The sequence below is a fragment of the Tuber melanosporum genome (genome assembly GCF_000151645.1).
Source record: "Tuber melanosporum whole genome shotgun sequence assembly, scaffold_77, strain Mel28".
NCBI lineage: Eukaryota > Fungi > Ascomycota > Pezizomycetes > Pezizales > Tuberaceae > Tuber > Tuber melanosporum.
Genome location: NW_003299125.1, coordinates 33,620 through 102,492, shown reverse-complemented (window position 1 = coordinate 102,492; position 68,873 = coordinate 33,620). Strand labels below are relative to the sequence as shown.

The 68,873-nt window shown below is 47.0% G+C and overlaps 11 protein-coding genes; 6 read left to right on the top strand and 5 right to left on the bottom strand.

Moving 5' to 3' along the window:
* The first annotated feature begins 1,759 nt into the window (after positions 1–1,759).
* Positions 1,760–3,220, top strand: GSTUM_00010908001 (uncharacterized protein). XM_002841578.2 has 5 exons: positions 1,760–2,061; positions 2,114–2,557; positions 2,608–2,866; positions 2,920–2,976; positions 3,029–3,220. Exons 1-5 carry the CDS (start codon positions 1,933–1,935, stop codon positions 3,058–3,060), a joined length of 921 nt encoding a protein of 306 aa, XP_002841624.1. The 5' UTR covers positions 1,760–1,932; the 3' UTR covers positions 3,061–3,220.
* A 1,970-nt stretch (positions 3,221–5,190) lies between these two features.
* GSTUM_00010907001 (uncharacterized protein) lies at positions 5,191–6,719 on the top strand. XM_002841577.2 has 3 exons: positions 5,191–5,609; positions 5,686–5,883; positions 5,951–6,719. Exons 1-3 carry the CDS (start codon positions 5,243–5,245, stop codon positions 6,520–6,522), a joined length of 1,137 nt encoding a protein of 378 aa, XP_002841623.1. The 5' UTR covers positions 5,191–5,242; the 3' UTR covers positions 6,523–6,719.
* Positions 6,720–13,124: 6,405 nt separating this feature from the next.
* Positions 13,125–16,922, top strand: GSTUM_00010906001 (uncharacterized protein). XM_002841576.2 has 8 exons: positions 13,125–13,327; positions 13,404–13,478; positions 13,543–13,742; positions 13,842–14,914; positions 14,973–15,728; positions 15,785–16,179; positions 16,219–16,383; positions 16,546–16,922. The coding sequence occupies exons 1-8, from the start codon at positions 13,291–13,293 to the stop codon at positions 16,629–16,631; spliced, it is 2,787 nt and encodes a 928-aa protein (XP_002841622.1). The 5' UTR covers positions 13,125–13,290; the 3' UTR covers positions 16,632–16,922.
* Positions 16,923–39,611: 22,689 nt separating this feature from the next.
* GSTUM_00010902001 (uncharacterized protein) lies at positions 39,612–40,050 on the top strand (the record flags this gene model as incomplete). The annotated part of the gene is made up of 2 exons (XM_002841575.1): positions 39,612–39,722; positions 39,811–40,050. 2 exons carry the CDS (start codon positions 39,612–39,614, stop codon positions 40,048–40,050), a joined length of 351 nt encoding a protein of 116 aa, XP_002841621.1.
* Positions 40,051–40,104: 54 nt separating this feature from the next.
* Positions 40,105–41,254, bottom strand: GSTUM_00010901001 (uncharacterized protein). XM_002841574.2 has 3 exons: positions 41,033–41,254; positions 40,397–40,955; positions 40,105–40,309 (listed from the first exon to the last, which is right to left on the bottom strand). Exons 1-3 carry the CDS (start codon positions 41,146–41,148, stop codon positions 40,241–40,243), a joined length of 744 nt encoding a protein of 247 aa, XP_002841620.1. The 5' UTR covers positions 41,149–41,254; the 3' UTR covers positions 40,105–40,240.
* Positions 41,255–43,223: 1,969 nt separating this feature from the next.
* GSTUM_00010900001 (uncharacterized protein) lies at positions 43,224–44,104 on the bottom strand. XM_002841573.2 has 2 exons: positions 43,653–44,104; positions 43,224–43,576 (listed from the first exon to the last, which is right to left on the bottom strand). The coding sequence occupies exons 1-2, from the start codon at positions 44,013–44,015 to the stop codon at positions 43,436–43,438; spliced, it is 504 nt and encodes a 167-aa protein (XP_002841619.1). The 5' UTR covers positions 44,016–44,104; the 3' UTR covers positions 43,224–43,435.
* A 2-nt stretch (positions 44,105–44,106) lies between these two features.
* Positions 44,107–45,659, top strand: GSTUM_00010899001 (40S ribosomal protein S4; the record flags this gene model as incomplete). Its single annotated transcript, XM_002841572.1, has 6 exons — positions 44,107–44,222; positions 44,260–44,403; positions 44,701–44,786; positions 44,853–44,928; positions 44,981–45,536; positions 45,609–45,659. The coding sequence occupies 6 exons, from the start codon at positions 44,107–44,109 to the stop codon at positions 45,657–45,659; spliced, it is 1,029 nt and encodes a 342-aa protein (XP_002841618.1).
* A 581-nt stretch (positions 45,660–46,240) lies between these two features.
* GSTUM_00010896001 (uncharacterized protein) lies at positions 46,241–49,669 on the bottom strand (the record flags this gene model as incomplete). XM_002841571.2 has 7 exons in its annotated part: positions 46,241–47,683; positions 47,742–47,874; positions 47,930–48,692; positions 48,744–48,922; positions 48,973–49,135; positions 49,196–49,279; positions 49,338–49,669. 7 exons carry the CDS (start codon positions 49,667–49,669, stop codon positions 47,292–47,294), a joined length of 2,046 nt encoding a protein of 681 aa, XP_002841617.1. The 3' UTR covers positions 46,241–47,291.
* Positions 49,670–53,218: 3,549 nt separating this feature from the next.
* On the top strand, positions 53,219–56,476 carry GSTUM_00010895001 (uncharacterized protein). XM_002841570.2 has 6 exons: positions 53,219–53,541; positions 53,633–54,230; positions 54,323–54,784; positions 54,884–55,237; positions 55,314–55,423; positions 55,483–56,476. The coding sequence occupies exons 1-6, from the start codon at positions 53,437–53,439 to the stop codon at positions 55,738–55,740; spliced, it is 1,887 nt and encodes a 628-aa protein (XP_002841616.1). The 5' UTR covers positions 53,219–53,436; the 3' UTR covers positions 55,741–56,476.
* A 1,422-nt stretch (positions 56,477–57,898) lies between these two features.
* GSTUM_00010894001 (uncharacterized protein) lies at positions 57,899–59,080 on the bottom strand (the record flags this gene model as incomplete). XM_002841569.2 has 4 exons in its annotated part: positions 58,686–59,080; positions 58,472–58,634; positions 58,265–58,416; positions 57,899–58,204 (listed from the first exon to the last, which is right to left on the bottom strand). The coding sequence occupies exons 1-4, from the start codon at positions 58,704–58,706 to the stop codon at positions 57,899–57,901; spliced, it is 642 nt and encodes a 213-aa protein (XP_002841615.1). The 5' UTR covers positions 58,707–59,080.
* Positions 59,081–62,858: 3,778 nt separating this feature from the next.
* Positions 62,859–64,012, bottom strand: GSTUM_00010893001 (uncharacterized protein; the record flags this gene model as incomplete). XM_002841568.2 has 1 exon in its annotated part: positions 62,859–64,012. The coding sequence occupies one exon, from the start codon at positions 64,010–64,012 to the stop codon at positions 63,440–63,442; it is 573 nt and encodes a 190-aa protein (XP_002841614.1). The 3' UTR covers positions 62,859–63,439.
* Between the last annotated feature and the right edge of the window lie 4,861 nt (positions 64,013–68,873).

The window sequence follows — 68,873 nt, the reverse complement described above, 5'->3', positions numbered from 1 at the left end:
CAAAAAAACGTCGAGTACTGTACATGTACTCGAATGGGCAGGAGTTTTCTCTGTTGACCTCATGTGTCCTCGCCTCAAGCCCCATTTGGGCGTGCTTGCTGTGTGCCCCTATTACCAGCATACGGTACACGGTACTTGAGCACTCCTCGAGCACATAACCACAGAGTTCCCCGCAGGGAAAAGGGTGCCAAACAATGTTAGTTTGTTATCCTGTTATTGCCAGCATGGTGCTCAAGCAAATCTAGCTTTCCTGGGTACTATACGTTCTCTGACAGACCAAAGCAGCACACCGGTACGAGTAGATCAAAGGGTCTAACTTATCCACTGCATACTCGAGTAATGTTCTCGCGCACAAGTGAGCGAAGATTGTGATCTTCTGGCACTGGAGCCTCCGTTGCGCTTGTTTGGGTCCAATCGGCGGATATGCTGAATGTGGATAGCAGCCCAGAGAACATGGAACAACCAAATCCCGAACCCCTTCTATGCGGCAGCCTTCCACAGCCTCACATTTGCAGGGCTCCGGATCCCACACTCCGGGATCTCAGATGTTAAGGGACTGGGATCAGATTTATCATCATGCCCAGCCCCAGGGACTACCGGTAAGTTACTCCAGTGCCGGTCGTCAGAGGACACAGCCTCCAAGGGGATTCCGTCCAGCAGTTGCCTTGACCGTGGCGACTGGCGCCGGGTCGAGCTGCGGCAAATTGCACACTATAATCTCATGCCGTCCGAACGCAATTCAATTTCCCTCAGATCTAAGTGTGAACTCGAGTATAGTATAATGAAAATCTTCCTTCCTCTAATCCACCAAACCCCAATAGCCAGCAGCCAGGTAAATAAGACACCATCTTTGGAGTCCTCTTTTCACTTTTTTTCTTCTTTTTTTCTTTTTTGCACAATTTATCCCAACTCGGTAGCGCCATCAACGGGATCTCTTCAATGCATCGTTTGATCTGGGGTCTGAGATCTGCTGCTTCCCGCTTCTTTCCACCCGTTTTTCCCATGTCTCTCAGCCAAAGTTCCACCCCAGCGCTCACAAAGCAGCTTCGATTACCGTAACATTTCCATGCCGGAAACCCCTTCTTGACAGGAAACGGTTGCGAACCCTGTCACATCTCGTCAAAACCATGTCCATCTGGTTAGTGGAGGTCAACGGATCAAGATGGAAGCGTCGGATAAGGCCGTGTGTGTGAAAAAAGAAGTAGTTCTATATTATTGATATTTTTTGGAGAGTCTTGGAGGAACATTGGACGGAGCGGATGTGATTTATGTGGAAAACAGTTTCTTATGGTCCCAGGGTAGCTAATTGAGCACGGTCCCAATGCATCTTGGCAAGTTGCCCACCACGGCATTTCCCTATTAAAAAGGTGCAAATTTTGAGCGGGGCAGGCTATCGATATATAACGTTAGTTATTTTTTTAACTCAAAATTTATCAAAGTGTGATTGAAGCTCTCGTTCATTATTTGTATCGGGGTGCAGCGTAGAGACTTGAAATTTGATCGGATTATAAGGAAGATCTGAGACCGGCTGGTGTTGGAAATGTTGTCCCTGCAATGTGTGGCCGGTGCTTTAGGCAGGTAGGGTCCAGTACGGACGGGCTCCACTACCGTATGGGAGAGTGGATTCCCAGGCCCGACGAATCCAGCTTCTCTTTTGCTGAGGCCCAGAGGGAGGCGGGGGAGTGTGCGTAACCATAATTATTATCATACATAAGCTCCTCTCCTTCCTCTTCTTACATCCCCCCCTACTCTACAATACAGTTTTCACGCACACTCTTTTCCGCCATTCACTACGGTACTTCTCCTTGCTCTGAGAGCTACCCACTTATCAGTCTGTCCTTTGATTCCTTTTAATTCTTGCTTAATCCTCACTGCTCTTTAAGCCAATTCCACTCCTTCTCAGCAAACCTCTACTACATTCTTTTATTAATCATGAAAATTTCCGTTGCCAGTGCCTTTATGGCTGCCATGATGGCTACTGAGGCCGCCATTGCTGCCCCCTTGGAAGCAAGAGCACCAAAAGTCTCATACTTTTTTGGTTTCAATATCGGAGCCAACAAGGTAATATGCTCTTTCGCATGAATATACTATACTGCTTGCTAATGTTATACAGCCAAATGGTGACTGTAAATCGACGCAGGATTGGACCGATGAGTTTAACGCGATCAAATCCTGGAACCCGGAGTTCACGGCTATCAAGCTCTTCAGCACAACTGATTGCTCGACTCTCGCCAATGCCGTCCCTGCAGCCAAAGCGACTGGACTCAAGATCTGGGCTGGTGTGTGGGCTGTCGACAAGGAAAAGTTTGGGAGGGAAAAGGCTGGTCTTGAACAGGCTATTAGGGACCATGGCACGGAGTGGTTGGTCGGTGTCAATGTTGGATCGGAGTCACTTTATAGAAAGGAGATCCACCCCGGTGTTTTGGCCGAACAGATCTGGGATGTCAAGGGGATGGTCCAGACCGCCCTCGGCGCTTCCCACATTCCTGTTGGATCCGCCGATACCTGGACCTCATGGGTCGACGGAGCCAATGTTGATGTCATAAAGGCTTGCGATGTTTGTTGCACTCGTATCATAGAGTTCGTTCCCCGTACTAATTGAAATAGGTTATCGTTATGAACGCATTCCCGTACTGGCAGGGTGCTCAGGTTGATGGCTCTCAGGATGTCTTTCAGAAAGCTGTTAGCAACACCAAGGCTGCAATTGGCGAAGACAAGCAACTCATTATTGGCGAGACCGGATGGCCTACTGGTGGGCCCGACTTTGGCGCCGCCCACCCTAATGTTGAGAATCTCCAGAAGTTCTATAAGTCTGCTGGCTGCAGTCTTCGTAGTTCTAAGACCCCTCACTTCTGGTTCAGTGCTTGTAGGTTTTCTCCTAATTGGATACTTTGTTGAGATGCTGATGAATGTGTGTAGTCGATGAGCCTAACAGGGGAAGTGATATCGAGAAGAACTTTGGCATTGCTACCTCTGGTAAGATTATTCTTTCTTCACCCACCATCATGAGGAGCTAACAATTTGGTAGATCGTAATCTCAAGATCAATGTCACCTGCTAAACGTATTAATATTGTTTGCTCAAGATTTTTAAACGCTGGGTGAAGGGTCGCGAAAAGGTTTATTTTCTTAGATTACACTGTTTTTACATACTGGGGGGTTTCCGGCTGGCAATGGGCCAGACCGGAGTAGTTAGACCTAATTCAGACGAGCTTAGACCTATCTTATAGACACTCGATGGTACCGTAGTGTTCATGATCTGAAACATGTTTAATTGCGACCGCACAATCGGCCAAGGTGGTTCCTGGTGCCATTGCTTCCCAACGGTCTACGGCTCATGATCAACGATGCGGATAAGAAAAGGTGAACATAGAAGAGGTGATATGGGTGAGATACAAACTGATTTTCTTTGTCAGGATGACAATGTACAGCCCACAAAACTTGTAATGCACGAGCAATTGATTGGTCGGAAGCTAACTTAATAGTATTTGTGTAGAGCACCATACTTATTCCCACGATACGGGGTCCTATTGAACATGGATGGGTTGAACTGAAAAAAGGGATTGCATCAGGAATGCTAAGGATTTGAGACACCTCGGAAAGGAGGGAGGCTATGGGGTTTTTTTTTTTTTTTTTTTTTGGTTTTTCTCTTTTGAAAAATTGTGGAAATCAATACTCAATAAAGTGACTACAATTTTAGGGGCGAATGGAGCTTATGCCAAGAATGATACTGTATTAAACATACCGAACCCCACGAGTTAACATCTGATGAATAATACCATGCACATTTAACCATTTATTCCTTTTCCTGTGCCCATTTTTTGCGAGCCGGGGGAGGGTTAAGGTGCATACGATATTCGACACTTTTGGGTCAATTAAACGATGCCATGGGCGAAAAGGGACCGACGGAAAAGGCCCCCGCTATGCCACTGCATTGCTGGAAATGAAAAAAAATGAAAACAGAACATGCGCGCTGGTCGACTCTACCGGTCTCATATCAGTATGAAAATTAATGATAAAAGTTGTCCATTTCGGCGAGGGGGCATGGCTACTGCGAGACAGGCCCTCACGAACACCTCCACCAGTACTATATATCGCGCCCGGGAAACCGGGTGCCCACTGACTTGTATGATATCGAAATTTTGACCTCGAACACTGTACGCCCTTCGGGTTCTGGGAAAGGCCACCCTTATGAGTCTGGATGCTGTTCACATGTACTTTACTCACTCGGTACACACTTGTTTTCGGGATCACGTGGCTAGGGTCCCGATGGGTTAGGACTTGTCATCTGGGTGGGGTGGAATGGGCGGAATGTCGCCAGTTAGCACCGGGGGGGGGTCGAGATATGCTCTGGTGTTTCTATCATGCCCGTAGTACGTTGATATCCCAAACAGATTTTTTGATTAGGCGGTGTGGGATTTGCGCTCCTGGTGTTAGGTATGGTGCTTTAATTTTTCATGGGGGGTTTTTTTTTTTGTGGGGGGGTTGGAGATTGATGCTCATGAGTTCTCACTCGTCGTAGTGGCACGTTTCATTCTCCGCGAGCCTCCTCCTGGAGCCCAGGATGTTGTTGTTGTTGCGAGGTGCGGCAAGAAGTTGTGGGACAGTTATTTGGGGTTGACCGGCCGAATAAATGTATCTCTGTCTGTTTCGGTTAACGGTTTCCTACGTTTGCAAGTTGTTGTGGTAAAGTTATGTCTGGAATGTATGATGGACTAGGTACTTGGGTGCGGAGAATGATAGGGTAGTCTAGGCGAGAATCACAACCCCTCTTGGATGGGTCAAGTTTTTTCAGGCAGGTTAAGCACGATACTGTATCTTCTCCGCACTCTGCTCGAGTACAAGTGAACTCGATAGATATATCCATCACGTGCCTTCTCTGGGCGCGCTGCAGCAAAGAAGGTTGTCCTAATTTTCCTTATCAGGCTTCATGTGACGGACATATCTATCGGCCGCACTTGTAGTCTGCCCGGTAAATTGCTCAGGCAGTCTACTCTTGCAGTGCCTGTGGTAGAACTGTTATGCAAAAATTGACCAATTACGTGCGGAGGCCGTACCGGTAAACGGGGCAAGGGAATCCCTGCTTTCCCCACCTCTTCGGGATGAGCTGCTCTTACGTTATCGTGCCTTCGTTCGGGTACGATATCATACTCTAGATAAATTGAGAGGAGGAAGATCGGGGGACCCGGTTTCCCCCCCCCCCCCCCAATCTCAGCGGCTAACGAGCAGACAGACAAACAAGCTATGAAGTCCCTCCTTTCCCTCCTTCTGCCATTTCTGCCCCTCGCCCTCTCTCGTGCGGGGAAGGAGTATATCGAGGAGGACATCTTAAACCTCCGCCAAAAATGGGCTGTTGAACACCCTTTCGGCGGGATCTCCACCTTTGCTCATCTTCAACACGTCCGCTGCCTCGTTGACCCGCATGAAGAGTTCGACATAGCAATTCTTGGCGCACCATTCGATACAGCTGTATCCTATCGACCGGGAGCACGCTTCGGCCCACGCGCGATACGTGCAGCGAGCGCTAGACAGTCTGAGAGTAGGGGATTTAATGTTCGTGCGGGCATAAATCCGTACTTGTCGGATGTGAAGATACTTGATTGCGGGGACAGTAGGTTCAATTTTCTCCCCCGACCAGAGAGCGCGAGAAAGCGGAGGAGGCTCATCGGGGATTGAGGAGCGGGTAGTTCCGATATCGCCATTCGATAATGAGCTCGCACTGCGGCAGATGACCGAAGCGTATAAGGAATTAATGTCCCGGTCTACCCCTTCTGGCCGCCGGCCAATAATTGTCACGCTGGGTGGGGACCACTCAATTGCACTGGCGGCATTGCGTGGAGTGAATAGCGTCTATGGACCTGTTTCTGTGGTTCACTTTGACGCTCGTGTGTTCCCGTCTCCACTCACTCACTCACTGCGGGGTATGGTGTCGTAGCTAATGACTATCTATAGATCTCGACACCTGGTACCCAACAAAATACCCCTCGTCCTGGCCAACCTTACAATCCGCTTTCACCCATGGCACCATGTTCCACCTCGCTTACAACGAGTCTCTCCTGCTCCCCACATACAACATCCATGCGGGCCTACGCACCCGCCTTTCCGGCGCGGATATGAGCGACTACGCTGGTGACGATGCCCAAGGATGGGCAAGAATCTCGACCGACGACATAGACGACATAGGCGTTGCCGGAATAGTCAAGAGGATCGTGGATCATGTTGGCAAAAGCAAAGTGTACCTTTCCATCGATATTGACGTTCTGGACCCTGGAATAGCGCCGGGTACTGGAACGCCCGAAGCTGGAGGGTGGACTACGAGAGAGTTGATTAGGATACTTCGGGGGATTGAAGGGCTGGACGTGGTGGGGGTGGATGTGGTTGAGGTTGCCCCCGCCTACGATTGTGCGGAAAATACTGCGTTGGCGGCATCGCAGGTGGTTTTCGAGGTTCTGAGCAGCTTAGCTAAGAAAGCCAGGGCTACCGTTAAACTGGAGGGAGAGGGAGAGGCGAGGGACGAGTTGTAAGGGGATGCTGGGTTCTTGGGTGATCACTAGTAGTAACTCGTGTCTTGTACGGAGGGGGGTGGTGAAGTCTTCACTGACGAGTCCATGCCCTTGGGGGTGCTTGTGCTGATAATAGATGGGGTTACGAAAGGTCATACTGAGGGAGGGCAATCTCTGCTACTGTGTTATGTGTATAGTACGAGTACTACTCCTTCCAACTGCCACACCATCTGTGATACCTTTCTTTTATAAGGTCAGATTATACCTTATATCCGAGCGACTTCCAGACAAACAATCTAGTCAAACCCACGGCCCCAAGCATTAGCCCACGCACCCACTCGAGCAATACAGTCCGAGTACGAGTATGAGTGCAAACCCACAAAACAGCCACCGCCATCCCATCATATTAGCGTGATGTTAGCAACTAAGCGCATGCATAAGGGAGTCCACATCCGGTCGCGGTAAGCTATCTTCATACCCCCTACCAGTGGAGCATTGGCCATTACGATAAGTGTTGATATATCACAATACTTCCCACGAGCCCGGGGATAAGTTAACAACGGGGTGCTAGAAGCGGGTATTATCATCAGTTATTCCCAGCATACAACTCCAATTCCCTAGTTGAAGGCGGAAGACGTAGAAGGGGTAGAGAGAGCGGGTAGGATTTGTATCATGCATGTCCGGGGTGGGGGGAATACCATACGGTACTCTGGAAAGGGTCGAGTTGATTGGAATCTTGGGGTGTGGCTTGGGTGGTACAGTGCTGGTGTGATACTGTACTAATTACTACTAGCAAAAGTCCTCGAGACCTCGAGGAGGGAGAAAAGAAAAGAAAATCCTATGTACCAATCACTTTCCCCTCCTATCCTCTACCCTCCCCTTTCACCCGCCTGGTGTGTGTGGCTCCAATACAATGTTCTGTGGCTAGAGTGTCCTAGTAGTACCGTACACGCCGAGAAAGACAACTCTAGTATGATAATTTATGATGCAATAGATATTACCGCTGTTCGTAGACCGATTAGGAATTCATTGTCCTTAAAGATAACTAATAGTAGACAGGGGCGGTAAACATAGAAACAACAGCTACCACACCGCTTTCTCCACGTCAACCTCCAACCTCCCCCCAAACGAACACCGCCCAACCGACCAACCAATGATCACCCCGTCCCCGCTCCCGCCATCCGCCTTCTGATAGTCTGTGTTACTGTGCTAATGCTGGTTGCCAAAAGCGGTTGCTGAGTTGTCATGCTCTAGGCCCCCAATGTGTAGAAGAGATTCTTGTATGGTACGGTACTCGAGTATTATCGCTGAACTTGGCGACGGGGAAATTCCCGCTAGCCAGAGTCCATCTTCAATTTCCTCTCTTTATGGCAGACAGAAGAAAGATGGCCTCCGGATCATTTGGCTCCCCTCCAGCCTTTGACTTCCTTCCATCATTCGCCACCCCTCAGGCTGCGGGTACCTCTGAAAAGACTCCAGAAATGGCGTCCAAACGATCCCCTCCAGTTTCCTTTGACCTGTAATTGCCCCCTCTCGAGCCCACACAAACGGGTACTGTATTGATCTGCATAGATTCGCCTCCTCGGAAATGTTCACAATCCGCGCAGGTTCCGACCTCCAGCCCTTCCACTTCCACAAAGAGCTCCTCGCTCAGCTCTCGGACGAGATGCGCCATCATGTATACAACGACGTGAGAGAAGGTCCGGCAAATACTTGGGACCTGAAGGACATGCCCCCAGAAGCCATACACTGGTTCATGGAATTCTGCTACTCTGGAGACTACCTATGCGCCCCAGGCACAGACAACTTACGCAACCTCCCGGGGGGCAGAGAGGCCACGGAAGCTCCCCCACCTCTGGTAACTCACGCAAAGCTATACGGTTTCGCAGAGGAGTTCAACATCGCCTCACTGAAAGAATTGTCCAAGAGCAAGATCACCGTTCTCGCGCCTTCTATCAAAAAGTTAGAGGGTAAGGCGCATGAACTTGCGGTGATCTCTGCAATGGGGAGTGTGCTGGGGGATATACCCGCCACAACTGAGATGCAGGATAAGCTGGTGGGGTTTTTGGTGACCTATTCTGGGATTTTGATTGGGGAGGTTCAGGGGCACCCGGAGCCGCACGGATTTCTACACTTCGTGACCACTGTTACTGTTTATCAGATTCTTAAATTTTTGTTGGATGCTATGGCCTGATGCCGATGCCGTGATAACAAATTTGTTAACGAAAAATATTTATACACCTACTGACACTTATTCATAATGGAGAGCAAATTCTATTTCCTTTCCAACTTTTTATATATATGTCAGTTGACAAAATATTGCCAGAAAGCCATTGGCACTGATATCATTTTCCCAAGATGTAATCATATTTTTAACTTGTTATAAAAACTGCATTCGACCTAGGCGCGCATCATAGTCAGTCCAGCACAGAACCCCCCCTCCCTGTTTTAGGGTATACTGTAAGTTGGTGAGGACTCGGGGGGATAAGGTGCCTAGGGAATGAGGTTTGGGTGGCGACGGGGTTTTCTTGCTTTGAGATTTGGACCATTTTTCCCCGCCGAAATAGGGTTTTCTTTTTATGATATCATAACAAATTAGGTATGACACTAAATGTTACTGTAGAGCCGTGACCAATTGAGATGGTTAGCTGTTAGCATTTTATTAGTGTCCCTTCGTGCCCCCCCTACCAAAAAAAAAAAAAACTATTTTGTTAGTATGAGTAGGACCGTAATTTATAGACCTTATGTATTTGTTGTATGGTACGGTATGGGGTCTAGAGGGAAAAAAAAACAAAAAACACTCACGACATTTTGGTATAATATTATAATAATATTATGATGTATTTGTAGTATCATAGCTGTCGAGTAATATTATGGATAAAAGTTAAGTCAGAGAAAGATGATATTAATGATAAAGCCTACTATCTTGAACCCGTACGGTACTTTTGTGTAGGACATGTGCCTACTGGTATATCGCATCTGAAAAAAAAGAAAATGTTTACAATTACCATTACCATTTTCGTAGCCCACTGAGCAGGGACCAATTTAGATATTATTATATTTATATTGACAAAAAAAACAACAAAAAAAAACTATACAAGTAAAGAAAGTTATTATATCCTGCTGAACAGGTCCTAATTTTATTTATTTATCATTATGTGTGCGGTTTGCCAAGATACTGTATGAACTGTATGACATATCATACCAGTAGTGGCAATTCTTCTTCTGACACCTTCAATTATTTTATTTTTATATTCCGCCCATTTTCTATGGAAACTTGGTTTTCTCCCTTGGGAACTAGACTACATCTAAAAGGGCTTTCTATGATACCCACAGAGAAGGCCCAACTACACCCCCCCACTACTCAACCTCTCCAACCACTCGGGTCTCATAACCTCCTCGGAATCCCCTTCCTCAAGCTCTCTCTTCACCAACTCACTCCAGCTCACTCTTGCCTCTCTGTATGCATCCGACAACTCTCTCCTAAGCCGGGTCTCAAAATCATTCTCTTTCCCAGCCTCCTTAACAATAGCCAGATATACCAACTTAGCCTCAAGTGTGCCAACAATTGGCCTTAGACCCCACGCGACCCTAAGGTCATGCTCAACAAGCTTAATTGCAGCAAGTGCTGCGGTCCGCAGTGTTAGTGCTGTATGGGTCAGAAGAGTGACTGCATCCTGGGGCATCAGTGGATTGAAATTGGCGTGGAGGTTGATTATGGCGTTATTCCAGATGGCATATTGGGCTGATAGTGCTGATGAGATGCGTTCGTGCTCGGCCTGGGAGGGAGCTAATTCTGCTGGTGGGCGGTAAAGTTGTTGTTTCTTTATCATCCCCTCTTCATGTTGCTCCTGCTGCCCAGTCGAGCTCTGGAATCGACGGGAGAAAGGTTTGCCAAAGAGGACTTCTGCGTTGCCTTGTGTGAGGGAGAGGACTCGAGCGAAGGCTGGGAATGAGGTCGAGAGGTTCCATGTGTTGTGGATGGTAGTGGTAGAGCCTGAGGAGTACTGGCCGAGGTCGATATTGGAAGTGTAATACGACACAAGCTCTGTCGCACAGGCTACTATTATGTTCGCCTCAGAGCTGTAGCGAAACATTAGATTTTTTTGGAGAATGCCACGACCACTGGGGTGGAGGTGTGTGCACTGGACCGTGTTTAGGAAGGTTGTTAAGAGGTGGATTAGTTGGCGGATCAGGATATAGGCCTCGATTGGTTTGCCTGAAGGGAGTTTAGGAATAGTAAGGGGACTGGAGGATGTGGGCATTTTGTCTTTGTCTTTGTCTTTGTCTTTTTTTTTTTTTTTTTTGCGGAGGCGGTGGGTCCCTTGTCTGTGATGGCGGCCGTGGAATGCTCGTTGGTGAAGTAGTTATCGATGCGGAAGTGGTGGAGGATAAAGGAAGTTCTATGGTAAGTTTAGTGATGAAGGAGGAGACGCTGAATGATGAAGGAGTGACCATGAGGATCTCCTATCAACGGGGCACTTTTATATACAGGGTCGAGGTTAAGGTAAACATCGCTGACAGGTGCCATTGAGGGTGGGGTAAAGGGGTAGGATTTCAGGGCCCATGTCGACAGGAATCATAATAATAATTATGATACCCATTGTCCCGACACAATACTCCAACAACTTGTCAGTTTAAAGCACACAAAATCTCCTCGGTGGGTAAATATTACCATACCAGGGCAGCTGAAGATTTCCTGCTCTAATCTAGATAGACGAAATAATCATAGGATATCACTCGCATGAATCCTTCAAGGAATGTGTTGATGCAGGTCATGTGTAAAGCTCACCTACCCGATACGCTCCTGTTCGCAAAACCCTCACTGATGGGAAGGTACTGTGGTAAGGTCTTGCTGACAACCGAAGTACATATCATAACACCAATACCTGCATTGTACCCGCACTCGAATACTCCCATGCGTCAAGTAGAAAGACTGGATGAGGAGAATAAGGTGAACGGGAGTCATACCAAACGGTAAATACAACGGGTCTGATTTATTATTATTATCACCGCGCTCGAGCACTGCACTACACGGGGTATCAAGTATAAGTCTATCGAACCCCACCAACTTGCACTTGTTGCCCCTCGACCCATTGTCCAAAGTTTCTTACCCGTAAAGATCAACATTCGACCAATTTAAGCTTTAGATACCAATATGAGAGAGTAAAAGGGACTCGCAGTAATAGCTGTAAGTAATTTTGGCCCCGTGGGTGCAGAAACCACAGGTAAACTGTGGCAATGAAGTGGGATTTGATCGTTGATCTTATGTATCGATATATCATCGCTGCAGCGGTGTTTCATATTGCTTTGAACGTTACCTGTATACAAAATTCCATCAGGACAGGTGTATTAACTTGTTTTTCCATGCTTTGTAAGTTCTATCTTGGCTAAAGAATAGCAATAAAATAGTGGACACCGGTAATATTAGTGTGAAATTTTTTAGTTTTTTTATTTTTTTTTATTCTACCTAGTGTTACAGACTAGGTACTCGTAAGGTATCGCACTCGTACAATATATTCGAGTGCAGTGGTCTGGAAAGGAAATGGGGGAGAGGAAAAAAATGTCCCACTAGACTGTCAACCTCCTTGCCAACAGGTTTACTATGTATGATATCAAACCATATTTTCTAAAAAATACACCTCTATCGAAACACCTGTGCCTTCCATGTCCCGAGAACTTCGAACCTCCCTATTATTATCCCCCCCTAGTACCTGCACCTTTCCGTCAGCGGGGATTTTGCGGACAGGAGTATAAACACAGTAACTGACAGATGAAACCCCCGGTATGATATAGAAAATACATACAGTACAGTACTGATGTGAAAGGGGCGTACTACAGGAGGAATATCATAGCAAGGGACTGACGAACCGAAGTCCACCAAAGACATCGCCTGGACGGCCGGGCTGCTACATATATGATACCTCGGCCCGCCCCAGAGTGCACAGATTAGTACCACAACGGACAGTTCATGAATGAGCTCTCATACAAAATTCCTTTCTAATCCAATTTAAACTACCGGTATAGTAATCTCAAATGTATTTTTATTTGCATTGAAAGTGCTTGGTACAGTACAGTACACGCACACAGAGTAGGACACACTTCAATAAACCCCTCAATCCGGACCATGAGGGCACTCTATAGGTGACGGCCATATGTATATGTACAATTCCCATTTTAAAAGCCTTATTATGGTATCAGACGAAGGGCGGCACAACCAGCGTGGCCATTGGGACCTTGCAAACAGGAGTGTACAGTACAGTACTCGAGTAGAGTAAAAGCCTCTTGTTGCTCGAGTGACATGCACAGAGATCGGCTAATCATATGAGCTCTAAGCTCATATCACGTGACGCACAGTAATGGTTGTGCAGGATAAGTTCGGTGATAAACAAAACGATAAAGTACCGTAAAGTATCATAATGGCCTTCAAATTGTGACCCGAAAGATCCAACTACTGGTTCTCTAATCCATCTTATGGCGGGGAAGATTGGTATCAGGTGTGATTTTGCATGGTTTTCGGGGATGCCGTTGTTGGGGGTGTCTTTGGGCGTATACCTCCCTTCGGCGTAAAGCTGTGACACGTTCCCGCGATTTGATTCCTCTCGACACTCACATCTGCTGCCCTCAACCCTCTGTGTCCCCCCAACAAAGTTTTTCCCCTAACTCCTATCAAAGACCTTGCCCGCTCTTCCACCATCTTCGGAGCCTTTCCCATCTTCTGCTCATTAACCACCCACCGATCTTCTATGAGAGTCGTATAGGTCCCTGATCACACCCGCCATCCCCGTCATGCATTTCATCCGGCCTCAATGGCTTACTCACTCGGGTAAGTCTTGGACGCGTTCATCGCATCTTTGTTCGTGATAGTTCCCCACTAATATAGGTGTATCTTCTGCGTGTAGCTGAGAAAAAGGCATGTGAGGTGTACTCTTGTCACGTCTCCCCTGATGGTGAACGGTTAGCGACTGGAGGTCTTGGTATGTTTGACGTCTTGCCGTAGTTGCCCTTTGTTTGGATGGGAGCTTTGCTAACGTTATATAGATGGCAACGTTCGAATCTGGTCCACCCGTGCTGTCTACGGCGCCGCCGATGAAAGCGCCTCACGCCTTCCTAAACAACTGTGTTCTTTGTCCCATCATTCTGGTGCAGTTCTGACCGTCCGTTTTTCCGGCAACAACCGCTATCTTGCTTCAGGTTCGGACGATAAGATTGTTCTAGTTTACGAACGAGACCTTTCAGCTGTGCCTTCGGCTCGTCCGCTCTTCGGTTCTAATGAGGCTCCACATGCGGAGAAATGGCGGACGTATAGGCGATTGGCAGGCCATGACAACGATGTTCAGGATGTTGGATGGTCCGCCGACTCTTCTGTACTGGTTTCCGTGGGGCTGGATTCGAAGGTCATCGTTTGGTCTGGGAGCACGTTTGAGAAGCTAAAGCGGATTGACGTTCATCAATCTCATGTCAAAGGACTCACCTTTGACCCCGCCAATAAATATTTTGCCACGGCCAGTGACGACAGGAGCATCAAGATATTTAGATTCAATTCTCCGGCAGCTAATGCAACTGCGCACGACCAACAGACAAATTTTACTGTCGAAACGTCGATTACAACACCATTCAAAGAGTCGCCATTGACCACATACTTTCGCCGTTGTTCATGGTCCCCTGATGGATCTCACATAGCAGCTGCTAATGCAGTCAATGGCCCTGTTAGCTCTGTCGCCATAATAAACCGTGGTAATTGGGATAGTGAGATCAACCTGATTGGCCATGAGGGTCCCGTAGAAGTCTGCGCTTTTGCTCCAAGAATGTTTTCGAAAACTCCCTTAACCCCAGGAACTCCACCATCGACACCAGTTACTGTTATTGCCTGCGCAGGTCAAGACAAGGCTTTGTCGATTTGGAACACCTCTAATCCCCGCCCTCTCATAATTGCTCAAGATCTTGCCATAAAGGCTATTTCTGATTTGACATGGAGCCCGGATGGGAGGACGTTATTCGTTTGCTCTCTGGATGGTTCAATAATATGCATTTGTTTTGAGGATGGTGACCTTGGATTTGTGCTTGGACTAGAAGAGAATGAACGGATCCTACAAAAGTTTGGTGCTGGCAGGAAAGGTGCGACCCTTCCTGAAGGAACGGAAAGTGTTAGACTAGAAGAAATGGCCCGGGATGGAGAGAGGAGAGAAGTGGAAGGGCGAATGGGTGAGCTCATGATGGATGGGAACGGTCAGGCAGGGGATACACCGATGTCCAACTCGGGTAGTACCGCGGGCCCTCAATGGCAAATGCAGCAGGTTCCCGAGGCAGAAAAGGCTACCAATGCCCCAGAGCAGAAGGAGAAGCCATACAAGCAAAAAGTTACACTGACCAAGGATGGCAAAAAGAGGGTTGCTCCGTTGTTGGTTTCAACGTAAGTGACTTTTCCTCCGGGCTTATATCTACTCGAGGTTGTAACGTTGGTTTTATAGAGGTGGAGGCCATCGTTCAAATCTCCCGAATGCACATCTTCTACAAGCATCTGCGAACAACAACTCAACTATAAGCAACGACCCGAAGGCAATCTTAGACCTCTCCAGGCCGTATGATGGGCTACCAAAAGGCGGAATGCCCGCCCTCATCTTCGGCAACAAGCGCAAGGCGCCCGTTCTAGAAGAAGGAGAGGAGGAAAACCCTCAGCAAATTACCAACGGGAAGCGCATCGCAGTCTTAGCTAGTGGGGGATCGGGCAAACAGGGACCTGAAGAAACCCCGGAATTCATCAGGCCTGCCGTAATCAATCCAGCATCTTCCATTAGTCAAATTAGACTAGGTGTTCCCAAAGTCCGGAATATCGTCTCGCGGGTTGTGGATTCAAACGGCCTACCCTCGAGCAATGTCCCTAATGCTGCAGGCGGTACCAGTGCTGCAGGCGCACAAGCTTCTTCCTCATCGGACGATTATACCTTTGAAGCTAGGAACCTCAGGAACGCAGGGGAGCCAACACGCCTAACTCTCTCAAGGCACGGCCAGATTCTCTGGATGGACTTTGTTCCTAAAGTTGCTTTACTTGTGACTGGGAATAGTAATTTTTGGTCCGTAGCTTGTGAAGATGGAACCGTTCATGTCTTTACGCCCGTTGGGAGGAGGTTATTGAGCCCGCTCATTCTCGAAGCTCAGCCATGTTTCATGGAGTGCAGAGGATGGTGGCTGATGTGCATAACCTCTATCGGGATGGCTTATGTTTGGTAAGAAAGCGATTCACAAGTCAACTCATATATCATTGCTGACCTTACTATTCTAGGAACCTCCAAACAATGAAAGCCCCCCATCCACCTGTATCTCTAGCACCTATTCTCGATTCCTCAAACACCTACCAGAAACAGGACAGCCCTACCAAGGCTGAGGCGATAACCGAAGCTGGTGTGAACTCTGAAGGAACCTTAATAGTCTCCCTAACCAATGGGGATGGATTTGCCTACTCAAGTGACATGTACACATGGCACAAACTCACGGAAGCCTGGTGGGCGATCGGATCGCAATACTGGGATTCCACGGGCGCCATGCGGCCTGCACAGAATTCTTCTGATAACCCAACAGACCCCAAGAGCCCTGCCATCTCTGCCGGTGTTATCCCGCACCTTGAACGCCGGACAACGAACGAAGTCCTTCTCCACGGTCGCGGGCGCTTCCTCCAGCGTATTATCCAGTCTCTTCTTAACAGAGAGGGATACGAAGGGTTCGAAACTGCTGTGTCCTTGTCTCATTTGGAGAACAGGATGGCCGCGGCAGTGTTGCTTAATGCTAAGGATGACTTTAAAAATTACTTGATGATGTACGCTCGCCGTATCGCGGCGGAAGGGATGAAGGCGAAGGTGGAGGAGCTGCTACGAGACATGATGGGTAGAATAGGCGTGGAAGAGGAGGAGAACGCCGATGAGGAGAAGGAGGAAGAGGATATCGTTGGGTGGAATAAACGAGAGTTGTTGAAGCAGATTTTGCTCGCTATTGGTTTGTCCCCCCCAGTTTGTTCACATCGACTATACTAACAAGAGTGAAAAATAGGCAAACATCGCGACCTCCAGAGAATTGCAGTTCCCTACGCCAGGCTCCTCGGAGTGATGGATGAAGATGACAGCGAGGACGTCTAATCTAATCCTCCTCCCTCTATCCCTCTCTCCTCTTCCTCTCATCTACACCCTAATGCGTTTCCCCTTACATCCTTCATTCTATGATAGTGCCATGTATCTCCTTTGTTCGGTCGGGAATAAGCGCGGTCATACAGTACGCTGGCTTTAAGTTTTTTTTTTCCTCCTACTTTCTTCCCCGTTGTGTTGTGTTTGTCTTTCCTATTTGTAATCGTTGGGTAGTAAAATAAAGTAAAGGTATGATTGGTACAGTACGATGTAGAGTGGAGCGAATAAAATGGTATGATACAAAAAGAATTTTTCTCTCCTTTTCTTTCTTTTTTTTTCATTGTGCAATTATGTGCAATATGAATTCCGTTTTACATATGAGTGTGTTTTTATTAAAACCAGCATATGGGCACTCAATCCCCAAAAATTTATTTTGGTATAACCACCTAGATAGACCTTTAGAGCATACTCCCAATAGCTCAGAAAATATTCTAGAAGCTCCAACGACCTCTGTAGCATGTTTTATGTAGAAAAATATGAAATATCTCAAAAAATGATTTTTTTTTCTATAGAAAAAAAACTACAGCTCTCTGGCTATATGTAGAACCTTTTTTTAAATCAAATGAGCACTTAGTTCATGTGTTATTTGTTATTAAAGTCAAGATACTTTTTCTGTAAAAATGTGTTACGTGAAGTACTTCTTAAATCCTGATGATAAATAAGCAATATGTGAAAGTACAAACCTATTCCAAATCCCTAATTTCTGAAATATAATTACTATAGAATAAGGCTAGCTTTGGGATCCTCTTCCATCTTGATTACTATTACAATATTATTTTACTATTTTCAATTTGTTTCAATTGATACTTTCAATTCCCCCATAAATCTCTCTTATCAACTTTAAATTTGTTACAATGTTGAGCTCAGATAATAGCGATTGCAATGATGAAAGTGATAGTAAGTTTCCCAAAGTTAGAGATAATGTCACGAACATGGCTTGGCATAGAAAAGGTTTTCACATGACTCATGATCATGAGTCATAGGTGTTATTGTTTCGCGCATATGACTCATTTGAGTCATATGACTTATTATATTATGTTTTGCATATGATTTGATTATGAGTCATAAGACGTGCACCCAGCGAGTATGCCTTGCGAGTGTGCCTTATGGGTGTGCCTTGCGCATATGATTTATGTTTCACACATGACCTTGTTATGAGGTCATGGGTTTCACGCATATGACTCAGTCAAGTCATATTACTTGTTTATTGCGTTATTGTAATGTGTTCGCAAGGTGCTAATCATGTTATCAGTAATAGATACGATAGTTGGCAGGTGGCCTGCTCTTCCAGAGAGGAGGCGAGAGCTGAGAACTAAAGGAGGCTTCGAGGGTGTACTGAGGAATAAAGAAGTAACTGTTCAACCAAGTATATTGAAATACTGTCTGTCGAAGTCTGCCTTTTCCATCATAGGATCAGGTGGTCTTTAAATACACAAGTCTTGTCCATGTCTAGCATGAGCGAAGCTAATCAAAGATATCAAGCGATATTCTTTGGTAAAACAAATCAAGTATCAAAACGATACTTAAAACAATACATAAAACAAAACTAAGTATCAAACAATACTTAAAACAAACCAAGTATCAAAGCGATACTTAAAACAAAACATAAAACAAAACTAAATATCAAATGATACTTAAAACAAACCAAGTATTAAAGCGATACTTAAAACAAAATATAAAACAAAACTAATAACCGAGTACCCATACCGGTTACAGTTATAATTGGTTTATGAGTTTTCGCGTATGACCTTGCTATGAGATCATGAGTTTGAGCATGTGACCACTTTGGTCACATGACTAGTTTGTTATGATTTGGTTTCGCACATGTGACCACTTTGGGTCACATGACTATGGGTGGGAAGAACACTATATAAGGAGGCCGATGCGGCCAAGGAGGATAGGTTCTTTACGCTTTGTTCTAAGTACGTTTCCTACTTCTTGCACTCCTTGTCAGAAATGAGGATAACCAATACTTTACCTTATTTCGCTCAAGATAAATACTTCATCTACTGTTACTTATTTGTATTTTTCGTTTAGGGCGGCCGGTTAGAAGTTAGTTGTTTTCGCTTAGAAGGCACTCTAGTGTGAGATATCCGTGGCCTGGTCCCGGTAATCACTGGGTGTAGTTTGGGTGAGGATGGCGTCTTCAACAGCCTCCTCTTTCACGGATTCTCCCCCCCCCTTTGAGGATGTCGTCCCCTATTTGGTTCGACTCCAGCCACTCCTCCTTGCTTGAGACTACCCATACGGCCTTGTCTCTTGTGCCTGCTACTGAGGCTGACCGTGGCCTTATCCCTACAACTACACTGTTAAATATTGTGCCAAGAGGGAACTTTAGTTTACTACAGTTTCACCACTGCCACTGGTGTCAGAATGCGATAAGCCCACAGTTTGATGAGTTAGTTCGGTAGACGGTCGCTGATGTGACCGTTGCCATGAAGAAAGAAGTAGAGGTTTTGATGAAGGGTTTCATAATTGGGAGGGGCTGTTCAGCCACTTGTAGCTTGAACAAGGACACTACCACAGGGCTCTTCGTTTGGTTCAACTCCGATCACGACTCGGAATATTCCTCAGCCCCGGCACCCTCCCCCCTCAAAGATTCTCAGGCCATTGTTTCTGAATCCTCTGTGCCTCTGGCCAAGAGCAACTCAACTGCGACCATAGTTGAGGTGAGTTCATTGTCCACTACCCCTCCCCTCACTAGGGCCGTCCAAAGCAAGATGCCCAGTTTCCTCCACCAGGCCCCTGTTTGTAGGGCTGACTCATCCACCCCCTCATTTTTGGCCAGAATGTCGTCTGGTGAAAGGGCTCTCTACCAGACCCCAATGTTTAAGCTAGATGACCCGGAGGATGAGGATTACAACCCTCCCGCCGCTGAGACACGACATCGGATGTGATCGGCATCCCCTGCTAAGTGATCCGCCACTCCTGTTTTGGGGCTACAATTTTTAAGGGCCGTCAACGTTGATGAAGGGCAGAAGAAACAGATCGTTTCTGCCCTCCCTGGTCTGCCCATTGACGTACATCACGGGCGTCTGACCACTGCCACCCATGTGGAACTCCTGTAGACCATTGAGACCACACCGCCCTCCCTGTCCCTACTGGTGACAGAAGATGTCCTGTCCACCTTGGAGATATTGGCCTGGAACACTCCAATAGGACTGGAGGAAGGACGCAACTCGGAAGTGACTGGTCTGGGTGATAGCATCCACGCCCCCTCTTCAGCAATGGCGTCATCACCTCTGGCGTTTGATAAGAAATGGAGGTTGCCTGAAGGACAGCCAACGAGCTCTGGGGAAGCGTCATATAATATCCAAACATCGTTAGAGGTTCAACTTCCGGATACTCAGCCTGAGGAAGCCGATGCCGTTGTGGCTCAGGTGGACTCGATCATGGGGGGAGTATGTAAAATGTTGGATACAGGTAGGACCCCCTCTCCGGGACCCTGCTTGGATAGTATAATTGGGTCCATGTTGGAAGGACTAGAGGATATCCACTCTGGCAACACTCAACCCCTCCTCTCCTCGAAATCCAGGTCGATTGAGGATGACACAATACATGATGTCCGAGATTGGATGAACAATGGCCTTATATTTGGTAATGAAGGACCAAAGGGCGGAGTGAATTACTGGAGCAGGGTATACCTGTTAGAACGGGCGGTAAAGGCACTGACAGAGATAGTTAGCAAGCAAGGAGAAGAGATAGAGGCCCTGCAAGGTAAGTTGTCCCCCTACTGTTGTTCCTCTTTGGTAATGTCTGGTAGTGTCCTGTTAGAAACAACACCATCCCCAGCCCCCTCTAAGAGAAGGGAAACCCCCACAGCAGCTCCTACTGCTAAAGCCTCTTTCACAGAGGTAGTAAAACAGATGGCGTATGTGCCCAAGCCTCCCGCTGCCCAAGAGAAACAGGCACTCTCCACCTGCCCCACATTAGCAGCCTCCTCCCACCAGTCTAGCAGTGGCAGCTCTTCCAGTGAAGGGGCGGTAACGATGCATGTGGCTCATGGTGGCGAAGGCAAATCTGTCCATTAGGAAAGGGAAGATGAAGAGGAAGAAAAGAAGGAAGGAAGGAAACGTGGTAGACGCTTGAGTGGTGCTGCCAGAAGGAGGAGAAAGGCTGTCAGGGAATCTGGTAGTAAAAAGGAGATGGCGACCCTGGCCAAGACTCAGGGGAAGAACACTAATAAGCAGGAACTGGCTCCAGTGGCTGCTGTTCCTACTGCTCCAGCGGCTCGGTCGGGACCAGCGGCTATAGCCAGCATTAAGATAGCCACAGCCCCAGCACGATAGGACTATCAATAAGTTCCGCAGAAGCCTCCTGACCCACTCAACTCAGTACTAGCACCACCACAGTCATCGCCGACCCCGGATGCCCACAGGAGGCATATTACTATGCAGTTTGCTACGTACAAGGAGGTTGCATTACCAGAAGGAGTTGGTATCGAAGCTATTTGGAATTGGATCAACATGACCTTCTCCAACCAGGGAAAGATTTGGGGCAGTGCCCCATACATCTGTGCCAGGCATGTCCAGCCTGAGATTGGATGTATCTTTTTGACCCTGACAGGATACTCTGTTACTGAGTTAGGTAACCAGCTTGATAAGGCTAGGCTTGACCTACTTAGAGAATTGTCACTCCCAAAATTTGAGTTCCAGAGAAACTGGGAAAAGGTGAAGATTTTTGTTTCTAGTGTTCCGCTTGCTGACCCAGGATGAGGATCAATTTAGAGAGTTGAGGGATGGGCTGGGAGTGCAGCCTTTGATGGCCTCCGCACTGACTTGGAGCAATCCAACATTGGTGTAGTTACTGTTTTCTGGCAGGACATTATGGGATCCATTCATGCCATGAGGTAGGCCAATGCTACGACATATGGTATATGCTTTGTGGTCAAAAGGAACCAGGCCATCAGGGAAAGGCTTGCAGAAGGAAAAGTTTAGTTGAGAGGAGGAGCCCGCAATGTCCGGGTATTTGAGAAACATAGACCTCTAAAGATTTGTGGTAAGTATTTGGAGACTGGCTACTTTGAGGCTACCTGTGGTCACCCACCCCACTGTCGGTTCTGTTTTGGAGTGTACTTCTCCCCGAAATATATGTGCAGCAAGCTTAATTGCCCTGGAGGTGTGGGCCAGGCCTGCAGACACACTAGGAGACAATATTGGCTCTGTGACCAGATGGAGCACTTCATGGGATACGAACAATGCCCAAGAGTCAGGTTTTCACCCCCAGCTACATCATCCTCACCTTCTAAGCAAAGGGTAGTCGCACCAGCAGAACCTACCAAGGAACCGGAACAACAGGGAAGTTGGATAAGGAGGGGCCAGAGACAACGCCACAGTCATGGAAGATCCCCAACACTATAGCTGGTTGAGATCAGCAGTGATGAGGAAGATGAGGGCCCCCGTCGTAAGTCGGACAAGGCCAAGGGTAAGGAACCAGAGCGTCCCTCCCTCTCCTCCTCCCTGGCGCGTGGGATTTTAAAAACCACTGCCACTACCAAACCCAGGTGGGAAGATACTTCTTGGACTGCCCAGGACCAGGATAGTGGTGTCCCATATGCCTCTGGCCTTTGTGGCCTGAGTGGATCAGTTGAGGCCCCCTTTTAATGCTTATTACAACAATGACATTAAATATGGAGAGGAGTAGTCGGAATCAGGTGCTGGCATTTGATTTTTTTTTTTTGTTGATTTATTTTTTATTATTGAACCTCCAGTTGACCTAGGAGGGCTACATGTACCTATAGATGTTGATGGATGGGATTTGTTTTCCTTTATTAGGAAATCAGGAGTTGAGGTGTTTGTTAGGTCCTATATTTGTGGGGTTTTTGAAATAGTGAGACATGGAGAGAGTAGTGCTAGTGTTGGCTATTGGGAGAAAGGGGTAAAGAGGGTGCTTGCCGGGATTTACTTTTGACCCGGTTATACTAAGATCCAGTTTGCTGGTTAGTTGGACGAACTTGGGGAACCGGACATTGCGTTTGGGGACTTCAATGCTGGGTACCAGGACTGGGACTCCAATATGGACCATAACAACACAGGCAGGCGATGGCTGAAGCAGTGGTTCATGGCCCCGATTCACGATATGTACATTGTCCCCCTAACAGTATCCACCTTCCAAGACATCTCCAGAATCGACCTTTACCTATACCAGGCACCGTATATCAGACACCGATACCAGGACGTTGCTGGCTGTGAGTACAGTGCTCAAGCCCTCAAATTAGCAGTTAACCATCCTGACAACATCATGCATCGGAGACCAGCCTGGAAGAAGTTAGTCTGGGAGAAGGTTGAGAAACAGTTAGATACCCTGCAAGGAGTGAAAGATGGGAGGCTGTGGGAAGGAGTAAGACAAGTGGTAGACACCCTTCTACAGGCCTCCATTGGTAGAGGTCAGTGCAAGTGGTGGACACCAGAGTTGGAAAGAATGAGGTTGGATATGGCCCGGCTGCGTCAGTACTCCAAACGTAAGATTGAGCAGAAGGAGGACTACAAACTGGCTCGATGTGTTTACCGAGCCTGCCTGTTAAGAGTTAGGTTCGAGTACATCAGGGCAAAGATAGCCGAGAGCCAAGACCCAGACATTTTTAGGCTGGTATGGAAGTTAGAAGCTAAGCGAACCCTTCCCTCCATGGCCCACCCAGATAGATCCTATACTACCACATATTCAGATCTTAGCGACTTGATCACACAACAGTTGTCCCCAATCAACCCCACTCCATGGGAGGACTCGGTAATCGATATGGATAGTGCTCAAGAAATAGAAATTGTCCTTGCTAGGTCCCCATCGAATACAGGCCCAGGCGAGGATGATATTGGTTATCCCTTTCTACAGTTTTGGAAACGAAGAGATACAACCATATTGAGGTGCCTGGTGGACTACGGATTACAGCACGATATTCCAGACTGGTACAAGGGTGAGGTGGTACTCATACCCAAGCTGAACAAACCCAAGTACGATGTCGTGAAATTCTGGAGGATGATACACCTCCTTCCAACTCCAGCAAAGGTTGCAGAACACGTGGTCCTGTTGAGGCTGGCTGGCTGCCTGGATCTGGGAGAAACACAGTTCGGGTCTCGACGGAAGCAGGAGGTTCATGATGCTATAGCAGTAGTCTTTGAATTCCTGCGGCATAATGAAGGATACAAATGTCTGATCTTGTTCATGGATGTCGAAGGAGGATTCGATAATATTGATGTCAACCTCCTGTTAGACTTTTTGGTAGCCCAGAGGTGTCCATTGTACCTGTGCCAGTGGATTCAACAGTGGACTTCTTGGCGGTAGGTCCAGTTTCGCTTCAATGAGTGCGTTTCTTGGCCCTACCATGTCAGTAAAGAGGTACTTCAAGGCTCACATCTTTCCCCATTCCGTTTTGGTGGATATGTAGTAGATATATTCAGGTTACGCATGCGATACGCCCTGAGTATACGACAACTTGTGATCTCCTATGTCGACGATGCAGTTATCATGGTAGTAGCAGAATCCTGTAAAGCAGCCTAGTACTATGCAGGAGAAATATTTGCAGACTGTGACCATATAGCCAGAGCTAGGGGAATGGGGTTTAGTGCTCTCAAAACCCAGTGGATTGGATTTGGGATAGGGCATGGGAGGAAATGGAATTGTTGGGAGAAGTGGTGTTGCCTTCTGAGGACTTGCAGGTTCTTGAGTATAGGTTTAATGTATTTCTTATCTTTTCTTCTCATGTAAAGTATTGGTTGGAAAGGGGGTTAGGTGTTAAAAGCAGGATTGCGGCATTGGGGAGGAGGTTTGGAAGTGTTGGTAGATTAGGAGCGTGGGAGACTTACCGCTTAGTGCAGGCAGCCTACCTTCCGACCGTTTACTATGGGCTTGAATTTGTAACTGACCATGCATCATATGTAAAGCAAATTCAGGTCTACGTTAATGACTGTCTCCGGTCAGTATTTCGAATGCCTATGAAGTTGGCAAACAACATACTGTTGGCCGAGTTTGGGATACCACCTGTCGCTATTCAGGGAAGGTACCTACAACGGAGGTGTTACAGCCGGTTTATCAATTACCGATATTGTGACCAGCATCCCTGGTTTGGGGAGATACAGCTGCAATGGAAGGAGGAAGGCATGGTGGCACAATAGCAGACTTCGGATAAAGAACTCACTTGCTGCCGGATAGTTTCAATTGGGAAAGGTAAGGCAGTTATGACTGCACGCCACTGGGTATGTTACAAGGATTTATGTACATCTTCAGATGTAGTAATATACACAGATAGGTCCAAGTGTTCTGAAGGGGCTGGAGTGGCTTGGGTGGTTTTTGAGAAAGAGGCCTTGACCTGTGTTGACGGATGCTCGGTTGCCCCATCCTGGAGCATTGTGGAATACGATTTGTTCGCTGTGGTGTGCGCTCTCCGACATGCTCAGAATAGGGCCAAGGGGTGCCCGGTTCACGTGTTTTTGGATTGTGTACCGGCCCTCATCCTGGTTGATAGTATGTGCGTAGATGGTGATTTAGCTGAATTATGGGAGGTAATGGTGCCCCTGTTAAATACATTCTCACATGTCAGTTTTGGTTGGGTTTCCGATCACATGGGCATTAATGGCAACAAAATGGTTAACCTGAAGGCTAAGGCCTGCATTAGACGTCCCTTGTGCTCCCTGCTTCAGAAAGGGATAAGCTTCGGGATTGGTCAAGCGGCCCTGGCTTGTGAGCTCTGTAAGGAAGAACGGGGGAACTGGCACACTGGGGAGGGGTACGGGTATTATGCTATGGAACTGAGAGTACTCAGATATCTCCAGGGCCTGACTCGAATGAATGCCTGCGTTTTGTTGAGGATCCGCAGTGGGACGAGCATGGTCGGCCAAGATGGCTGTGAAGGGAAAGAAGATAGGTGCCACTGGACTGAGTGTCGCCGCTATGCTAAGAGGCGTCCCGCTAATGAAGACTTGTATAAGGATTCAGCAGTCCCAAGGTGGAAGTGCTGGTAGGTCGATTATCGATGGTTGGGCCTGGGAATCCCTCATCATGGTGGGGCTGTTTATGGGGAACTAGTGGTAGCGGGTAACCCCTTTGATGGCACACTGATGGTGGAAAGGAAGGGTGGAATGGTGTTGATATTAGATTCCACGACATGCACTCGGTATGAGAAGAAACATGACGGTAGTGGTTGTGCCCTGCTAGGTGAAGTGACATTACCGAAGAAGTGGTTCTTTTTACCTGACCAGCAACAGTGCGAGTGTCTCTGTTGTAGTACGGCCAACTCTGCTGTGGCCACCAAGAAGCGAGCTACCTTTGCAGAATACTTTGAGAAATGGCCTCGGTGTCTACGAATATGTCATAATTAGTTTTAGTATTCTCAGCATTGGCAGTGGGATGAGCTGAACTTGGCAATGTGAACATTGGTGATTTTGAGGTAGGCTAAGGTGAACGGGCTACTGAAGGAACCCTGCTGCCCCTTTTGTGGGATGGTGTTGGCGGATGGTTACTTGGATCTTGGGTTACACTATAAGAGAACGAAGGGATGTTGAGATAGAATGTATATTTCCTTTGTTAAGTATGTGGGACAGATTGTGTTAGAGGAAGATAGGGGTGAGGGAATGAGATGGTGGTTGGATGGCAAGATGGGAAGACGAGTTAATCCGGGGCAGCACTAGCCACTGCAAGTGCCCGTAAGTCCACATAGGTAGTGATTTATGGATTTATGTTTGGGAGGAACGGTTGCGGGGTAAAATGAGTCTGCAGTAGTGTATTGTAGATAGTTTGCTTTATGGGGTGTAGGGGAGACTAGTCGTATGCCAGTATTGGTGGTACTAGTATAAATAAAATTAGATTGAATTCTAAGTACTTTTCTTACTTATTACTTTAACAAATATAAAACACCTTTATGATCTTTATTTCTATTGCAATATTTATCGTTATATAGAGGAAAGCTCTTTACGGAGAAGAGTTAGAGAAAGCTTACAATAGGTGTTCCTGATAGAAGACAGAGGTCTTATACAATCGGTAATGTAGGCAGAGGCATAGTGCTATCGTAAGATAAAGAAAGAAGAAAAAAGAGGAGAGAAGTATCATTCCCCATCGCTACGAACTAACCATGCGAGGAGGGATTATTACATTACAAAGCGTCACCTAGTACGACGCTAAACGATACAAGACTGCATCCTTCAACCCAGATAGGGAAAGACATATTGACATCGACGATTAAAAGCTTAACTTAGGAGGATTTAGTAACACCCTAGATCATGTATCAGCAGAGCCCTTAAGGGCAGCAAGTCCAGTAACCTCAGAGAAAGAATTACCAGTTGATAGCTCTCCTGCAGGAACCCCACAACCTGAGAGAATATTGGGATCAGCAGTACCTATGCCACCAACCCTGGCCACTTCGGCACCAGGCACTAGCATACTTGGAATGACTGAGAATCAGTTTCAGGCATTTCTAGTAGCAACACAAAACATAGGACAAGTGTAACGATCCCTCTCTGGATAGTTAGTTGTTGGCGATGGGGAACGATACTTCTCTTTCTGTCTTCTTCTTTCTTTATCTTATGATAGCTCTAGGCCTCTGCCTACGTTACTGATAGTACAAGACCTTTGTCTTCTATCGGGAACGCCTATCATAAGCTTTCTCTAACTCGTCTTCGTGAAGGACTTTTCTTGGCGTAACAATGATGTTGTAATAAAGATAAAGATCGTGAAGATGTTTTATATTCGTTAAAGTAATAAGTAGGAAAAGTACTTAGAACAAAGCGTGAAGAACCTATCTTCCTCAGCCGCATCAACCTCCTTATATAGTATTCTTCCCGCCCTTAGTCATGTGACCTAAAGTGGTCACATGTGCGAAACCAAATCATAACGCAATAAACAAGTCATATGACTCGACTGAGTCATATGCGTGAAACCCATGACCTCATAATGAGGTCATGTGCAAAACATAAATCATATACGCAAGGCTTACCCGCAAGGCACCCTCGCAAGGCATACTCACCAGGCGCACGTCCCATGACTCATACTTGAGCCATGTGCGAAAGCATCACAAATCCCACACATAACAAATCATATAACTCGAATGAGTCATATGCGCAAAACAATAATATACCTGTGACTCATAATCATGTATCGCGTGAAAACCTTTTCCATGCTAAGCCACATTCGTGACAACAAGGAAATATCCAGCGACCGAAAGTAAAAGAACCTAATACATATGAAGGAGCCGAAGATAAGCTACGAATATTCCTGGCATAATGCGAAAGGTATTTTACCATCAAGGGATATGGAGAATACCACGATGAGATCAAGATTCCCTATCTGGAATATCTACTCAGAGGACTCACAGGACAATGGATCATGCCCTTCCAAGATAAAAGAAGACAGAGAAAATAGGTCACATACGAGGAATTCAAGGCGACACTCTTTGAACAATTCAAGATCCCAATGCTAAGGAGACAGCAAGACGAAAGCTAAAGAAACTCCAATAAGGAAAACAGACCTTTTCAGCATATTGGAACGAATGCAGACTATTGGAATATGAGGCAGAGTTTGATAATGCTACCCTCTACATTATCCTCCTAAGAAACTATAGTGGGAGATTCTGAGAGGCATGGGGAATCTGTGACTCACGCTACACAACAGCAGAATGATTTACAAGGTGGACGATCGATAAGGAAAACAAACTAAATATGGTTCGAAAAAACTCGGAGAATACCATAGTATATAGAGTGGCCAAATCATCTAGAAACATGGATGGAAACTTCAAACCACATGCTCGAGGTAAAGGCAGAGCATTACCATCAGGAGAACCAATGGAGTTGGATAAATCAAGAGTAGGACCTGCTCTGAATTTGTTGAAGGAAGAATACGCTATAAGAATGAATGGAAAACGCTACTTGAGGTGCAGAAAAGTAGGACATCGGATACGAGAATGCAGAAGCTGACCAGACAGTGGATACCAAGGAACTAGGGCTGCTGGAAACAACCACTTTCAAGTTCAAAAGAGGAGCAACATTCACGAAATGATCGCAGAAGATTCATTAGTGGAAAACAGCAAGGGTCTCCAGTAAATGGTAGTCTGGGAGACCCAAGATGTGGACCTGGAAAACTCCTCAAGGTAGTGAACTACTACACGGTACTACACACCCAAAGGGGAATAGAAGACAGAGATCATGTGATGATCAAAACGAGAATACACAATGAAAAGCACAAAGAAACAACGATATATGCAATGCTCGACTCTGGGGCTACCAAAGATTTCATCGACAAGGAAATCTGCGATAAATACAGCCTCCATACCAAGAAAGTGAAGAAAGTGAGAGAGGTCTACCTAGCAGATGGAAAGCTAAGCACAATGGGTCCTATAACCCATACGGTGACAGTACCTATAGACATTGAGAGCCATAGGTAAACGGCAACCTTTTAGGTAGCAGATCTCAAAAACCATGAGATAGTCCTAGGAATGTCATGGTTACGAAAACATAATCTGACAATCGATTGGAACGAGAACAAGATGACCTTTACCAGCGAACTGTGTGCGACGCGATGTCTTAACAGTTCACCTGTGGTCTACTTAACACCGATATGGGAAGCGGAAGAAGAACTTTGCATGTAAAGTTCGCCAAGATGAGACAAGATAAGAGAGTCTAGATACAAAAGCTGGACCAAGGGGCAAAAGTGCCTACTAAGGGTTCCAAAGTGGCAGCAGGATACGACTTATATGCTAATAAAGAAATCAAGATACCTGCCAACAGGCAGGCAACGATAGCAATAGGAATAGTCATCGAACTACCAGAAGGCATCTATGGACGGATAGCACTCCGCAGTGGTCTAGCAGTCAAGCATAGACTCATGACCATGGCAGGGGTAATTGATGCTGACTATACATGTGAAATCAAAGTGGTCTTGGCCAACCTGACTCAAGAGGACTACGAAGTTGAAAAAGGTAATCAAATCTGTCACGAACGTGGCATGGCATGAAAAGGATTTCACGTGACACATAGTTATGAGTCACAGGTATGTTATTGTTTCACACATATGACTCATTTGAGTCATATGATTTGTTATGTGTGGGATTTGTGATGCTTGCGCACATGGCTCAAATATGAGTCATGGGATGTGCGCCTGGCGAGTATGCCTTGTGAGTGTGCCTTGCGAGTAAGCCTTGCACATATGATTTATGCTTTGCACATGAATTCGTTATAAGGTCATGGGTTTCATGCATATGACTCAGTCAAGTCATATGACTTGTTTATTGCGTTATGATTAGTTTATGAATTTTTGTACATGACCTCGCTAGGAGGTCATAAGTTTTGAGCATGTGACCACTTTGGTTACATGACTAGTTTATTATGATTTGGGTTTGCACATGTAACCACTTTGGGTCACATGACTACGAGCGGGAAGAATACTATATAAGGAGGCCAATGTGGCCGAGGAGAATAGGTTCTTCATACTTTATTCTAAGTACTTTTCCTCCTTCTATCACCCTGTGTCAGAACATGAAGGTTCGGTGTCGGTCCAATCAGAGCCCTTGATTTCTATCTCATAATAGGCTTCAAGTCTTTAAATTCGATCACCTTTTGGGGGCATCGTTGTTAATCCCTCCCCTATGATTGCTGGAAGTTCTTTCTTCCTTCTACCTATCTTTACATTTGTTCATTTACGTCGCCTCCTCACGGTCGCAATGGCTAAGCGAGCCTCTGTCCCTTCTGCCATGTCCGCTTTACGTTGGTCGGTAGTTCTGTCTCGTGCCGTTGAGAAGAACTTCGCCCTGGAGGCCGAAGTCTCTCGCCTTTGGCATCACATCTCCGTCCTTTCTCAGCGATTTCATCGCGCTGAAAAGGAGATATCTACCTTGTCGGCTGCCCTGGCCTCTGAACGCGATACTGTTCACGGTTTGGTCACGATTTTGGCGGCTGAAGCTCCTACGATTATCCCCTCTTCACCTGTCCCCTCGGTCACTTCGGTTACTACGGTGGTCTCAGTTGGGGGGGGTAGGCTAGACCCTGAGAGTTCTCAGGGTCAAGCAGAGGAGCTCTCTCGGGAGAATGTTGCGCCAGCGGTTATCCCTGCCCCCCCTGCAACTACGGTTGTGGATGGTAGTGTGGGTGGTCTTGTTCCTGATTCGTCAGGATTGGAGGAGGCGCTTGCTCCTGGAGTGGGTAGGGTAGATCCTGATGTGGTGACACCAGCTACAGTGGTATCACCCCCTTTGGGGGAGCAGGTGCCTGAGTCCTCTGTGGCTGAGCGAGTGGCTGGTCGGGGAAGCACCTCTAGTGGCATCCCTCCTGTGGTGGTGGGTGGTGATGAGGGTGGCCCGTCCACTCCTGTTGCTAGACCTGCGCCCGGGGGTGGGAAGAGGAAGAGAAACAAGAAGCGCTAGGTCAAGCAAGATCAGACCTCACCTGTGCCACATGTTCCCGACTCGGAAGGGTCATCGCCGTCACCAGTTCGCTATCGCAAACTGGCTGCTACAGAGTCCACAGTGGGTTCGCCGCCTGCGGAGCGGGCTGGGGAGTTGGAGGATGAGTTGAATACTTGAGTGTGTTCGGTCAAGTGCCGGCGGCTTGGGGACTCTCTTGTTCTGGCTGCTTCCGTTGAGGTTTTTGGACTGTGCTGTCGGTGTGGTACACCCTGGATTCTCTACAACCGTTCGTACCTCCTTGGTTAGAGAGTCCTCGCCCTGTAAGTTAGCTTTCCTTTTGAGTTTACGCGCTTGGGTTTTGGGTGTTTCTTTTGTTTGGGATTGGGGGAGGGTGCCTGGCGGTTGGGAGAGATGTCCCGAGATCATTGAGTGGGGGCATTTAGGAGGGTTTCTACTATGGAAGTGGTTATCACGGGGTCACCTTTAGGTGGCGGTAATGGAATTTTTGTATTTTGTACGGGTAACTTAGCTGGTGGGCAGGCTGGGCTGAGGAGGATTTTCTTTACTGATGATGGTTTTTGTACTTAGTGTTCATATTAGGGCATGGCACGGACATGTTTGAGGTATGGGGCTGGAGGTTTAGTTAGTTCGTAGTTAGTGGTATCCGGGATGCGACAACCTGGAGGCCCAGCCCTGGGGCTCGTCGTATGCCAGTGTTGGTTGTACGAGTTTAAATAAAATTAGATTGACTTCTAAGTACTTTTCCTACTTATTACTTTAATGAATATAAAACATCTTTACGATCTTTATCTTTATTGCAACATTATCAGTTTGCCAAGGAAGGTTCTTCACGAAGGAGAGTTAGAGAAAGCTTACGATAGGCGTTCCCGATAGAAGACAAAGGTCTTGTACTATCGGTAACGTAGGCAAGGGCCTAGTGCTATCATAAGACTAAGAAAAGAAAGAAAAGTAGAAGAGAAGTATTGTTCCCCGCCGCCAAGAACTAACCATCCAAGGAGGGATCGTTACAGAATTGCACAGTTGATCATCGAAAAAATCAGCAAAGAGGATCTGCACAAAGTAGATCAACAGGAAGAAACCTGTCACGAACATGGCTTAACGAGGAATGGGTTTTCATGTGATGCATAGTTATGAGTCACAGGTACGTTATTGTTTCGAGCATATGACTCATTCGGGTTATATGATTTGTTATGTGTGGGATTTGTGATGCTTTCGCACATGGCTCAAGTATGAGTCATGGGACATGCGCCTGACGAGTATGCCTTGCGAGTGTGCCTTACGGGTAAGCCTTGCGCATATGATTTATGTTTCACACATGACCTCATTATGAGGTCATGGGTTTCGTGCATATGACTCAGTCGAGTCATATGACTAGTTTGTTATGATTTGGTTTCGCATATGTGACCACTTTAGGTCACATGACTAAAGGTGGGAAGAACACTACATAAAGAGGCCGATGCGGCCAAGGAAGATAGGTTCTTCACGCTTTGTTCTAAGTACTTTTCCTACTTATTACTTTAACGAATATAAAACACCTTTACGATCTTTATCCTTATTGCAACGTTATCATTACGCCAAGGAAGGCGCTTTACTAAGACGAGTTAGAGAAAGCTTACGATAGGTGTTCCCGGTAGAAGACAAGGGTCTTGTACTATCAGTAACGTAGGCAGAGGCCTAGAGCTATTGTAAGACAAAGGAAGAAGAAGAGAGGAAGAGAAGTATCATTCCCCGTCGCTAAGTACTAACTATCCAGAAAGGGATTGTTACAAAACCACACAAAGAGACAAGGGATTTGGAAGTACAGACCAGAACCAGCCCAATACAACAAAAAGAATTGAGATCAAAGAGATCACAGCACAAGCCTTTGGGTTGTACTATCGAAGGAGAGATACAACAGGAATTCTCAAATGGACATATGAAGATGAGAAATCGGTTCTCGCAAAAATCAATATTAGCACGGAACTAGCAATCTAAAACAAGAAGTACCAAAGCAAAAAAGGATGGAAAGAATTGATTCTAAAGGAATATCATCAATTCACAAATCTATTCCAAGAAGAAGAAGCTACGGGGCTACCACTCTGAAGACCAGGAATTAACAATGAAATTCAGCTGGACAAAGACGAGAAAACGGGAAAAACAAAAGAGATTCCCTACAAGAGGTTATACCCACTAGGAGAAGCGGAGCTTGAAGAACTTAGAAAGTACATTGAGCAAAGCCTAAAGCGAGGATGGATCAGAGACTCCTTTGCATCAGGAGGATCTCCAATACTATTCATCAAAAAGAAAGATGGAAAAATGAGACTCTGTGTAGACTACAGAGCCCTCAATTCAGTTACCAAGAAAGATCGAGATCCACTACCCTTAATTGGAGAGGTACTGGATAGACTACGGTCAGCAAAATACTTCACCAAACTCAACATCAAGGACACATACCACAATATACGCATCAAAGCAGGAGACAAATAGAAAACTACATTCGCCTCGAGATACGGGATGTTCGAATACTTGGTTATACCTTTTAGGCTAACCAATGCACTAGCTTCATTCCAATGATGGATCAACAAGGTACTCAATAAGTACCTTGACATATGTTGCATCGTGTACTTACATAATGTACTCATATACTCAGAAAACATGCAACAATATTAGAAGGATGTCAGCAACATTATGGCCTTCAATACTAGGATCAGGAATGAAGATCAAACTAACGAAATGGGAATTCCATAAAGAAGAAACCGAATACCTCGGATTTATCATCAATCGGAGCTTGGTCAAAGTCGACCCTGTCAAAACAGCAGCAATATGGGATTGGGCCAAACCAAACAACAAAACAGATGTTCAATGCTTTATGGGATTTTGCAACGTTTATCAAAGGTTCATAGAAGGGTTTAGCAGGCTTCCGAAACTACTCCATAACCTAACCAAGAAAGACAAGAAATGGAAATGGGGGAAAATAGAATAAAAAACATACGATGCCATTCGGACACATCTAACGTCAGCACCAATACTGGTACACTTCAACCCAAACCAAAGAACAATGATCAAAATAGATGCCTCAAAATATGTGTGTTCAGGTAGACTATCGCAACCATGCAAAGACGGAAAATGGAGGCCAGTGTCTTATCGATCCAAGACAATAACCCCCGCAGAATGCAACTATGATATTGCAAACAAAGAACTATTAGCAATAGTCTAAGCATTAAAGGAATGGAGGAGATACATTCTGAACAACGACCATTCAGTCCGAGTTCTAACCGACCACAAGAATCTGGTCCCGTTCATGACTATGAAGAAATTGAATGACCGTCAGATAAGATGGATAGAACACCTCAGCAAATACAACTTCAAAATTGAATACCGACCAGGCAAAGAGAGCGGAAATCCTGACGCAGGAAAATGCTCTTCAAGTATTATATCACGGGCCACCAAAAGCCAAAGCTCTATACCACAGCACCGTACTAGCACACAGTATGGAGGACCTCGTTTTATCAATTGAGCCATGGGAAAGAAATCTATTCAATGGAGAATTAACCCAGTCCAAGACCAACCAACTCAATCGATTAAAAATTCATGACATGAAACCAAGAATTTAGAGAGGAGAGTGATACCACATGACCAACCCTCTGGTACTCTATTGTCCAAGGACAAAATTAACTAGCTCTCAACGGCAATGGCAACGCTCCCCTCCTCATCACCTCGCTCCCTCAATACTTCCTAAAGAAATTGCTCTACACCAACCAAAACCAAACCAATTTACTTAAATTTTGTTTCAATAAACTATGCCTCCTATTCTTCGCAGTCATGCCAAACAGCCTATTCCCTCCAAGCACCTTTCTGAGTTTACAAGAGGATAAACTCTCAGGTTACACAAGTCTCAGATGATAAATCACCAAATTTCCCACTACCTTGACATTCCTCTCAGTACTGTTAAAAGCACATTTGCAAAGAGAGATCAAGAGGGCAAGGAGAATGAAGGTAGAGGAAGACATCCTAAAACTACCAAGTTGCAGGATGATGCTATGGTAGAGGAAGCTCTTAAAAATTGCCATACCAGCTACTCTGAGATTGCTGAGAGAGTGGCTTCCAATGTTTCTGCTAAGACTGTGAAGAGAAGACTTGCATAAAAGCTTCTTAAAAAGTGGATGGCACAAGAGAGGGTTCATTTGGATGAGGATCTAGCTCAAAAGAGATTGGAATGGGCATTAGCCCATCTGAATTGGACAAGACAGATGTGGAGAAGGAAGACAATATAGGGGGATGAGGTAGCTGTGGAGAGGGGAGGAGGAAAGAGAAGAAAATGGGTATTTAGATAGCCAAAAGAAAAGTGGGATAAGGATTGTGTTGAACCTACTGCTAGGAAAGGAGAGAGAAAGATTAGTCAGATGATGACTGGTTGTTTCTATGGTCAAACTCATGGTCTTTTTTTACCTGTTTTTCCTGATCCTACTTCTGCTGGAGGTGGAGTGACTGGAAAGTCAATTATTGATGTTTATGATCAATATGACTTTCCAGGGATATGGGAGGATATCAAGGAGCATGTTGGAGAGGAAGAGGTATTTTTGATCATTGACAATGCTAAGACTCACTTGCCTTTCAGGAGAGAAGCAAAAGCAAAAGTTTTATTGGTCTATCTAAAAAGGCATCTCGGTCCAGCCGACGAAGCCGTGAAATCTATGAATCTTCGCGAGTACGCCCTTAGGAGCATCAACACCGTCATCCTCATCATAACCCTGATCGTAGATGTTGCCATCGGCCTCGGTCTCAACCGCGGAGAACGGGGTCCTATCCGTGGTACTGAGGGAAGGAGTATAGAATCCTACCCACCAGACGGGCGCCTCCTGATACATGGGCTTCGCAGAGTTCTGCTCAAGGGTGGGGCGTTGATCAAACACGATGTAACGTCTAGGTCGGCACTTGAAACTGAACGACCTCTCCTTAACGGACATACCGGGCGCACACCTCAAGAGCTTGAGACCAGTATCGTACAGTATCCAGCGATAGTGACGTTTGTTCTTGGCCGAGAATCCGACCCATTCCCCGTTGCATTCCTGTTGGTCGTACAATAGGGGACCGTCGACCTGCTTCAGGGCGTTGACAGCACCGGCGTAACCGATGGGCGTGACCCCCACCAGATTGGGAGCGGGGGGCGGAGTATTGTTAGGTGGTGTCAGGAGACGATGGAACAGCGTCCAGTTGGGAGCGGCCAACGACTGCTGGGAGAAACAGATAACGCGCATATAGATCGGGCAACGCCAAGTGAGACGGAAATTGATGGAAAGTTTCTGAACCTTGATGATAGGATGATAACGTAGATGCTTGCGCTCCTCAAATTCGGACATCATAGCGTCCGCCGCGGCCCCGACATTGCCTAAGCGATGATGTCCCGGTCGGATGACTTGCCATGTTGGGAGAAAGAAATTGCGATCGTCGCCCACAGTGGGGGCTGTGATGATATAGTGACTCTGATCCTCCGGGGACGGTAGGGGACCTCTCAGGATGGTGCTATGCCAATTTACATGCTTGCGATGCGCTACGGCAGCGCGCACCTTATAGCGGAAACGCCTTGTGGGCATCTTTCTCTAATAGCGACGATAGTACCGACGACGAAAAGGGTAACGACGACGACAAACACCGTAAAAACGACGTCGATAATACCTCATACCCTCCTCCGATTCGGAATCCGATGGAATGTCCTCGAGCATATGATAGACCTCCAGATGATGTTGACGTAGGTATGACTCACTCACAGATGGGGCCGATTCACCCTGTGACGTTTGATATAACTTCTCGTCTTGTTGACTCATAGGCGCATGTGTGTGTGTGTGCGCGAAAGAAAAAAAAAAAACAGGGAAGAGTGGGAGTGGTGAATATTTATGATGCAAATGCGCACACAGACCCCTGTCACAACAAACAACCAAAAGAGGAAACCTTGGCGTAGAGTCCCACCACTCCCACTCTGACTATAATATTAAATATATTCGGAGTGGGAGCATGTGACATCCATTGGGAGCGGTACATACCTCGTTTAGGATATAATGGGACACATTTCCGCCGTTGTGAAGGATTCGTTCCAACAATCAAACCACTACCGCCATGACTCCCATCGATAAAACACAAAACCTCTCTCTCCATGCTTCCCCGATACTTCCTGAGACTCCTCCTCCTACTATTGCAAATAATAGCGAATGTTCTGTATGCCCTTCAACCAATCCCGACACACCGAGCGAGATGAGCGAACTACCTCTCCTCGAACACAAACCATCGCCAATACCAACGCCGACCCAATGGAGGAAACGGAAGGCGGAAGGCAAGGCCATGAAAGTACTCCTCAACATGATGGACGGGACCCTGATACCATCGTCACCACCTCAACTCCGATCGATTGGTCGTCCACCACGCAACCCGAACCGAGTTCTCAGCTGGTGGCAACACCTGACCTCGGAACAATTGTCTGACCCGTTCCTCGCGGAAGAATCTGTACAAAATACCAGCTGGTCATGTACCTCCGTTGTGACGATCTCCCGCCTGAACCGATTATCGACGCTTGCAGACAACGTAGTCTTCACCTCGTACTTGGACAGGAACGTTGCGCAGATGGAGGAATTCATTACCATGCTCTCATCCGTCGAGTGGACAGAAAACGGTTCGAAACCACAAACATGCGATGTCTCGACGTGGAATTCGGGGGCAGCATTTATCATCCAAACCTCCAAACGGTTTACCGAACTCCTGAAAAAGTGTGGGATTATTGCCGGAAGGAAGGACGGGTGCTCGTACAGGATTTCGAAAGGGAAGATTGTGGGGGACCCGGTACAGGAAAATCTAGGGATAGAGATGCGTTGCTTGAATGTTTCGCTGCAGAAACTAAGGATCAAGTGAGTAAACCCCCTCACCAGCCCTCCGAACAGGTGGTCGATACAGAAAGACCTTGTATATTCCTCGTTGTCGTTCATTTGCATTAGAATCATAGGGGAGGATATACATGTCCCGGGGACCATAGGCTGACGGGATGAAAAAAACAGTTTCTCGAGAATGTCCGTAGCATGGCTCCGAGACTTTATCTCGGTAGCTATAATAACGTTCGCATGGTAGCGGAGAAACATTATCCAAGCATAGAAAATGTATATAGATCTCCTTATCCTGTTGAGAGTTGGGATTTGCCTTCAGATTTGGTGGTTTGGTGTAATGGTTGGCTTTCATTGTATCGCGATGATTCATGTAGGGGTATCCTTGGTTTACGACCTTTGGCCTAGATCTTATACGGTCCTACAAGGACCAGTAAGACCGAATGGGCGTGGAGTTTAGGGTCTCATATTTTCTTTTCGGGTTTCTTTAATCTTTCCTTGTATCACGAGACTTACAAGTATGTGGTTTTCGATGATATGGAATTTACGCGTATGGATGTATTTAAATGCTGGTTCGGTTCACAGGCTGAGTTCACCAGTACGGACAAGTACTGTCAGAAAACTCAGGTAGTTCACGGTCGCCCAGTTATAGGTTGCTTTAACCATGACCCTCGCTTAGCGAACTGGGCGATGCGGAATGGATGGATGGGAATTGCGTGTTCTTTAATGTAATTGATAAATTGTATCGCTCTTAAATATGTTACTCTCTAGGGGAATGTGACGGAGGAGGGGGCTTCGCCCCCTATCCCATCCGTAGCACTTCCTCTAGACGGTATTCACCACCATTAGACCCCACCACCAACCTAAAGAGAAGAAAATCGGTATTTAGATGTCCAAAAGAAAAGTGGAATAAGGATTGTATTGAACCTACTGCTAGGAAAGGAGAGAGAAAGATTAGTCAGATGATGACTAGTTGTTTCTATGGTCAAACTCATGGTCTTTTTTTACCTGTTTTTCCTGATCCTACTTCTGCTAGAGGTGGAGTAACTGGAAAGTCAATTATTGATGTTTATGATCAATATGACTTTCCAGGAATATGGGAGGATATCAAGGAGCATGTTGGAGAGGAAGAGGTATTTTTGATCATTGACAATGCTAAGACTCACTTGCCTTTCAGGAGATGGATCAGGAGAAATAGAATTTCTCTGATGGAAATTCCTCCCTATTCACCAGACCTCAATCCAATTGAAAATGTTTGGTCTCTGGTGAAAGACAAGCTTCATAAGCACTATCCTGAGCTGTTTCTCCTGAAGGGCCCTGTCAATGAGATCAAAAAAATTATAGAGGAGGCTATTACTCTTTGTTGGGAACTTCTGGACCAAAAGGTTTTTGATACTTTGGCAGGATCAATGGTGGATAGGGTGGAAGCAATTATTAAGGCTGATGGATGGTATACTAAATATTAATTTCTACTATGTATTTATATTTTTTAATTTTCTTTTGGGTTTTCATGATAGTGGGTTGGTGGGGGAGTGTGGTTGTCATCACCGAAGATTTTCCGGCCGTTGACAGCTAGTTAATTTTGTCCCCGGACAATACTGTACCGATACAGCACTATGCAACCACTAACAAAACACCGGTAAATTTAATTCAGCCCAAGCAACTCTACCTTTATCACCCCACCACCACCACCACCAACCAACCTTAATTTTAAGCCTCCATCCCCACCCACCATCACAATATACAACAATGTCAACAACCCCGCCCCACCACTCCCCAGTCTCGGGCCCGGGCCTCCTAACCCCGCTGGAACAGGAAATCCTGGATGAATATACCCGTCTACTGCATAACATGAATAATGTTTCTTCCCCTCCTGCTTCCGCCCTCATATTCCCCTCTCCCCTCCCCCCTCTCCCCGATACTGATTGTTCTTGATCCGCCCTGCTAGCTGTCAACGTCCATCGCCGCAATCTCCGGAACGCCAACTGCAAAGATACTGGACTCGCTTAGGGGACTGGAGCGCAAGACGGGGTTGGTGTTCACGTTGTTGAAGGCGTCGGTTTATTCTATGGTCTTGCAGCAGCAGTTGGATGTTGAGGGAAGGGAGGGGGAAGGTGGTGGTGGAGACGGTGGGGAGGGATATGGGAAGGAGAAGGGGGAGGGGGAGGATGAGAGTCGGCTTGGTTGAGGTTTAGTCACGGCCACAGATTATAAGGCTGTGGGATGGTTTGCCATGCGGTGGTGGTATTAATGCTTCCATTCCTCTTGTTTTCTAAAAGCCACTACTACTAAACTAATGGCTATGAAACCGGTATCAAATTTTTTTTTTTTCTTAGTTTTTTGTTTTTTTTTGCTTCTTAATTTCCCATCACATGTTTTCAATCCGTGGTAGGAGTCGCGATTCCAGGGCGAAGAAAGTCGGGATCGTTTTCAAATTCCTCTTTAACCTATTGCATCTCTTTCATTAGCTCTATCTCACCAATCCACGAGGGTGTAAGAAAAATACAGGGGATAGAAGAAAAAGAAAAGCTCACAATGTCCAACCCCCCAACCAAAATCCCTTCATTGTACAATTGCGGATAGGTCGGCCAGTCAGAAAAAATCTTCAATCCCTGTCTAACCTCGTCGTCGGCAAGGATATTGAAGAAGCCATAACGCACTTCCCTCTCCCTGAGCAGCGCGACCAGCTGTCTGGAGAACCCGCACTGCGGCTGGGACGGAGTGCCCTTCATGAAGAGCATCACGGGCGCGGCGCTGACAAGTTTCTCAAGGCGGACGTTGATGTCTTCCACAATGCCTTCGTCTCCTCCTTCACCGCTCGCTCCGTTGGCGGTGGAGCTAGGGTTGGCAGTGCTTTGTTTGGCGGGGAGGTTGAGGCTTCCAACGCCACTGTGCTTTTCCACGCCGGACTTTAGCAGTGCCGGGTCTGCGCCCGAGACTTGCTCGAGCACAGCTTCACCCTTCAGGAAGAGGAAGTATGGTACAGCGGAGACGTCGTATTTTTCGGTGGTGGAGGCGTTAGCTTCGTCTTCCGCATCAATGGAGAGGTAGGTTGCCGCGTCAGGATACTCGGCTGCAATTGCTTCGAAGACCCTGTTGTGTTAATTTTAGTTAGATGGTTTATCAGCAAACCAAGTTAAAAGAAGAGTCAAATCCAAGCTCTTGCTCACTGATTCATCCGAGCACAAGGCTCCGCCCAAGCGGCGTAAAAGTTAAGAATGACAAGTCCATCAGTCTTATTGAGGATCGCAGTAACCTCCTCTTCGTTTTTAATCTGAATGATCATCTTAACGGCGGATTTCTCCTTCGTCGGGTGTGCTTTCGGGAGAGTTTTTTTTGTATTGTGTCGAGGTCCAGATGTTTGGTGGGGCAGAAAGGAATGTTTGGTGGGGTGCTTTGGTTGATCTGATAAAGAGGGTTGAAGAACTGGACCAAGGAGGGATTTATGCCTTTTTTTTCTGAGGGATGCCAAGAAATTAATGACGTGATAATCAGATTGATTAGATTAGATAATGATGGAGAGTGGACAAGATGATTTTACCTGGAATGGTGTCCGAGTTGATAGGCATGGAGACTCCACGGGTGAATGTAGAGTGACTCGGAGGTTTGGCTTTCTCCATTAGTGAGGGAAAATCTACGACCCGCATTACACAGATTCTATCACCACCAAGCCGGCTTTGTGGGCTTCCTGCCATGCCTCCTACAGTTGTTGGATCTTCTGATGATATTATGCTCTCAATATGCACGCGAGAGGCGTTTCCCAATGGCCACGGAGACTGGTGGTTGAAATGGGATGTACCGTACTGTACGCAGACAAATACAAAAGCCATAAACATGTAACCTAAAGCACGAATATTCTAGTAAAGGAGGAGACTAAAGATATATATCTCTTAGCTTAATACCTCAAGAACTACCATGAAATGCAGATACCCAGCAGGGAGCTTTTTTAAAATAAAAAATGAGAAGGGGTGAAAAACCCTCTGTCAAACAAACCACGGATATTCCAATATCTTGATCCCAATATTCGATGCCAAACATCTGGTACGAAAGAGACAAACCCCATAGCATGTTCCCGAAGACAGCTTAGTAGACCAGACCATAATGTGCTCACTGCGGGAGGATAGATTTTAGGATAAGTAATCAGACATCATATCTGCTTCCCGCAAGTCACATTTGCACTCCACAAAATCTAAAATCAGAGAATCCTAAGAAGTTTACTCGCTCTACAATATTGGATGGGCAAGAATAGTAACAGCCCATGGTTCACTCCACTGACGAGGTGGTCACAGGGCATGCAAGACAAACTGGGAACATTCTTATGTTAATAAGAGGCAGAATACCACTGGAGTATATCTTGTAGTCTTGAGCAGCAATATGAATGCTAACCGGTAAAATAAAATGTGTGCTTACCTTATCAGTGTCCCCAGGAACCTTAACTTGATCCTCGACTCCAATTTGTTTTATACTCGAGTACTGTAACGGCTAGACTGCTCAACCCAATTCGACCTGGCAAATTAGAGCCTCCCCGAGTACACAACCCTTACTACCCTACGGTCATATCCGTACCTGACATGTCCTTCCCAAACACCGTGAACGGGGTTCCTTCGGGGATTCCGATAAATGCTTACAGTAAGACACTCCGGGGTTCCCCTTAGCAATACGATAGCTCTCCGGGAACCGACAAAAATATATGCAGGAATAATATGCATTCACTTGACCTCGAGAATCCTAAGTGCTATCGCCACGGGATTGGTATATGTATATATCATACCTTCAAAACACGACATTCTACCTTCAGTTAAGTTGAGGTTACACCGCAGTTCTAGAACTAACCTGGAAATAACCCCTTAGATAGCCAACAAACAAACAAACCTCAGGGTAGTGCCAAGGGTATACTATCATGAAACATCACTCGGGTTCCTCAAACATGTTCCTTTTCCCGAGAACACAAAAGGTTCCTATTGAAACATTCCACACATGGAAAAGCAAAATATAGGAGCACAAAAGAAAGCTTAGATCTCAGACACAAGTCACACAACTACCCACGGACCTGGCTAGCTAAGAACTTCCGCTCCTGGCAATGATACTTGCATAATACTCGGATGCGACACTGGGTTTGGGCTGAATCAGAACTTACTCGAGTATTACTTGTTAGGTTTCGCATATATTGCCATATACACAGTAAATACCACAAACGTATACAATAGCATGATAATGTTAGCTAGCGGTTTACACGGTCGGCGGAGAGAACGATGTCAACTATCTATCACATAGTTCGGACACCACTATTGCAACAGGCTGGGAGCCCCACATTTCCGGGCGCAGTTTTGGGGTGCCGACACCATAGGGAGAGACAAGGGGTAATAATAATGCAACAATCTAGAATTAACACTCGGGTATTATGCATAAACAGCCAGAGACACGATATGTTCTAGAAATACAAGCCCCACAACAAGCGCCATAACTTTAGCTACATTAAGAGCCCTGTCCTTCCTCAACCCAAGAGCTGTGCCGTAAACATCCCAAATTACCGAAAAGTTCATCCATACCCTCAAACTGCAACAGACTCACACTCAATCCCCGCCATCGATATCAGCGAGAGGATTAGCATGTATCGTAACCCTCTGAATCTTGACTGGGTTCTTTGGCCGATACTTCTTATCCACCTCCACAACTTCAAGTTTATCCAGCGTTGAATCAACCCCATCGATAACCTAGCACCAACAATCAGTCCCGCCCTCCCCAACCTTGAAATCCCACCCTGGGTTGCCGTAGAACGGGAAAACCTACCTTCCCGAAAACCGTATTCAACCCATCCAAATGCGGATGTGCCCCATACGTGATAAAAAATTGACTAGCGTTTGTATTTGGTCCTGAATTCGCCATGCTTACAACCCCCCGAACATTATGCCTAAGCGCGGGCTTAATCTCGTCCTCGAACTTCCCGCCCCATATCGACTTCCCGCCCTTTCCGTTGCCCAACTCGCCGTCTCCGGTCTGTGTTATGAAGCCCGCTATATTGCGGTGGAAGGGGCAGTTGTCGAAGTAGCCGGATGCGCAGAGGGCGAGGAAGTTCTCCGCTGTTTTCGGCACAGCTTCGCAGAAGATCTCGATCTTTAGCGGGCCAGCGTCTGTATGTAGGGTGACTGACATTGTAGCGAGGGGTTTGTGTTTAGCTCTGGGAGTCGTGAGGGTATATGTCACGAATTTGTCGCGCTCGTTACTTGCATTGTGGTTGCTGTTCATGGAGACATTGAGCTTTGCACCCCATTCCTTGGCGTTATCTGATCTTATTGGTGATCAAGATCCTGAGGCTCTAATTACGATATCATACCACGCCTTAGGGCTTGGAGACCTAATGTAATAGCGTGACTGTGCCAAACTCCGTTCCACTGAGTGGATACTCCCACCCAAAATTTCCTAACCTTTGCAGCTCAATCAGCCAGACATCACGCCAAACGACAACACACGACAGCAGCAGCAAAGAGACCCCTCAACAACTCTCCCTAAAGTCTCATAATACAAAAACATGGCTCGGTCCGTTTCCACAACAAAATTCCCTAAATTCTGCAAATTAATTCAGCTAACATTTTGTGCTTAGTGGACCGTAAGCCTCCCTCGAAAAAACCCTGGATTTCGTGGTGGGGGGTCAGGAAGATCACGGGGGGAGGATTGGATCCATCGAGGGGTTTGGCGCAGCAGATTTCACAGCTCGAGTTTTCGATGTCGAAGCTTCGCCTTTTCGCACTTTGGATGCTCTCAATTCCCAGATCTACCAGATCCTCCCTCGAATTTCTGCACGTGGTGGATATAAAGCTAATTCCCACGTCTACAATAGAAAGAAGCACTTGAAGAGGCTTAATGCCCCCTCTCATTGGTTGCTCGATAAACTTTCTGGGAAATACGCTCCCAGACCTTCCCCTGGTATGTTTCGCTTCACTTGTTGAAGTAGTCTCCGGGCTCGTCTTTGCTGACGGGTCTTGTCACCAGGCCCCCATAAGTTGAGGGACTGCATGCCTCTAGTTGTTTTCATTAGAAACAGACTTAAGTATGCTCTCAACAGCAGGTGAGTCTCTCCCCGCTTCAAATTTCGAGAAACATCTTAACGGGATAAATAGAGAAGTCAAGGCCATCGTAATGCAGCGTCTCGTCAAGGTCGATGGCAAAGTCCGCACGGACCCTACCTTTCCCGCTGGCTTCATGGACGTTATCACCATCGAAAAGACCGGCGAGCGCTTCCGTCTTATCTACGATACCAAGGGACGTTTCACCATCCACCGCATCACCGAGACCGAGGCCTCTTACAAGCTCGCAAAGGTCAAGCGTGTTCAGTTGGGCGCTAAGGGGATCCCATATCTCGTTACCCACGATGCCCGCACCATCCGCTACCCTGACCCCACCATCCGTGTCAACGATACTGTCAAGATTGATATCGAGACCGGAAAGATCATCGACTTCATCCGCTTTGATACCGGTACAATCGCCATGGCTACCGGTGGCCGCAACATGGGTCGTGTTGGTGTCATCACTCACCGCGAGAGACACGATGGTGGTTTTGATATCGTTCACATCAAGGACGCTATCGACAACACCTTTGCTACCCGCCTTAGCAACGTTTTTATCGTCGGCCCGGACAAGCCATGGATCTCCCTGCCAAAGGGCAAGGGTGTCAAGGTTCGCATATATATCTCTCACTTCCCCCATTCTGTATTCCGCATGAACCATCCGCTAATCTGAAATTCACAGTTGACTATCGCTGAGGAAAGGGATCGTCGTCGTGCCCACACTCTTTCGTAGATGTAGCTTATGTATATCTAGGTTAGGTTACTAAAAAAACCGAATTCATTTTTAAAAAGTTAGCTTTTTCTTCTTCTCTTTTCTCTTTTCTTTATTATATAAGAGCTTAGGGCACTCCCGTACCCTTTGCATTCGTGTTCTAGGGAATGAGGTTTTTTTTTTCTTTCCGTTAATGAAACATCAGAATTCCCATGAAATGGATACGTCATTACGAGGGCTCTTTACTGTATCTGATACAGACCACCATTCTGTTGAAACGTGACATGTGCGCCTGGTAATGTTAACAGCGCCCATCCCCTGCGCTATTACTACAAAGCGGAAGTGAGCTCAGTGCCACTCGAACATGCATCATCCAGTCAATTTTTGGGACTGCATGAACTCCAGCGACAAGGTTTAGTTGGCCAATCCCCGGTTACAACTCTAGCGTTACTCATACTCGAATAATGTCCTGTACAGTACAGTACTAAGCTCAAATACACAAAACATCACTCGCACAGATCAAACCTGTACCCAAGTCCGATACGATAACAAAACCAAGCACAACAGCAGTAGAATAAAATATATATAATATAATAAAATTCGCAATAATTCATCCAGTCATATTACAAATAACCCTCCCTCCCCCCGACCGACACCCTCTCTTCATTATCAAAACCAAGCACGCAGGCTGCCGCAACACTTCTACTAAAGTCCACCTCTATCACGTCCCTCCACTCCGCACAGCCAAACTAAACCCTGATCAAATATCCTATCACACCAGCCCAAACCCAACCCCCCCCAATCCAATCCATAACAGAATAATCAGAGCCCCTACCATCCATCCATACAGAAAGCAAGCAGAAGTGAAGCAAAGAGGCCACCGATTCAAGTGAATAGTGTATGAGGAATGAAATAATATGGAGGGAACGAACCAGCCTTTCACACACCACACACCCTGACCATTACCACGCCAATATTAACTTACCTCGCCGCGCCCTGCACGAGGCAGGTGGAAGCGGAAGGGAGGGAGGGAGGAAAGCGAAAGGAAAACAAATTCTATGCTTCGCATGTGCTTGGCTCATGTATGAGTGGGGGGTAAGTCCGGCAGGTGGATGGGTAGCAGGGAGGATGAAAGGGGATGTGTGAGTAGTTAGCTTACATCGCATAGCATCGCATCGCAAAAACATAATCCCCCCATCATCTATTCAAGGGGGAAACAGAAAAGATAAAGGAAAGGGTATAGTATAAATTAACCGCAAAAGGAACGACAAAGAGAAAATAAAAAAAGGGTTTTTTTACTACTGCTGGATTCCTTCCTTCCTTTTGTTTGTTTGTTTTCAATGCTGCGGTGCAGATGCAGATCACGTTATGGGGGGGGGGAATAGTAGGAAAAAAAGGAAGAAAAAAGTACAGCCAGCCAAACTCCGCTAAAAAGAATATTTAACAGGACAAAATAAAAATAAATAAAAAAGGATACAGTGACCCGACAAGAGAGAGAACAGAGTCAGGAACAATAAAAGTAACATCATTAAAACCCGAGCATTCCTTCACCAACCCAAACCATGACTGAAATTGAAACAAGAATGACGGAAGTATAAGGTCGGGGGACCATTTTCATTTTTCCAATCTGACTATTTACCTTTAGCATCAAATTCAAGGGGGCGGTGAGGATCCAGTTCGAGGGACATTCAGGTCTTCTCGGAACCGACTAGAACCCTTGAGGGTTAGCCTTCGCTCGGGAGAAAATGATCTCTCTGTGTTGGAGTCATCCGGCAGCCGACCTTCTTTTATACTGCTTCCCTCCGCTGGATCACCCATGGTTTGCGAGGCAAACTCAGTACCCTGGGTATCACTCTCAATGGTTTTGTGCCAATGTTCTGGCAAGCAAACGCATACCAAAGGGAAGGCTTTAACTTCACCCCTGGGAGGGGGAGAGGATGCCCGACGTTGCGACATCTGTGAAGCAGATATCCCACTATCGCGCATGTGACGGCGATTAATGAAATCCTCAGCCCTCTCGCTCAAGCGGATCCCGGTCGCCCACCCTAGCATTGTATTATTAGCAAAACTTGAAGATATCCGCAAGAATTCAGGATACAGTACCATCATCCCAGATGCCCACGATTTTAATCATGTCACCCCTGTCAAGTTCGAATTCATCGGGGGCTCGTGGTGCATATGCCCAGAGAACCGCCACCTTATCGCCCGGGTGCATATCATCGGACGAATAATAGTCCTATACAATGTTAGTGCATCGAATATTGAAATAAACTTACATGGAAAGGGCATACCTTGAAGAATGGCAATTGTTCCGATTGTGGACTAGGAAATTGAGGGGAAGAAGGTCCCCTATCGCTTTCCGTAATAGGCGAAGTTGTGTTATCAGGGGCTAGAATTGAGGTACTAGATAGAGAGGCATTTCGGTCACGTGGTGGTGGGTGTAATGGGCGACCTTGGGGTGAATATTTTCGCTGGTTATGCGATTCAGGGCTATCCTCCAGGCCGAAATCGGAAGACGACGAGCTATTGCCGATAACCCTACGGCCACCGCTAGCAATGACTGCTGGAGATGATGGGTCGCCCTCCGATGCAATGTTAGTCGTTTCAAGAGCAGACATTCTGGCGATCCGGCCCCCAGCGAGAACCTCGTATCCCTGAGCATGCACATTTGCGACAGGATTAAAAGTTATTGACGGGCTTCTGTAGGTTCGGGTTGGCTGAGTGAAAGTAGGTGAGGGGACACCGCGTCTCCTCCTCCGGCAGAATAATACAAGGAAAGCAACGAGAGCCACTCCAACAAGAGCACCAACTGTAATTCCAGCAATCGCACCTCCAGAAAGCCCATTTCCACTGCCCGAGCCACCCGAACTACCCGAACCTGATGAGCTAGTTGCCGACGGGATTGAAGAAGTGGTGAATATAGGGGGCAAGGCGGTCGCAGTTGGGAGGTCAACGTCAGCACATCTCTTTTGAGCATTCGAATTGTAACAACATGTATCCGTCGAATTTGGTGAACCGCTAGCGCAATAGAGACACAGTCCAGGTAAATTCTCGCTATTGGGTCTGTAAGTCACGTGGTATAAAAACAGACTCAGGGGAACCCACTTGTAACCGCAATTGTAAGATTCGTTCTCTTCCCCTTGAATACATTTTCCCGAGAGAGAATCTGATGGCAAGGCACAGATGGTGAAGTCGGAACGTATCAAGTCAAGAGTATCTGCCGAATTGCTTCCACAAGTATCCTCATTTGAGATAATTATTTGTTCGCTGATCGCGAATTCAGCCTAAAAAATCCATGTTAGAGAAGTTCACTTATTTCACCGAGAATACATACGCAAGTATCCGCACAGATGGGGGTTGAGGCATGGCTCGAAAGCGAACATAGTTTTCGTGAATCTTGAATCATTCGGGAGCATAGGACGCTCCGCGTATAACGTGCATATAACTCAGTAGTATTGGAAAGCGTGAGGTTCGAACAACCAAACAAATCTTGAAACCTTGAGTGCATGTCAGTAACCATACAAGTACCATAGCAAACACACTCCGTCACCACTTACTTGTGTTTGGCATAATCTTGTTTGATATATTGTTCGAATTGATTGTCGAACTGCTCTATATTGGCGACATATTGAAGAAAAGGGCTAAGATGACATTAGCACTCTCGCCCGCGATTCACCGACGAGACGCGTGGGATAATACAAATTTCCAACCAGAGCGTTTGAAGTAGATATAGAGGAACTGTTAAAAGCCGTGCAGGTGCGAGAAGTAGCTAGTGAAATACAGCTCCCAGCTGCCTGAGCAGCCGCTAGCGGTATGAACAGCGTTGACAAAATGACAAAACTCGACCGGCTCAATGTCGTCCTTCGTTTTTGTGATGGCGGAGAAGAAGACATGTTGGAGGTTGATTCTGCAAAGGCATCACAATCCAAAGGTATTGTTAAGCCCACTGCCGCGCGGTCAAAGTTCTGCGGTTCGTAAGGGTAGCAGTCACTGGAACGGCGTCCGATGTACGCAATTCTCTCCACACTCATCGACCCAAACCCAAATTCCCCAGGCAGCCAGCTCTCTCGAGCAGGCAATCACTTTCCAAAGTTGGCTTGGGGGGATTTGAAGGGGAGGGAAGAAATTTCACTCTGGCAGCAAAAGCAGCAGCACAGAAATGGCAAGAGAAAAACAAACCGTAATTAACCCAACACAAAGAGAGGGGGGGGGGTCACAGTACTGTAGGAGAGGGCGTCCCGGAAAACCCGAGCAGCGAGAGAACAGAAAATGCAGAACGAGTGACCAGAGGAATAGGTTAGGAGGGAAAAAAGAGTGTGGGAGGAAAAGCAGCAGTAGGTTAGTGTACGAGTACTGTACCAGTGGTGAAGGAGCGAAAATTGGTTGGTCGAAACGAGAGGCGAGTGACTGACTGACGAACTGACAAGCAGTCGAGGGACTGCTGGTGGGAAAGGAAGGGCGGACGGAGCTACAATACTCGAGTACACACACAAAAAAAACATTGGGGGGGGGTGCTCCGCACGGGGGAAGTATCTAATGGGGTAAAAAAACCTAGGGGTAACCCAGGAAGGGGAAACCTCTCTTCGTGGACAAAATTAGGAATCATGGCTGTCAGGGCTGCAAGGGCGAGCCAGGTCTAAGAAACGTTGTTGTACAGTACTCGTGAACCCGAAACGGGTTAGCGGGATACTCGGGGAAATGAGATGCACGGCCTGTCGCGCCAGGCACCTCCACGGCTCACTCCAAACCTTTGCGACATCCCTCACTTGAGCCAACGGGAGGAAGCGAGCCGCCAGCCAGCGTCTCCCAAGTCTTTCTTTTCTTTTGGACATCTTCCCAATGTTGGCTCCTTTCAACCTACCACAAAGTATACTCGAGTAATACCGTGATAGAACAACCCCACGATTTGGTCTCTATGCCGGGTGGGGCGGGGTATCGCGCTCGAGATAGAGAACCTCATGCGGAGCTGCCTATAACAACTCTGCACCAGTTGTCGCTTTCTTCCTCTTTGTGTGCCCGTGCGAAGAGGTAAGCCATAAACACAGATAAAAATCGGGGTGAGAACCAATTGCGATAACGATATCACACCACTTAGAGTACAGTACTGTACGAGTACGAGTACATGTGCTCCAGTGGCAGTAATGGTGCATTTGTACGAGTACATCTGTGCATCAAGGCTGAGAAACTTTCTCGCAATGTCCAGAACCAGAACCGTGGCCAGGAAAGACTGAGAGCGGTTCCACGATAAGCTCTGCAGGATTCAAAATAGCCAAGGATGTCTTTCCCCATTCTTCCACTCAAGCCTCCGGAAGGGAATGGAAGGGAAATAACTACTCGAGTACTCGTATATTCGTAGCATCCTGGCTAAGCATCAGTCGTTCCTTTATCCCTACAGTAAAAAGAATCAACTGAGTTCTCACAGCAGCATGTGCCATTGTGCCTGAATCCTCAGCCCATACAATTGAGTTGAATTGGGGGGGGCTAAGGTGAGGCACGACAACTTTTTTTCCCGCGAAAAGTAAACACCGGGTGGGTGAAGGAGAAAAAAATTCCGACTCGATGATGACTCAGCAAATCTAAGTGGTGACAGCACTGTCGAGGCGTTGCTGTGCTGTTTTTGGGGGAAAAAGCCCAAGTCGATTACATTGCGCCAGTATGGCACTTCGGATTGCTTCAAAGTTGCCATTACCAGAATCGGTTCGTGTACAAGTATGATATCTTGAGCACACAAAACCTCAGTTTTTATCACCCCGCCAATCCCTCCCCCTCCGATTTCCCCACTCCATGACCAGATGTCTCGAAGGGAGCCGCTTGAGTTGACAAAACTATGGATTGAGGGCTCACAGAGTAAAGCAGGAGTTGGAATACCTTCTCATGATTACTGCGAGGGCCACTTGATAACCACTGACTTCGCTACGCATCCATCTGGCCGATACTTGTAGGAATTAAAAGCACTTTGGTGGCGCCCTAGTATCCTGCACAACACGAACCGTCCACTAAAACCATAGGGGATGCAGTGCCTTACATACTCGAGTACGCTCAGACAAGCTATCCGTTGAATACGGTAGTTTGTTGCGTTTGAACAGCCCCTCTCCTCCATTGTTTCCCTCTCAGAGGAGACTGACCATTTCCACCTCCTATCCTGGGTCCAGGACAATACTCGTACCTGAGCACCACCCTCCCCGGGGCACGATGGCGCTGGGGGTTGTCCTAGAATAACCAAGGTGACGGGTACTCGAGTACTCGTATACTGTACATGAGGGCTTCGATGCGTTTATCCGCCCTCTCCTGCATATATAATAATCAATGGTTTGGGGTTGACGGTTACTAGGAGTGCTCGATTATCTTGTTTTTCCACGTTATTGTGTTGCACTATGGTATCGGGTGGCTCGGAGCCTTACTTCCATTATTTCGGGGATGGGGGGGTGCGGTCGCAGTGATGGTGAAAAGATGTGATAGTTGTACTATAATTCCAAATACACATGCCCACCCCATGTTGAGCATCATTACAATGCCTCTTATACTCGAGTATATGAAGCTATGAGGGGTACGTTTGATCATCTGCACTCGTACTCATTTATCGCAAACACCACCAGCAATTCTTTAGGTTAGCTCTGCCTCTACAGCTAGTAATTCCTGTTGATTTACCATCCGAACGGAACAAGAAGGGGGGGGGGGAAACCGTTGCGATCTGTGAACAAAATTCGCAGCCCGTAGATAGAGCTACCACCGGTGGCTGTCAAGTGGTGGGGTATGCAATGAGACCATTTGATACGCCAGTAAGAAAATCTGGGGAAGGGTTGAGGAATCCCAGTCGGGGGGATGTAAAGGCACGGTTAAAGCTGTACACAGAATTGAACATGGAGAAGCAGGTCTATGGTGTTGATGGAATCATGTTTATCACTCACTCGGTCCAGTCATCCAAAATCAATAACTTGTTATTTAACTTATCGTTGCCCATTCTCGGGTAGATGGCAAAATATCCATTGAGGACTCGAACAGACGTTACTAAAATAGCGGGCGACGCTTATCCATTCTGATCTAGCACAGCCAATGCTCTCTACGAGTACTTAGTACAACTATGATACTAGCGGCTGCCTCTTTTTTAGACTTGGACTGGGTAGATGGTAAGGGCATTGTAATCGACGACATTAGCGGAAATGGGTGAAATATTTTGTATCAATTGGTACTATTTTCATAAGAGAGAGATACCTTGCATCTAGCTGGCATGTGTGTCAATTTTCACTGTTTTAGAGTTGATATCTGGAGAGCCGGTTAGACTAACTCCCATAATGTATGTAGGGTGCAATGATAGTGTGGATGCAGCCGAGAAAAGCCGATTTGAGGAGTTTGTTTCCTTTTGGAAGGAAAAAAAAAAAAGGTATGATATTAATGGCCGATTGGAAGAGGAGCGTTGAAAGTGATGCCTCAGTTGCCTGCACGAGTGAGTTGTCTGGCCGAGGATGAGGGTGGTTAGCCACACTTTCCCCTCGAGTAAGGTATGATATTAGCGCCACAAAGCACTCTTCACGAGCCCCAAAACCTCATGCGCGCCATTGAAATTTTTGGCGGAGGGGTGACCTTAACTCCAAAAGATTCTCTTCTATCTTCACTTGTAACTACTTGCCCTGGGTCTACTATCTTCTCTCTCTCCCACTACCCAGATTCACCTCGACAGCGATAGCGAGCCCCTTTACACATTTTTCTTCTCCACACATTTCTTCCACCGCTTATGCTGTAATTTATCCACTGCATTGTCACAATCGTTCCCGAGTCGCCGCCTCTCTCTTGGAATGTCATGGCTTCTAATACTGGTCATGGCAGTTCCCCTTCAACACTGGACCGTCCTAGAACTGAAGAGGGTGACGCAACAATCATAAGTAATGCATTGACCAGTGTTGCGGTTAGTTATTTCTTGTTCATCTCCACTCCTGACTTGATTCCATATCTCAGCTTAGCTGATAATTGTCTAACCTTTCAACTCTCCTATTCAGGGTCAGAACATTTCGGCTTTCGGCCGTACCGTCTCTGCAACTGCTGGAACTCTCTTTACGGATCCAGCCGCTCCACCCCAACACTATGCCGCCGCAATGTCTGATATCTCCAAACAATTATCGCACCGCCCTTCTCTCCAGCGCCGCGTGTTTTCGTTTAACAAACGCTCTCCAACGGAGCTTGTGCGGTCGAAACTGTCTACCGCCGAGATACAATATCGAGCGTTAACCTATCTACCGGATGAACTGCTCAGGAATATCCCCGATAATGAGAATTCCTATTCCCTCTTTCAGGGCTTTCAGGCCTCCATGCCCGAGGAGCACCAGAGGGTGGGGAAGAACCACCCACGCAAAGGCTCAAAAAACAAACTTTTGGAAGCCTCGAATGGAGGCGAACCAGACACACCTCTCGGAAATCTCAAGCGTGAAAAGTCCACCATGGCAAGACAGTTGGAGATGTTAAGCATCAGGAAAAACATGGCATCATCGGAAATTAGGGAGATAGATATGAAGATATCAAACCTGAATCAAATGCGGAACATCGTCCTGGATCGATTGGCAAAATTGGAGCAGGACGAAGCAGAAGCAGAGCACGAGAGTATTTTACGACCCTCCCCCAAGAAAATAGCACAGTGCGATATTAGTAAGAATAGTATACTTGCTATCATTCGTTGCTAACTTCGCGCACAGTATTGGTTCTAGAAAATAAAATTGAAGACCTCCAAGAAGAACTCGACGAGGAAAATCATCACTCCACTGATCCCGAATCCGACAACCGTTCCGAAGACTCTACTTTCATGTCCGAGTCTATATATGGTAAACTAAACACTCCCAAGTCACGAAAACGGAAATCATCTCGCCGCATATCAATGCCCGTTCTTCACGAACATTTGGAGCCCGGTCAGAATATCAAGGAAATCCAGACGCATGCAGATAGCATCACAAGTTTGGATTTTGATGTACCTTTCGGCACATTGGTAACTGCCGCATTTGACGATACCATAAGGGTTTGGGACATGAACACTGGACGATGCACGGGGCTGCTTGAAGGCCATCAAGCCTCTGTGCGATGCCTGCAGGTTGAGGACAATATGGTTGCTACTGGGTCTGTGGATGCATCTATCCGTCTTTGGGATTTGTCTCGTGCCGAAAGTTACAAGTTTACCCCTCCGTCTACAAGCTCATCGATTAACAAACGCGCTTCCTCCGCTTCTTCCACCCATGAGGATGAGGATGAGGCCGAAAGTGAAGCTTTACCATTGGTTCAAGAATTCGCTCTCCCATCGTTATCCGAATGCTACGTTTTCTCTCTTGATTCTCATGTTGACGAGGTTACCGCTCTCTATTTTCAGGGTGATACACTGGTTTCTGGTAGTGCGGACAAGACCCTGAGACAGTGGGATCTCGTCAAGGGAAGGTGTGTCCAGACGTTGGATGTGCTTTGGGCTGCGGCTCAGAGCAATATGGATGAGGGCAAATGGAGGAACGGAGCAAGGAGTGCAGGTGGTGTTAGTGGCCACGAGGGGGATTTTGTTGGCGCGTTGCAATGCTTTGATGCCGCTCTTGCTTGTGGAACTGCGGACGGAATGGTTAGGTTGTGGGACTGTAAGTTTATCTGGTCCGGTTGTTTTATACGGTTATCTTATCAAGGGGAAATACTGATTCGATAATTTGCGACTAGTGAGGAGTGGACAAGTACATCGGTCGCTCGTTGGACATACTGGACCTGTCACATGTCTCCAGTTTGATGATGTGCATCTTGTTACTGGATCTCTTGACCGAAGTATCCGGGTTTGTCAAGCCTTGTTTTCTTTCTCCAGGGGTTCGTCCGCTAACATTTATCCCTGTAGATTTGGGATCTCCGAACCGGCTCGATATTTGACGCCTTCGGATTTGACAATCCTATTACAAGTATGCAATTCGACTCTCGGCGCATTGTTTCAGCAGCTGGCGAAACCGTCGCCAAAATCTACGACAAGGCTGATGGCCGCCACTGGGACTGTGGAGCTGTAGGTGTCGATGCCGCAATCGTGGACAGGGTCAGAGTCAACGACGGATACCTGGTACAGGGACGGCGAAACGGAACCGTAGGAATATGGGCTTGTTGAGGGGGGGAAAAAAGAAGAAACAAAAAAACAATTGTTTGACGAGATTATTGCGATCAAAAAGGAAAAAATGAAAAGAAAATAATGTTTGCTTGGTATCCTCGGAATGTGAAGTTTTGTTGGGCACCTTTTTTTTTCTTTCTCTTTTTCCATCTCCCTTTGCGAGCCCATTACAACTTCTCTCCGACCCAATCGGTTCTTTCTTTTACTTTCTTTTTCTTGCCTTCTCTCGGAAATGTTCGACGTTTGGAGGGAGGGAAAAACGGGAAAAAAAAAGAATGTGGCATGGCATGGTATGGTGTGGCCCTGGCCTGCTTCCGTTTGCCATGGTAGCTACGCTGTGTGATGCGAAGATTGACTTGATGGGGGAGGCATGATGTGCGGGTACGGTATGGTATTCTATGATATTGTGACGATTTGTACGGGTACGGGTATGGGTTCGGCGGATCGGCATTGGTGGGACTTTGGGCGGAGAATATGGGACGTGATAGAGAGAGCTTATTTTTATCTCCCTATCTCATTTCATTTCCTGATTCGGTTTCGTTTCGTCCATGTAACTTCAGTTTTTCCTTTTGTGTCAAACTTGTGTTTGTAGTAAGTTAGACGGGGCTTGAACTAGTGGAAAATGGGAACGCAACGTTCTGGGGATAGAATGGAAAATGGGGCTCGTGAGCCATGGGGTGGTGGTATACCTGCAGGGTAATTTTATCACCCTACAATTCTCTAGCATTTTGTATAACCTTTTCTTTTCTTTCTCTTTTCAGCTCGCAGTGCTCTAATATATCATACATGAGTGGGTGAGGGCAATACGGTATCATAAGTCAGTCTACACGCTTGAAGTATGGTCAGGCGCATGAGACCAACCCCCATGGTATCATACTCGTACCAGTACAGTACATTGTATGGTACAAAAGAGGGACAAATCGGGTGATATTCCATGATGGGCAGCAAAAATATTTTTTTGATTGAAAATACTTCTATTGTCATAGTGTTTATCACACCAAGGGATACCTCTTTTACCGTAGAAAAATCCCCCCCCCTATTCCAATCAACCAAAAAGTGGACAAGAGGGGTTCTGTTTTGGGTGCCCGGCACTAATACTGCCAATTAAACACCCACCGCCATCCAGACCAATCCAACTCCATCCATGCACAGTATGTTCGCTGCTGTATGGTAGAGCATTATATAATTATTACTTGTATTATAATAATAATATTATTGTTGTTGTTATATTACGAGTATACCGATCATCAAACTCGACCTCCCACCTCCACCGTTATCATGATATTATACTATTATGATAACCCGGGTCCCTGTTCCTGGAGTCGATATCACGTCGGGATCTAACCCATCCCATTGCGCTGGTGCCAGTTATTATTTCTTTCCTCCCTGTCTTTTCAAGTTACAGTATGACTTGAATGTGCGGCCTGAATGGTCAGGGAAATGGGCATGGGCTGGGGGTTATCTTGCATACTGATATAGTTGGATGTGATGATTGGTTTTGTATGTATATATGATAATAGCTACTTGATACTAAGTTACGGTACTTTACTCCACTCATGATTTTATGCATGCCATTTCGTTCATATGAATCCCGGCAAGGAACCCTTTTATCGTCGCCATTACCATGAACCGTGATCAGCAGTAACTAGCCTTGGGAAGGCGGGACGTGGGACTACGATGTGCTTCGGAATCTTGCCATCGCAGAAAACGATTGGTTGTTCGTCTGCTACGGTAGTATTTTGGGTATGCGCTTGGGGGGAAGTGTCGGGATAATTGTGCTGCCTGAATTATGGTATGATACTATCGATTGACGGACTGCTGAACAGGCGTTTCAATTACCTGTATTGGACAAACTTTCGTGTGTTTATTGGCGGGCAACTATTGTGGGCGCTCGAGTGTAAGGGAAATGTGCCATGTCTTTGGGATTCCCACCCTCTCTGGGTAGGGTGGGCAAATCGCTGCGCACTTGGCCCTCAGCTGGGACGGGGAAAAAGAAAGAAAAAAAATACACAGCGCCTTACTACAAGAGGCAATTACGACGTCCTAGCATACGACGTTCTGGAATATTCCTCTTATATTCGAGTGCTTGTGGTAACGTGTAAGTTAACTTAGGCTACATTATTTCTCCTCTGAATTATCATACCAACTCAAAGCCCCATCACCCCACAACCAAATAAACCGGCGAAAGCCTGCTCCTCCCACTCATTAACCTCCACGCCCATGCTCCCAGAACGACTAGGATAATAACAAAGCTGACTACCAAACTGCCTCCGAAGATGATCGCATGCCATTTCCACGCCGTGTCCTTGTTTAGTCCAATGACCTCTACCACAATCGCCCAGGGCAATACCCAGAATAGATTTGAAACGAGGGATTGGCCAAGGTACCAGCGCGGTCGGGTCGCCAGGAGGATGCTGGCGAGCTGTGTGGAGACGGCATAGAATATGTAGCACCAGTCTATAGTCTGTATAATATGTAGGGGTTAGTTGTGAGAACAACGCTTTCGAGGAAGGAGGGAACAAACCCGCCACATGTACTCAGTTATTCCGGCCACTTTATCGGAGCCGGAGAGATAGCGGGCGAATGGTTGGGTGCCCCATAGGGACATTGTGAAGCAGAGGGGGATTTCGATCAGAAGGGCTACACCGACAGATATGATGGCGGGTTTCATGATCGCTTGGGAAGAATGTGGGTTAGTCCTTTTCTCTCTAAGCGGGTAATGCGAGCTTACTGCGGATATCTCTCTTTGAAGCTTTTGGCTTTCGAGTATCGATTCCAACTTTATGTCGCCAGGCACCCCATGCGTGTCCTACGAAGGTAGAAGACGTAGCCTCGAGCGCCTGAACGGGAACCATTACAAGTCCCCAGCGGATGGTGTTGAACACACCCCAGGCCTACAAACTGTTAGAAAATAATGAATCCCCTCCCCATAGGCATTGACGCACCGTAGCATAATCAGACCCCATCGCCACAATCCCCGAAATCAGCCACAAATACAGCACATTCCTAATACAAGATTCAACAAACGTATACCACCCCTGCCTACCCAACGTTACCAGTGCCAGCACACTGGGCTTCCTGGACCCAACTTCACCTTCTGGTCTGTGGATCCATAATTTTCTCGTCTCGTACATAAAATAGCATATCCCCGCTAGAGCTCCTGAAGGAGAGGCGGATGACGGCTTGGGTGTTTACGTCTACATCCGCATGTCCGACGCGGACGTTGGAGAGGAATAAGAGGTCGAGGATGATGTTCAGCGCCGTCTTTACCGTGCTGATTAGGAGGGGGACGTCCGGTCCTTACTTGCACAATTAGTCCCCGAGGAGGGAAGAGCACGGGAGGTGTGTGTGTGGGGGGGGTCTATACGTACCTGTCCAAAGCTCGGGTGGCACAGCTAACCGCAAAATCCACAGCCCCAAACACACTCCCGAATGCCGAAATCCTCACATATGTGATACTCTCCTTCCTAACCTCCACTGGGACGAAAGTATCCGTGAACCTCTGCGCCGCACTCGCAATGATCACCGACATCAGCATCCCCAGCACCGCCTGAAAGATGACGAGAGTATTCGAGATCCCTATTCTCGAGGTGATTGTGCGGGAAGTACGGTCCCCGATAATTACGAAGGAGGCACGCGGGAGTCCTTCGTTTATGACCTCAGTCACGGTACTGATGTATGTCCATGTATCGGTCGTTACAACCATTTTTGAATCTATTTGGGCGATCCATAGTTTTGAAAGGGTGGAGTAGAGGGCGGGGAGGATAAATGTTTAAATGTTGAAGAGGAGGGCGCCGGGGTAGCTGGTGGATCATATTTAGTTATATTATATCGTAGCTATCGGGGGGATAAATCGGGGGGGGGGGGAAGAACTAACCGACTTCTAGTCCACCACCTGGAACTAGGTACAGGTACTTCATACCCTTCGTCTCCGATAGCAGAAGTGCTCGCCGCCTTATGGCTCATCTCGTTTTCCACGTTGTCATTCATATCGGAATCTAGCAGCGCGCGATATCGATGTCGATATGTGCTACTGCTTCCTCCACCACCACCAATCCCAGATTCTACCATTTTATAATAAAAAAACCCTTCAGCAAAGAAGTGTGCGGGGTAATGCATATACTGTTTACATGAATTGTAGATATTGTGTCCCGGGTTGTGTAGAGGTGGCTTGAAGTTGGAGATTTGGTTTAGTTGTGTAATACTTCCCGAAAGTGGTCAAAGTGAAGTTTCTCGGTAACCGGGTTGGTAAATTGGTTCCCGCTGCGGGAGTGGAAAGCATGAGTGGCCTTAAAAACTTAATCCGACTCGCGAGCGTTTGTGAGACATACCTTACACTGCAGCGCCAAGAGTTTGGCTTTCAACTGGCTATCATGCTGGGAATCGGAAGCCTTTGGGAAATTGTTCCCGTCCTTGGGCATTGTGGGTGATGGGTTGTGACCGGTGGAAAAGTGGGATGGATGGAGAAGAAGAAAAAAACAGGGTGGGGTCCAATGGAAGGGTTTTTTTTTTTTTGTTATCTGATGAAAGAGAAATGTGAGGAGTTGGAGTTTGGGGATGCATGGTTGCCCTTGAATGGGAGTTGTTGATTTTTTTTTGAAGGTTTGGATACTGTCTGGGCTGTTCTGGTACGATATGATAATTGTCTGTGTCCTGATAAGGTATTAGTCTCAATTAAGTAGTGGGCGGGCACGAGTGAGAAGGGCAGTGCATTCTACAAAAGTGGGGATCTATGTAGTGGTGTCTATGCGACGTTTGAAATCACAGCTCCCATGTGTGATGAAAGATTTGACAGGTTGTGGGGAAAAGATCATGATCGAGTATGATACCACACTGTACTTCTGGTGCTCCACATACTTATCCCCCCCCTCCCACCAACCTTGAAGCCCCTCCCCAATGGACACACAAAGAGAAGAAGAAAAGGCCACACCAAGGATCTTGACATCAGGGAGGACAAAAATGCATTATCGTAGCCGTGGGTGTGGGTATGACACGATGCATGAAAGTGTCGGGAATACCGGTATTGAGCAATCACCAGCATAATCCCTCTGAATCCCTGGGCTTTCGGACGAACCGTACCCTCCCAGGTAGGCTCTTTGTGCGATCTGAAAGCATGACATTCGCATCTCTCACCCTCAATTCCCTTATCACACCATCTCCCCAGACCGACTTCCCCAGTGAGAATTGGTATATAATACGATATTCGTGAACAATTCTTCAGGCGCCATACCAGTATCTTAGACTGGAAACTCGGAGAGGGTTCAGCACACATAACCAAGTCACAAATTTTTAAGGGTTTCAGTCCCTCTTTTCTTTCCTTTCCTCCCCTCTTAAAACAATCCCCCACTCTCTATTTCGGGGTCCCATGTGCGCAGCCATTTTGTGGCGTTATATGATAACCGAGGAAAGAAAACCTTCTCCAAGTTATAAGTCATTAACTAAACCCCCCACCGTCACGGTCCAATACCGACACGTTGCTTGCACATCTTCACAGAATATCAATCCGTATTGTGGAGCCAACCAAACCGACCGACTTCGTAGGGTAAATATGAAACCAGCGAGTCTTGAGGGACCGCATAAACATTGTACAGAATTTGATTATGTCGGTTTTGTGTTTGTGTTTGTGTTTTTTTTTTTGTCATATAAATACCGATAGCTTCTGCGGGGCGGCTACAACCTGGTTGGTTGGTGGAAAGAAGCCTGTTGCCGACCTTACCGCACGCGGGAGACTATGACATTATATGGAAATTTAGCAAGGCGTATCATGAAACCCGACTTGACAAGTCTCTTTATACCCCCCCGACTACCGCTCCGGTGCGCTCTAACTTAGGGAGCATCATGAAACCCCAAATCTAAAGTCTACCCTTATAGTATATCAAGTATTGCTATCAGAACAGAACACCGATAGCTAGACCCAATATATACAAGTTTCCTGTCCAGCGCAGCCATCATTCCATACCAGCTTTTATTCACAAGCCACTCATTGCATATAACACATCCCGGACAACACCACCTCCAGAACATCCGAGTGATATTCCATGTTTCCTTCGCCTTAGGGAAGGAGCTTGTGTCCGGCCGGCCGGCCGGCCGAACTCGCAGGTGTCGGGAGGGAGGGAGGGAGAGAAAAGAATTGGAAGGAAAGGACGACTTGCTCCCCACTCTTCGCGCGGATGCTGATGGTTCGACGCATAGCACAACTGGCTGACTGGCTGACTGACTGACTAGAGATTTTTTTCGAGTATAGTAACAGTACTCTTCCGCCATACCACAGCACTATCTAATATTTATAGAATTTATCACGCTGATTAACCACTTCCTATCATACATGTACTGCTCCGGCCAATCCTTGCTTCATCATCCAATTTTGCTATCCTTACTAGTACTGGATGGCTCGTTCCCTGGTTGGACCCAAAATACCGGTACCCCCCCCCCCGCGTCCCACTCCTGCTTTAACTACTCACAAGGATAAACTCGACTCGTGGAAGGGGTAGGATATTTGCTCCTCCACTCGCCCCTTCCTCTACAATTCTCCAGGGGGTTCGGGCGCAGCTCGTATTGTATGGCGTTTTGCCCAATAATTGCGGTGGGGCAGTAGTCGTGACTACTCCTCTACGATACTGTCTCGTTGTTTTCTGGTTAGCTCTTGGTGCGGCAACAGTGGTTATTGCGAGGGGAGGGGGGGAAGGAGGTTTTGTATGTTTTGAGTGAAAGTTTGGTTTTATAACATTATACTGAGGATAACCCGATATCATAGCCCACGGTAGTGGAAGGGTGAGGTCGCTATAATTTCCTGGTGCTACAATAGGAATGAAATAGGTTCCTGCGGGTGGAAACGATTTATTGGGCGTTTTGACGGCCGACAGACTACTCGTAGTATCCTGCTCGAGTACCGCACCGCACTGTAATACACTATACGTACTGTACTCGTACAGTACTCGTAGACAACAACTATGATGAGCAAAAGTGTCGTGCCTAGCTACAGAAGTTAGTTAACCCACTAATCAGTTATCTCCGCAGAGCCCCCCAATGGCATCAGCGCATACCAACAACTCAACAGTAAACCCCTCACTCACTCACTACTACCCAATTTAGTATATTATGCAAAAGGAGAAGAAAAGAAGGGGTAAAGTAGTGATATGATTACTAGGAGCCTCTGCAATCCACTATCCAAAGCAAATGCCAAGGGAAGGATAAACTTATACAATACAAGACGAGAACATGTTGGGAAAGCATTTCTATCGTAATTAAGGAAAGGTAAGCAAAGATAAGTCGACTGCTGTACCCTACTATCGCATGGTATCATATGCAAAAAAAGAAAACTTGCTAAAGCGCCATCTCATGTTACACTAGCACGGGTACAGTGTTGTGCGTATGCATGTGTAGCAGCATGCTGCTACTTGCGATTCTTCCCCAAACAAAAGAAGGCTAAAAAGAAAAAGAAAAAGGAAGGACATACTCCCAAGATATACCCGCCATTATGCATTCCGAGAAGAGAAAATGAGAAGGAAAGTATACACCAAACCCACAATTAAACCGAATCAAAAAAAAAAAAAAAAAAAACACCACCACCACACATCGAACGGGAAGTAGCAATAGTGACAGCCAACAAACTAAATCCACAACGAAAAGGCCGAAAAGAAGAGTACGAAAGAATACACAGCCCCCCAATAACTAGCAACCCAAAGCAGAAAAGCAAACTCTATACGGGCCCCCAAACTCCCGCCCCAACACAAGAACTCTTCCCACTACCCACGCTGCTGGCAACATCCCAATAAAACCCTCCTCTGCCCCTCGAGCTCCCGACACCTCCTCCTCCTCCTCCCGCACCCCTACTCCCCTTTCCAGTCTTCACCCTCATACCCGATTGGCTCGCACACGTGCTCCCCGAGCGCAGCCCTCCGCCTACTCCTCCACCTCCCACCGTCCTCCTGCGCTGGTAGGCCCTCGCCCTCGGGATAAGCGGGTGTGTGATCCTTGTAGCAGACTCAGTCGAGGCGGTATCTGTAGGAGAGGAAGGTGAGGAAGGTGAGGAAAAGCGAGACTTGAGGAAAGAAAAAAACGCGCAAACACCAAGTTCTTGCTCCCAATATTCCTTGCGTTTGGCAGCTTCAGCTTTTGCGGCTTTCTCTTCCCGTAAGGATTCTTCAATGTCCCAGAGCGCTGGGTGGGGGGATTGTTGGAGGGGGGGAAGTGTTGGGGTGAATTGGTAGTGCGGGATTGAGGAAGTGGAGGTTGCCGACTGGGAGCAGGGGCGGGATTGTGGAATGGACATGGGGTCCCCTTGTTGGCGCTGTTGGGCGGGGGGAGGTGGAGGCGGTTGAGGGGTTTTAACCCCATCGTCGTTATCGTCAGATAATCCATCTCGAGTTTTCATCCTCCCCACGATGGCACTAAACGCTCGCCCGTCAGATGGAGGATGGAGAGTATATTGATTGACCATAACTCCAAGTTCCCTCGCTATCCGGCTCAACAGCCTCTCTTCCGCTTCCGACCCTAGTCGGCCTCCTTCCGCTAAAAAAGAAGCGGTCGGTTCTTCTTCTTCTAGCAGTGCCTCTCCGAAAATCACTTGTAGCAGGTCATCGTCTATGCCCATGATATCCCTTATGAATCTCCTAGTGATCCTCCTCCATAGTGTTTCCTCGTGTGCACTCTCCTGAGTTGCTACCGTCTCGGCACCACCAATGCTGCCGCTCTGAGAAAGGGTAGGCGTAGAAGTGCGTTTCTCGATCTCTTTCACCTCGGTCTCTGGGCCCTCGATGTTCATGGACGCTTCGTCCTCGTCTTCGAGGTCACCGCCTCGTATAGAATCGCCGAAAAATGAGGTTCTCCTCCGGCTAGCCCTCTGGATCTCATCTAACAACGCTTGCCGTTGCCCCTCCCGCCATCTCTGTATCCTAGCATTGATGTCACCAGATGTGCCTTTCCCCCCAGTGGCTTCAGCCACGATCTTCAACGACTCCTCCAAACTCCTCAAACCCGAGATTACCCCAGACGAGGACGGGAATGTCCCAAGACCGTCATGCATAGGGAGCATGACCGGTCCCTCATTACCCAAATCCCGAAAGGGTTGTAAAGAATCGGTCTCGGTGTCGTACGACCCTTCTTCCTCCTCTTCCTCCTCTTCTTCTTCAAAATCCACCTCATCCTCCAAATCAGTGAAACCCCCAGAATACCCCTGCTGTATCACCCTCGGGGAACGAACCGACCTGATGCTCAGGAGGTCGCTAGCCCGGGACAAAGCATGCGTTCCGGTTACCGTAGTCGCCGTTCCGCTAACACTGGACGGCGAGAAAACCACCCACTCGTCACCGTCAGCCTCAATAGTGGGGGCATGCGAGACAGCCGGGGACCCGAGAAGCGAGGGGCTATCCAGCCGACGTTGGTCGTCGTCATGAGTTGGGACGGATTGCAAGGTCAAGTGTCGACGGGCGGCTGCAGGAGATCGGAAAGCCATGGCCTGCAAAAAAAAAAAAAAAAGTGTGAGAAAGTGAGAAAGGGTTATTTATTGATTGTGGTGATGATCTTTGAAAAGAGATCCTAAGGGTGGGGGGAGGAGGAGGGGAGGGGGAGAGATGAGGAGGAGGGGCAGGTAGATATCTCTTTTAAACAAATACTGCCTACAGCGTCCAGTGCAACACGGTACCTTTTACAGCGCTCTGCCTTCTCCACCTGCTCTGCAGCTGTGTGGTGTGGGCCGTGAGATGCAGTAGTAGGCAAAGTGTCACAGAGGGGCAGGGCAGGGAAGAGAAGGAGGAAAAGGGAATACAGTCCCAGTGCAGTTGCAGACAGGATTAGGAGGGGGGGAGGGAAGTGATCGGTGACGCGACCGCTGCATAAACAGCTCTGGTTGGCGGGAAAGGGCAAAGTTTCAAAGCGGCAAGTATGAGACCAGTAGATCGGGGGGAAGAATGACCAGGAAAGGAAAGGAAAGGAATGAACTGAATGAAAAGCACCACCGATAAGACTCGATAAACGCCCAATTATGTACTCGAGTATCATACACAGGGCATAAACTCTCAGACTGGTCACTGGCAGAACACAGCACCGAACAGCACAGCAGAACAAAAGTAGACAGTGTGCAAGGTATTAGAGTAAAACAAAGCAAATAATCGTGCCAAGGTTAAAGGCTGGCCAACGGCATATATAACCTCCCGGGTACCGCCGTTCCAACGATTGTGTTTTTCTTCCCCCACTGGTGGGGCTCCAAATGGTCGGAAGGTAACGTAAAACCCTTTTTACAAGGCCTCAGATACCTATACCCGTACTGTACAGTACTCGGACAATAGAGGCGAAAAGAAACAACCGCCGTAAGCACAAGTAATTAAAGCTTATCCAAGAAGACCAGGATAAGGTATGACTTGCACAAGCACGAAGGGCAGAGGATATATGCCGAAGCCTTGTGCTATGATAATTATGATATCTTCACAAAGCCTTCTCCCATTCATTCATGACCGTGCCTAACTTGCAAGTAACGAAAATATCGCATGTCATCACCCGATATACGATGCTGTGTTGATATGATACTGCACTTTCGAGAACGAAAAAAAAAAGGGACCCCCCCCAGATGAGCAAGAGGTGGAAGGGGAGCCTTTTCCCACCTGGACTTCACCTGCTCACTCACCTCGAGAAGAAAGAAAAAGGAAAAAATAAAAATAAAAAGAAAAAAAGGTCCCAGATCCCCTTCTCCAACGGCCCAAGAATCAATTAATCACAAACCACCCACTCGATGACCTCTCCCACTCCATCATCCTGAACCAAGGTACTCTAACTGACAAGGTCACACATCACGTGGAGCAATCGCCCAGCGGATCATGATGCGAATCCAGTGAAGAAAAATGGTGCGATACAAAGCTCGAAAAGTTACCGGCAGAACAGGTATGATACGAGGGGTAGGAAATCAAAAGTGGTACGGCATGGAGTCAGGGCACCAGGGTATTGGCGTCAATCAATACAAATTTATCCTAGTTGATGTCGATTGCGGCCAAAATTAGTGGTATTATCATACAGTGTACCCAACCCGGCTGGAAACACGAAGCTTCCATCGCTCAACAAGAGCCTGGAAAGCGCTCTTCTTTTTATAGGTGGATATAATTGGAGTCTGTGCTCCCCATCCATCCATCTATCAATTACCGGTATTTCTTAGAAGTTGACTGAGGCAAGAGGAAATACGATAGAGAACCTTCCAGGGTCAAGTTTCTTGGGTGTGTACTGTACGGCGCCACTGCCAACTGAAATTTTAGTTATGCACTGTGCCACCTTTTATTGCCTGACCCTTGTATGAAATACTTGTACAGTACGAGCAGGTTTACCCCTCCTCCCCCCACGGCATGACACTCCCCGCCTGACCACGCACGAATAGCCACGAATAAAGGTACAAGTACTCGAGTACCCGGGGAGATGTTTTTGTGCAAGACAGAGATTCTTCTGCAGGTTAACTAACCTAACTCAAACTGTTCGCTAACTTTTTAATGGGTACTTGTGGGCACAGTAAACAGGCATCGGAGCAAGGAGCAGGCGGACCGACGCAAGGTGCTTAAGCATAGTCTATTTCACATATCATACCAGCACCCTCACAACACTACGGCAGTCACCACGACACCGCCAAGTTACGCGCAAAGTCGATACCTCTATCCTATCCATGGAGGATCCCACGAGTGACGGAATGACGAATACCTTACAGGGGTGGACAGATGGACAAATTGTCAAAATTTCCCCAGCCCTACCGTCATCGCCGCTGCAATAAAGTGCCATGCTATTGTACAGTACACCGTGCTGTGCCCGCAAATACGAGTACGAGTACAGTACTGTTTTCCCCTCCACCCCCACTTACACTTGCATTTTTCCAATCGGCTAGGCGGTCAGCCACCATGCTTGAGTAATAGGCTATTTTGTTTAACTTTAGACTCAACAACGTGCTATATACTGTCAAGAAGCAGTGTACTTAACAAGGTTGTTGAACCTGCCATGGGAAAGGAGACAAGAAAGGCGGAACAAGTGAACCGGAAGCAAGGATTGTGAATAGATTTTTTCTCCCTTGGGATTATTGATTCTCACTTGCTTTTGTCTGTTCTCATTCCCCAAAGACTATAAAGATTCACTCTGAAATCTCTTTTTTTTCCTTTTTTCCATAGATACCTCTATTCTTCAGTGCTTGACTTCACCATTCTACCCATTAGGGATCAAGAGATAGATTGTTGTTGTTACCACTGGAGGTGCGAATACGGTGGTGGGCCTGACAGTTTCCGAGAATATCAGATCGAGAGCTGTCTCATCATTTCCCACCAAAGGACGCCAACCCTATTTGTGTGCAAGCCACTCCTGTGGCAAGGATTAAATTACACTCCCCCACACCATACTTCCTCCCGTACCATTAGTAAGCATGTTCTACGATATCATCTCATATAGTACTCGTACTCATATTATGATAGACTATCACGCCCACGATACAACCCAAAACCCGAATATTACAATAACACACGCCGTTATCATACCCCAACACTTCCCCGACAGCGGCAAGTCCACATATGACAACTGTGAAGAAAAGGAAAACCAAAGTATGACATCATAAGCAAATATACCGTAGCAAAATCGACACCTCAATCCCTACCCAGTCAACAAAACTCAAGTCATCCCCCCCCCACCTACCAAAACTGCTCAGACCTTCCGTAAAGTTCTCATACTGCCCCCCCCCCCCCCCCTTCGAGAGAGAGAAATGCCAATAAACGGCAACGGCAACGGGAAAGAGAGATAGGTAATATAATTGTCCTCTAGTGAGGGACATTGCACAATTTTATCTTACTCTTACTGCGTGATGGAAAGAGGGGGCCGGCCAGTGAGACGTTTCCAAGGGGTTAATAGTGCTCGGAAGGGGCGCGCGAACTTTTGTGGGCGTGGCTGTACAGTACTATCATAGGACAGCACAGGCCAAACTACTTGTTCCCTAGGAAACAGAAAAGACAAACATGAATGAGTAAGAAGACATGACTCCTCAAGGACTCCGCTTGGGGACCAGGCGAACGATGGAGGAGGGGGGTGAAAAATCTCACTACAGAGACCGAAACGAATGGCGCAGGGGAGTCATTTCACCCACCGCCTCAACACTACTGGCGGCTCTGGTTTAGTCTATAATACGA

Excerpts from the sequence above, each read along its gene's own strand:
- GSTUM_00010908001 (XM_002841578.2), top strand. The coding sequence starts at position 1,933 with ATGAAAATTTCCGTTGCCAGTGCCTTTATGGCTGCCATGATGGCTACT. Across the intron at positions 2,558-2,607 it reads ATGTCATAAAGGCTTGCGAT|GTTATCGTTATGAACGCATT; the intron begins GTTTGTTGCACT and ends TAATTGAAATAG. Across the intron at positions 2,867-2,919 it reads TCACTTCTGGTTCAGTGCTT|TCGATGAGCCTAACAGGGGA; the intron begins GTAGGTTTTCTC and ends GAATGTGTGTAG.
- GSTUM_00010907001 (XM_002841577.2), top strand. The coding sequence starts at position 5,243 with ATGAAGTCCCTCCTTTCCCTCCTTCTGCCATTTCTGCCCCTCGCCCTC. Across the intron at positions 5,610-5,685 it reads GATACTTGATTGCGGGGACA|TTCCGATATCGCCATTCGAT; the intron begins GTAGGTTCAATT and ends AGGAGCGGGTAG. Across the intron at positions 5,884-5,950 it reads TGTGGTTCACTTTGACGCTC|ATCTCGACACCTGGTACCCA; the intron begins GTGTGTTCCCGT and ends GACTATCTATAG.
- GSTUM_00010906001 (XM_002841576.2), top strand. The coding sequence starts at position 13,291 with ATGCATTTCATCCGGCCTCAATGGCTTACTCACTCGG. Across the intron at positions 15,729-15,784 it reads ATCGGGATGGCTTATGTTTG|GAACCTCCAAACAATGAAAG; the intron begins GTAAGAAAGCGA and ends TTACTATTCTAG. Across the intron at positions 16,384-16,545 it reads GCTGCTACGAGACATGATGG|GCAAACATCGCGACCTCCAG; the intron begins GTAGAATAGGCG and ends AGTGAAAAATAG.
- GSTUM_00010901001 (XM_002841574.2), bottom strand. The coding sequence starts at position 41,148 with ATGATCATTCAGATTAAAAACGAAGAGGAGGTTACTGCGATCCTCAAT. Across the intron at positions 40,956-41,032 it reads CCTTGTGCTCGGATGAATCA|GGTCTTCGAAGCAATTGCAG; the intron begins GTGAGCAAGAGC and ends TTAACACAACAG. Across the intron at positions 40,310-40,396 it reads TGGTTGGGGGGTTGGACATT|GTTAAAGAGGAATTTGAAAA; the intron begins GTGAGCTTTTCT and ends GAGATGCAATAG.
- GSTUM_00010900001 (XM_002841573.2), bottom strand. The coding sequence starts at position 44,015 with ATGTCAGTCACCCTACATACAGACGCTGGCCCGCTAAAGATCGAGATC. Across the intron at positions 43,577-43,652 it reads TGAATACGGTTTTCGGGAAG|GTTATCGATGGGGTTGATTC; the intron begins GTAGGTTTTCCC and ends TGTTGGTGCTAG.
- GSTUM_00010895001 (XM_002841570.2), top strand. The coding sequence starts at position 53,437 with ATGGCTTCTAATACTGGTCATGGCAGTTCCCCTTCAACACTGGACCGT. Across the intron at positions 53,542-53,632 it reads ATGCATTGACCAGTGTTGCG|GGTCAGAACATTTCGGCTTT; the intron begins GTTAGTTATTTC and ends TCTCCTATTCAG. Across the intron at positions 54,231-54,322 it reads AGCAGAAGCAGAGCACGAGA|TATTGGTTCTAGAAAATAAA; the intron begins GTATTTTACGAC and ends CTTCGCGCACAG.